The sequence below is a fragment of the Gymnoscopelus microlampas genome (genome assembly GCF_963454915.1).
Source record: "Gymnoscopelus microlampas genome assembly, chromosome: 9".
Classification (NCBI taxonomy): Eukaryota; Metazoa; Chordata; class Actinopteri; order Myctophiformes; family Myctophidae; genus Gymnoscopelus; species Gymnoscopelus microlampas.
The window spans coordinates 54,159,970-54,232,058 of record NC_139946.1 but is presented as its reverse complement, the minus strand read 5'-3'; the positions used below and the strand labels follow the sequence as shown (position 1 = coordinate 54,232,058).

Sequence of the window (72,089 nt, the reverse complement as noted above, 5' to 3'; positions counted from 1 at the left end):
TTTGCCAAAAAATCAACGTGTTGTGAGCTTGTAGATCGACTATTTTTGGCAAAGAGATTTGGTGTGGACATAAAAAAGCAGTACAAGAAATGTAGGTTTTTACCGTTTTTACTGAGAATAGATGGTTTAAGTAGGCTACATGTGAATTACATCAATAATTATGAATGACAGATGTGGTCCCTGACCCGACAGATTTCCGACATGTATTCATGTTTGCGACACTTTTTTTGCGTGATTGGCTGTCGTTTAAGCCAATGGGATACTTTCCCATACTCTGAACGGGCGCCCTCGTCCTCCCAAGCTATGGGACTAGACACGCCTCTCTCAGTGGATTCGTCTGAGCGCTAGCCGAATTTGGCTAATAGTTAGCTTGTATGCTTGTATGATGTTACTAACTGTTTTTAGCCAAACGCGGTAATGTCCACTCTCCATTAGTTCTCGACGCAAGTTGCGTTATTAATCCCGTAATTTTCATGTATTGTACATCCCAAAATCAAATGTATTAACCATGTGAGAGAGAGTAAAAAAAAAGCGATTCTGGGCGAGGTAAACAGAACACTCGCCCCAAAACACACTCACCCCCATTCATTTCGCGGACAGAGGCCGCCGGATTAGACCCGGGCGAGTGTGTTTGGGGACGAGCGTTCTTGTAATCCATTGCCGCATATGTAGCCATGGTTCACATTCATGTTTCAGGGCTACTGCCTACCGCATGATGCATCCATATCAAGGGCCCTTTTAATACAAAAACCCACGGCAATTTCGGTCTACAGTACACCAGCCTTCAACAATCTACCTTACAATTTGAATCCTGCGCCATGTCGGTTGTCAGTATGTACGTTGTATGTACGTTGCAATCTGGCAAGAGTGATGCAACACTGCATCACTCTTACTGTCTGTCTAAAACTTTACACTACATCATCACAACAAACCAACCTGTTACCAAGACGACGATGACGATGAGACGGTCGTCCCGAATATGGACACAACGCCAGTGTGACGTAATTTCACGACAGCATGACATCACATCCTACCTATAAATTCTAAGTCGTGTGACATGAGCATGACGTCAGAGGTCCGCCCACCGGCCGGATTTGGTTCCATCGATGTTCCAATGATCTATCACTGTCATTACAAAATGTTTCACATTAGCAAATATGGTTGGTCTATCTTTTAACATTCTACACCACTGCACACTGCTCACAGGTCTGCCATGCCAGGTGTGAGTAATCACAAAGTGGGTTTTGGTCATTGCAGAGGTCATGCACGTCACCTGTTTGTCAAGTGGGTATTTTCATAGCCTGGCGTGGATTTAGGGGAGCACAAAACTCTCTCTCACACTGTGAGGTGCCGGTAATGTGGCACTGCCAAGTGGACGCCGCGTCACGCTAGACGTTCGGGCCGCTACGCGGCCCGAACTTCTAGTAGTGTACATTCAGTGGTCAGGTTCGTTCAGAAATCAATTGAAGAACGCAGGAGCGAGTTTTCCATATATAGCAAGCCACGCGCGAGAACGTGCATACACGCAGTACACTACACATGTGTCGTTGTTGACGTTTTCAGATGGTTTTAATTTGAAGGTATAACAGGCTGTTCAATGTGTTTTTGTGAGTTACGATAACTGACCGGCGTGCTCTATGCCGTCATGTTGTGTTAAGTTACACAAGTGGCAGAAACGGTGCTTTCTGATTTTCACAATACAATGTAATCCACCCGCGTTTAGTTCAGTATTATAAAAGTGTTCACCCAACGCGTGTAAACTTAAGCTAATAGGTTAACAACAGTCTCGAGTCGGTCTCAAACAGTCAGGGGGGGGAGGGGGGAGACAAAGACTCGGTCGAGAGAGGCAGAGAAATGCAGACGATGCATCTCAATGCACAGAGGTGCGTGAGCAAGATAAGGATTTAACTTCATTTAAATCAGCACAGTGTAAGCACAGTGTAAGTTCATGTCCGCTGCCGTCAGCGCCATCTTCATAATAGATAAATATATATTCAGAACAGAATAATAATATTAAAAATATTTAATAAAACAAAAAATCGAAAATCTTCTTTTCTTTTTTTTTCGGGTTTTGGGCCTAACATGATGGCAATAGTCGGGTTCGGGCCGAGCCCCGGGCCGGCCCATTCGGGCCCAGTTAGGGCCGAGCCTTCATTTTCAGGCCCGTTGAGAACTCTATAAATGAGTAGTAGCCTTAAAGCTACTATTTGAATACTATTATTATTTTGCCTATACTGTGTGGCTCGCTGTGCATCACTCTGATTGAATCTTTCATTCATTCTGCAACGTGTTAATTGTCCATCACCTGACAACCATTAGCTGTCTTTTGTCATCTTCATTTCTTTATAGTTAAATGTTGTGTTGTTGACAAGATTGGGGCCAAAAAAGCCTGCCGCATGCGGCTTTATTATGACTTGTCATTCTTGTTTTTTTTGTAGCCCACGTTTGTACGTGAAACAGTAGAATTAATCTAAAAAAATACTCATTTATTTTGTCTAGTAATGTATTATTCTGCTATTCTTTATTTTTGTTCTGGGTCTTCTTCCTTGCATTTGGAGGCTGGATCACTGAAAGAAAACTACAAGTGAAACCCCGCCCAGTGGAGTGACCGCAGGAAGCATCTGTGCCATTGGTTAGTGACTATCACTGCCGGGTCATAGTTCACCAATGCTGAACCCGACGCGTCAGACTTCACGTTAGTGCGCACGCGCAGTGAGTGCACTGCACGGCACGCGCATCAGCTCCGATGCTTGTTTTTCTCACACAATGTGGCAACACTCTGTGTAGACTTTAGTCTTGTTTTCCTCGTCGCTTCAAACGGATTAAAAGCTGGAGACTCTCAGTGACGTCATTGATTGTTATAGTTTATCAGGTAAAGTTCATGTTGTATCTTCTTGTTGTTTTCACTACAGAATGTGTGTTTGTGTTGAGAATGTTACTGCGTCACATATGAACCCACACCGTGGATAAGGACAATAAGCTAAGCAGTTAGCATAGTGTGCTAGCATAGCTGCTACAGGGTAACCAGACATATCGCCCTAAATCCATTTCGCCCGTGTTTTAAGCGGACATTTCGCCCACCCCTAGACATTTCGCCCAGACATTTCGCCCTCCCAGACGTTTTTCCCAGACATTTCGCCCACCCCAGACATTTTGCCCAGACATTTCGATAGAGAGAGAGCTTTTATCTAACCCTATCCTCTCTCATTCTCGCACACAAACGGCCAGCTAGCGTCACTATCTATGGGCGAAATGTCTGGGCGAAATGTCCGCAAAATGGGCGAAATGACTGGGCGAAATGTCCGACTTTTTGGGCGAACTGCGGAATGGGCGAAATGACTTGTATGACTTGTAACCAGACATATCGCCCTAAATCCATTTCGCCCGTGTTTTTAAGCGGACATTTCGCCCAGACATTTCGCCCTCCCAGACATTTCGCCCACCCCAGACATTTTGCCCAGACATTTTGCCCGGACATTTCGCCCGACATTAATTATAAATATATAATCAATCAGTTGTGCGAGATTCATTATAAATGGCTTCATTTAAGAGGGGAATTTTCAGTCAACCGCGGACTACTTTCTTTCGCCGATAAAGTATAGTTTTGGACCATGACGGAGGCGCGCCGACTCAGCAGACCTTGAGGCTGAGGAGTTGCGCCCGAGCGCCTCCAGGCGCGAGTGCCCGCAACGACCAGCCGATGGTCCTGCTAGTCGACTACGCGCCGTCCGAGTTATGTACCGATAGGGACAGAATCGTAAATATTTTTCGTGGGGACTGCGTTTGCCCCACTGACTGCGTCTCTCACACACACACACTCACATTTACTCACTCACTCACTCACTCACTCACTCACTCACTCACACACACACACACACACACACACACACACACACACACACAGAGAGAAAGATAGAGAGAGAGCTTTTATCTAACCCTATCCTCTCTCATTCTCGCACACAAACGGCCAGCTAGCTTCACTATCTATGGGCGAAATGTCTGGGCGAAATGTCCGCAAAAATGGGCGAAATGTCCGATTTTTGGGGCGAAATGACTGGGCGAAATGTCCGACTTTTTGGGCGAACTGCGGAATGGGCGAAATGACTTGTATTCTGCTACAGCAGTCCTAGCAGATCAAATGTGTGTTGTGGAATTCATGGTCATTGTTAGCCCCTACGGAACCTCTCCCTCCGCTGTATAGCTCCGAGATGAGGTTCCTCGTTTGTCTCTACCGTTTGTTTTCGAAATGGTCGCACGACGCACATTATCCACTTTACATGTTTCTTACCCCTTTCTGCACATCGTATCCAAAAAGTAAAGCATTTCTGCCACTCTCTCAGATGTTTTAAGTTCTAGCGCACCATAAAAAGCTATCCAACGGGTTGAAGAAAGTATTTAATTTGCCTCGGTTTTCATCCGGTTCCATAATATTTTGCATTAGAAGATGCAATTCAACATTTGACCAGTAGGGGAATAAGTAATGTTATCTCTACGGGCGCAACTCTTGCGCAATGTCTTAAAAACATGTAACCGGATGAAAACCGAGGCAAATTAAATACTTTCTTCAACCCGTTGGATAGCTTTTATGGTGCGCTAGAACTTAAAACATCTGAGAGAGTGGCGGAAATGCTTTACTTTTTGGATACGATGTGCAGAAAGGGGTAAGAAACATGTAAAGTGGAAAATGTGCGACCATTTCGAAAACAAACAGCAGAGACAAACGAGAAACCTCATCTCGGAGCTATAGAGCATCGCAGTTGCGCAGAATCCGGGTGCCGGAAGTAAATACTCAATGCATTTTTCCCATTGACTTTTCCAAAAATATTTATATCAATGAATTTAAGCCTAGAATCAAGCCATCCAGGATTCTGGTGAATCATGACCATAAAACCTTTTTTTCTGTGATTTTTTTTTTAAATTTTATATTTAATGATATGATATACTATGTTTAATAAATACCCTTTGTTTTGCCGTTTTCAAAAAAGTTTTTTTCACAGAATCAAACGTTTTATGGTCATGATTCACCAGGATCCTGGATAGCTTGATTCTAGGCTTAAATTAATTTATATAAATATTTTCGGAAAAGTCAATGGGAAAAATGCATTGAGTATTTACTTCCGGCAACTGGAAGTGGGCGGGAACTGCGACGCTCTATAGAGAGTAATCACGTCGCGTCACCAAAAGTTAGCCACGCCCCCTTTTCTGACGGTCCAGCCCCTTGGGAGGCAAACTGTACATAGAGAGACGCAGAGAGTGGCGGAGGATGACGGTGGTCTGTGTTTGTAAACATTTGCAGACAACCCACACGGAAAGGAAATATATGAACAATTATTTTTGTTAATATATGTCACATATATGTTCATCATACATATTCGAAATTGATGAAATTGGCCACCTACATATATGTATATTATATATATATATTATATATATATATATATATATATGTATGTATATATATATATATATATATATATATATATATATATATATATATATATATATATATATATGTGTGTATATATATATATATATATATATATATGTATATATATATATATATATATGTATATATATATATATATATATGTATATATATATATATATATATATATATATATATATATATATATATATATATATATATATGTGTATATATGATATATATATATCATATATATATATATATATATATATGTGTATATATGATATATATATCATATATGTTTATTTACACATATATGTTCAGGAATACATGCAAATACCTACCTACATAAATAAATAAAAAAACAAATCTAAAAGTCAATATAGCTGCAAGCAGCGATAATACGGGGCCAGTGAATAGAGAGAGAGAGAGAGACATGGAAACGGAATAGATTGAAGAGAGAGAGAGTGACATGGAAACAATAGATTGATGAGAGAGAGATGGAAACATAATGGTTTGATTGGACATCTCAACCTACTGCCATTAACAGGATTCGAACTCTCAACCTTCAGACTAATAGGCTGCAACACTACCTATAGTGCTATAGCTTTGTCCAGGCTGATATTGTCTGTTGAAGATCATAAACTCTTGCCTTCTTTCATGAACCAAGCCCCTGTTTCACTAACACTAAGATCACTCGTTCACAAACCATTTACCAATGAAGAAATTGTACATCTCCTCAGAACCAAAACTAGTGAAAGTAGCCGATCTACAAGCTCACAAACCATGAAAAGTTGTGAGATTGTAGATCAGCTATTTTCAGAATTAAGTATGTCATACGTTGAAAAAACGTACTCTCAAATAAGCATTTCAGGTTATCTTTACCATTTGCACATGTATTCATTGATACAGTCACGTTGTTTGCAATTCAACTTAAATTAAGTCTGCATCAAGTGAGGCTTGAACTGGCGACCTTGAGATTGTGAGGCATTCATTTAAGGGAGACGCCATTGGCCCAACAGACAAGTAACTGTGAAAAAGGAGATCACACAGATGATACAGTTTCACGCAAATAGCTGAAAAATCCTGGGTTTAAGTGTTTTTCAAACTGCTCAAAATTGCGGACAATCTAAGGGCGGAGCTTACTGGTCAAAGCGATAGATGTGTTCCTCATGAGTCAAGGCACAAGTGTAAGCAAGTTTCACGACTTTCGGCCAAACGAGGCATGACTTTTGCCTGTTTAAAGTTTGCATTTTCAAAAAATTGCTATAGCGCCCCCCTTTGGCCAATTGGAGTGAGATTGGTTTCAGTGATATTTGGAATGACTCTACATTACTCCAACGTTTCAAAGAAATGTGAGTCTTGCATGTATGTGTTGGGGGCAGATGAATACTTTTCATAAAACTGCAATAGTTAAAATCTATTTCCTCCTGGGATTTTTGAGTAATCTGCACAAAACATTTTACACATGAACTTAGGACCTTTGCCGACAAAACAAAAGCGGCGGATTTTCCATAAGTGAAAAAATGCAGAAGTTATGAGCCAATGGCTGTTTTTCATATAATTCCAAAATGGTGGGCGATCTAAAGGTCAGAGGTCAAAAGTCAGACCACGAAAGTTGTCGGGCATGAAAAGACGCATGTGTGTATCGAAGTTTCATGGTTGTAGGTCAAACAGGGCATGAGTTGTACCTGTTCAAAGTTGGCACTTTCAATTGAGTGCTATAGCGCCACCCTTTGACGAATGAGTGTGAGAATTATTTCTTGGTAGTTTTTCATAAGCATCTACCATATGGCCAAGTTTCGTAAAAAGCGTATGCACGGTTAAGCCAGAACTGGCAAAAACAAGTATTTTTCAAACTGCTCAAAATTGCGGAAAATCTAAGGGCGGAGCTTAATGGTCAAATCGATACGTGTGTTCCTCATGAGTCAAGGCACATGTGTAAGCAAGTTTCACGACTTTCGGCCAAACGAGGCATGACTTATGCCTGTTTAAAGTCTGCCTTTTCAAAAAATTGCTATAGCGCCCCCTTTTGGCCAATTGGAGTAAGATTGGTTTCAGTGATATTTGGAATGACCCTGTACATTTCTGCAAAGTTTCAAAGAAATGTGAGTCTGCATGTATGTTTTAGGCACAGATGAATAATTTTCATAAAACTGGATTTTTGAGCAATCTGCACGAAACGTTTAACACTTGAACTTTGGACCTCTGCCTACAAAAATTTCCAACGGATTTTCCATAAGTGAAAAAATGCAGAAGTTAGGATCCAATGACTGTTTTTCATATAATTCAAAATGGTGGGAGATCTAAAGGTCAGAGGTCAGAAGTCAGAGGGTGAAAGTTGTTCAGCATGAGGAGACGCATATGTGTATCCAAGTTTCATGGCTCTAGGTCAAACAGGGCATGAGTTGTACCTGTTCAAAGTTGCCATTTTCAATTGAGTGCTATAGCGCCACCTTTGGACGAAAGATTGTGAGAATTATTTCTTGATCGTTTTTCATGACCATCTACCATATGGCCGAGTTTCGTAAAAAGCGACTGCACGGTTCAGCCAGAACTGCGAAAAGTGGCAGAAGAAGAAGTGACAGAATACTGCCAATAACAAAACAGGTCCAGAGCTGAGCTCTGGCCCCGTAATTAACATTCATTTATTCAGAAAAACAAAACAAATTATATATATATTGTTCACGCCTCTACCACATCCTTCCTATCATAGGCATGTTTTTAATATTTGTTTCAATATAAAACAAACAAAATAGCTGATCAACAACCTCACAATTAACATTGGAGCACAGCTTTCTTTCCCATCATGGGCATGTTTTCAATATTTGTGTTTCAATATAAAACAAACAAAATAGCTGATCCACAAGCTCACAAAACATTGGAGCACAGCTTTCTGCACATTAAAATTCTCAGTGTAAATTGAACTGTACTTAAGGATCCATTAAACTATTTATACTCTCTTTCTCTTAATTAAATTATTTTGCTTTGTACTGTAGGTTCAAAATAAAATTCATAGGGGTAATAATAATAATAATAATAATAATAATAATTCATTACGTTCAAAACAAACGGGGCCAACATTAGCTCTCACTGAGGTGGACTGATTTATACCTGAAATAAACACTCATCATGGAAATTAATATGCTAATGCCATGTCTAAGACTGTGTTACACACCCCAGAAACCTTATCTCAAGCTCACAATGCGTCGCGGTGAGCTTGTAGATCAGTGACTCACAATGCGTCGCGGTGAGCTTGTAGATCAGTGATTTTTGGGAGTGCAACACAGTCTTGCGACAAAACATAAGAACCTGAGCGAATCACTGTATCATGACAGTCATGACGAAACTTCAACCTGGTGTTTGCACTTTCTCCATTTACGGCCCTACATCTACATAAACGTTCTGATTTCAAATATATAGTGCTTAACTCCTGGCCACGGATGTTACAATTCACTTCGGGCGGGTGTAAGTACCCCTATTATTCCGGATTGTTCAATAAAAAGCATTTTAATCCGATCGGTGGCCATTGTGTCATAGAGTTATAATGTATCAGAGTGCAGTACACCTCCCAACCAATAGGGTCGCGTAGTTGACAGCATGAGGAGATACGGCCACCGATCGAATTAAAATGCTTTTTATTGAACAATACAGACAATACAGGTATTTCCGAGTGCCCTAGTAGACTTGTAACATCCGTGGCCATAGAGTAAGCACTTTATATTTAAAATCTGAACGTGTATGTAGATGTAAAGGTTATAAATAGAGAAAGTACAAAAAACAGGTTGCAGTTCAGCCGTGACGCTCATGACGGACGAGCGTTGTGTGATCCATGGCTAATACACTAATTAACTGAAATCTGAAAAACTGTACTCGTTTATCTTCCGCATTGCCTCGACCCGACCTGCTGTAGCACTTATGAACTGAGCAAGTCCTCACCATCGTGACTGAGAAAAAAAAGAACACGGTCGAGTCACTGTTTACAAGCTGTTTATATACCCTCAACCCTAAGACCATTCATCCCAACATGGCCGCCGCTACCAAAAGACACTTGTTGACGCCCCCTTCAGGATTTTTGGGTACTCTCTATACAGCGGAGGGAGAGGTTCCGTCGGAGCTAGGTCATTGTAGGAGTAAATTGTTACATCCGTGGCCATGAGGTCAGCACTTTATATTTAAAATCTGAACGTTTATGTAGATGTTATGTATATGGAGACGGGTTGTAAATGGAGAAAGGGCAAAAAACAGGTTGAAGTTTAATCATGAATGTCATGATATGACAGTCATGTTTCAGGGTTAGGGTAGCTACTAGGCCTAGAATGAAGCAAGATTACATGAGAGGGTGAGCTTTACCTTGATTATTGGCAAGCTAGTGATTGATTGACTGAATACTGTATTAACAGTTTGCTAAATAAAAGCACAGGAAAGTACAGTTCAATACAAGGTCTGCTAAGAGGATTTTAAACCCAAGAAAGCACTATGGCTTGTTTCCATTGGGGTCCTGTGTACTCAATTCATCGAAACATTCAATGACAGACACATATACAATACTATGCAAAATAATCATATAAACGAGGAGTAATCAAAAAGAAAAATATGTACATTAAACAGTTTGTGTTGTGGGGGGGGGGGGGGGTAATGAGGCGGAGCAACGTTCCGCAAGTAAAGAGAATGAAAGATTGATTTTTTCCCCCAAAAGTTTAGCTTTTTGCTTTCTATGTAATTTAATTAAATAATGTACATCAGTGAATCATTCTCTGACACTGCTTCTGTTTCTGCTCCAGATATTGTTCTAATTTCCAGCAGCGACATGATGGAAAATAACCTCTGTGTGTTGTTGGAATGTGTTGTGGAATTCATGGTCATTGTAGAAGATTTTACAATAACATGACCTCATTAGGACCTACATTTAACACATACATGTATTAACATGAGCTGAATGCTAACAGTAGATGTTGATGCTAACCTTCCTGTTAACAATAGAGCGTACCAAAAAATCCTGAAGGGGGCGTCAACAAGTGTCTTTTGGTAGCGGCGGCCATGTTGGGAGGAATGGTCTTAGGGTTGAGGGTACATAAACAGCTTGTAAACAGTGACTCGACCGTGTTCTTTTTTTTCTCACAGTCACGATGGTGAGGACTTGCTCAGTTCATAAGTGCTACAGCAGGTCGGGTCGAGGCAATGCGGAAGATAAACGAGTACAGTTTTTCAGATTTCAGTTAATTAGTGTATTAGCCATGGATCACAGGACGCTCGTCCGTCATGAGCGTCATGGCTGAACTGCAACCTGGTTTTTGTACTTTCTCTATTTATAACCTTTACATCTACATACACGTTCATGTGCGTGGCTAACTTTTGGTGACGCGACGTTGGTACAGTCTATACAACTATAGCTATTACAACTAAGGCTGAACGATTAATCGTTTTCAAACCGAAATTGCGATTTCAAACCATGCGATTAGCTAATCGCAAAGGCCGCGATTTTTTTATTTTTTATTTTATCATAATAAATATTTTTTATATTAATATTAATCCCAGAGTACCCGCGGGACTTGTCTCCTTCTCTCCAGAGTGGCTGCCTCTCTCTACAGGGAGCGAGAGGGCAGCCCCCCCCCCCCCCCCCCCTCTCTCTCGCTCTGTCCCTCTCACAGCGTCGGCTGCGAGTATTTAAAGTTTGTCGAACGGCCGTGTTGCGCAACTTAAGTCCCCGATGCCGCGCGTAGCGGTAAAACCTTATTTTCGGTGCGACACAAGTAGTGTAGTAGTATTGTTGCTCCTATCTATGTTTGTTTCTGTAAGTGTAACTTATATTTTTCCCATCATTATTAAACTATTACTGTTGGATGCTGTGATCCAATGTAAACAATACGATGCAAAGCACTTCCTGGTCAGTCTTGCCAGGTTTTGTGAGAGAAATAAGCAACCCTGTCTATGAAAACAAGCCCAAAACAAAAGAAGCGTCTATGAACTGTATCTTTGTCACTTATGTACAGTGGTGGAAAAAGTACTCAAATGTTGTACTTAAATAAAAGTATCAATACTGCAATGTAGAAGTACTATGTTACAAGTAAAAATCCCAAATTCAAAATTGACTTGAATAAAAGTAGGCCTACAAAAGTATTGGTATCAAAATGTACTTAAAGTACCAAAAGTAAAAGTACTAATGTTTGAAAATAGCAGATCTACAAGCTCACAACGCGTCGCATCGCGGCGAGTTGTGATCTTGTAGATCGGCTATTTTCAAATTACTTAGGTATAAAATAGGGATAAAGTGGTTAATGTAGGATTTATAATATTATAATTCATATCTGCAAAGTAACTAGTCACTAAAGTTCTCAAATAATTGTAGTGGAGTAAAAGTACAATATTTGCCTCTGAGATGTAGTGGAGTAGGAGTTAAAGTATTGGAAATTAGAAATACTCAAGTGAAGTACAAATACCTCAAAATTGTACTTAAGTACAGTACTTAAGTAAATGTATTTAGTTACTTTCCACCACTGCGTTATGTATTCTGAGTTTTTCACTTCCAAGGAGTAGTATTAATACAATGTACAGTAGGAGAGGACTTTGCCTTGTGAGACAAAAAAGTGTTACATTTTAGTTGAATGTTAATCTACATAAGCTAAATACTGGATATCAGTATACTTCTGGAGCCATAAGTGAAAGACCTACTTATTTCACTGCTGTGAACTGTTTACACAAAATTAATTTTATTTTTATTTTTATTTATTGAAGAAAAAGCTTCTCTTCTTGAGCCATAAGTTAATGACTTAACAAGTTCAATGTTGGGTTGTTTACAAAAATAAGCTATTTCTATTCCAGCTAAATGTTTAAATATATACATGGGGAAAAAAGTACTTGGAAGATACATGTTGGAAGCAATGAAGCAATTCATATCTTTTAGTTCTCATCCTTATTTATTAGAATCTAGAACAGTAAATAAATGGTATGCCATTTGGTAATGTTCCATTACTTCCAATTACTTTTTAAACGTACACAGTGAATACTAAACTGAAGCTTGACTTTAGAAAAATGTTTAAGATTATTTATTTTTTTTAATTAACAAATCGCAATCGCAATATCGGTCAGAAAAATCGCAATTAGATTTTTTTCCCAAAATCGTTCAGCCCTAATTACAACCACACTTTATTTATTTACTTATTTTAACCACATTAATCCTTGTGTCCCTGTTCTGGGATCGGCGAAAATAGCCGATCTACAAGCTTGTACACAAGTCCATGTTTGCAATGAACTGAATAGCAGTGGTAGCCATTAGGCCTAGAATGGTTGATATCCCATACAATGCTTCTATTCTAATACAATACACACAACTTCAACATTTCACAGAGAGAAAACATAAAAGTTTGGGTACATGTTCTCTAGATATGAACTCTCCACATCAGATCAGTGGGCTAGGTTCAAAACCGGAGACAATATATTATTTTAAATGAGATCTGCTGTGAACTAATTGAATATAACATAATGCAATGCTGTATTTCCATTATTTCACATACTTTGTTCATGTTACAGCCTGTGTGGCTGTCTGGCTGTAATATTTATTTCCCAAAAAATTGGGGGATTTCTGCTTTTCCTTTAAAATGACTTAATATATGCACATTGTGGTTGATAATGCTGCTTTTTCTGAGTTTTGATTATTATAAATATATTGTAGTATTGTATATTATATTTGACAGAGAATGGCATGCAGTAAGAGTGCTTTACTGTAATAGATACAGTATTTATATGGTACTCAAGGCTTTTTGACAATTCTTTTTACCCTTTTTGACATTTACTTGTCCTTCAGGCACTAAAGTTACTTGTCCGTGTTAAAAATGAGCTCATATGGATGAGATGGAATACGTTTAATCATAGAATCATTAAGTATGATTGTTTAACATAAAATACAAACAATAAATAAAAGAAAACATAATGTGGCCATTGGTGCTTTTTTAAATGTTTTTCTTTTAATATATTTAGAGAATAGGGAAGGCCGATGGCCATTTAAAAACATATTTAGAGCTGACCCAAATAGCTTGGAGCTTCAAAGCTTCGTTCGATGGCATGGGATTTGAACATGAAAAGTTTGTTTTTTTAATGTATTTTTTATTTTGATCAAAATAGACGATCTACAAGCCCACAACACATTGAAGTATGAGATGTTGAGAGCTTGTAGGTCTGCTCCTCTTCAAAGCCAAGTGATCAGTGTTGCCAGACTTTCCGAGAGAAATAAGCAACCAGGTCTCTGAAAACAAGCCCAAAAGAAGCGACTATAGGCCACTTGAGAATTTCTAACCTCTACGTGGCTATTTGTAAATAGCCACACAACTTTAGACAAGTGAATGGGAAATTTACTCCTGCCTCAAAAGGTTAATGTCAAGCCCTGCCAATCTGATATAATATAGACTATAGACTAAAGGCTGATATACGTCTTGGTGTGTAACCGAGAGAGTGTTATGCTTCACATGAGCGTCACGTTATTGTGCAAAAAAATGTAACCTGTCCGACGGAAGATTTTAATCTGCATGTCTTTAATTGTTAATTACTTGTCAGGACAAGTGGACAACCGTTAATATCGAGCCCTGTAATAGAATGTAGCGTGTATATTTAAAGGTAGGGTAAGTGATTTGCGTTGGTTAAAATAATTGTTAAATAGCTCTATATTCTGATAGTACTCCTTGCTATAGAGTGTTTGTTCAGTATTAGGAGTCTCCTTGTCTTTCCACCTCTTAATTAAACAGAAAATGCATTTTCGTTTCAGTTTCAGTTTCATTTCCAATTTTATCCAATCAGGATAGAGAACTCAATCAGGATATAGATTAAACAAGGGACATTGGAAGTGATGACACTAAGAAATGAGCATGCAAAATTGGAACTTGAACACTATACAAATTAAGCTTAAAAATGGGTACTTTCTCCTGATTGGCTGAGATTTTGACACCTACCGAAAAATGTATTTTCTGTTTATTAAAGAGCTGGAGAGACGGGGAGACTCCTGTTACTGAACAAACACTCTATAGCAATGATTACTATCAGAATATAGTATTTTAACCTTTTAACAAGATACGTTTTGTTTTAACCAAAAAATATCACTTACCCTACCTTTAACTCATTGACACAACGGTGTGGGGCGTCGCTGAGCGCTGCGTCGCTGTTATTCCAGCGCTTTAAGTGCGATCTCACTGCTTGTCGGAAAGTACATTATTTCAAACATTTAAATTCAGGAACGACTTGAGCCACAGAACCGGCTGTGGAGAGAAAGACACAAAAAACTGATGTGTTCATTAGACAGTAGGCTTAGCTATACGCAATATGGTCAATGTAATGAGATATACCATGTTAGATTGACTTTGCAATTATTTTATAACTGAGACATTCTAATGACATTATCTAAATAGGCTATGAAGTGGAACAAAACAAAAAACGGATGAACATGTGATTGAATGGAGTCAGTGTAGAGGGTCCTCATCTGGAGATGTTTGATACCTCAGTCTCTTTGAAGAGATGGATGGATGAGGGACAGAGTCAGGACACTACATTTTAAATCCTGGCCCCAGAATATTACATAAAGTCCCAGTGGTCTACCATGCATTGTTAAGGCTACTTTGTATGATATTTTTAAACCACATTGTTATATTAAAGTTTGTATTAATTATGTAAATTAAATAAATACATGATTAAATATGGGTGCTCCTAATGTGTTCTGGTGCTCCTTAATTTTTTAATTGGTAGCAGCAGCTCTGCCAACTAAGTAAAAAAGTTTGAGCCCTGTCTGTGACAAATTCTTTAGAAGTGAGTCTTTGGAAAGTATTTTAAAAGTATCATGAAAGTCTTCTAAATGTGATGTTGATTGAACATAAAGCTACCACTGTATTGTTGAAGCTCTTCAGTGATCTTCTCTGTGGTATGTAAGGTTGATGAATGAAAACTAAATGTTTTTTATTCTATTTCCACAGAGCACCACAGGGAGAGATCTACACTATCAAGAGAGATGGCCTCCAAAAGATCATTAACATGGTCAGAGGAACAGAGAGAGATGGAACAGAGACATGGACTGTTTGATGCAATGCTGCAACCTGTAGTAAAGTTGTACAGGATAGGTACGTACTGTTTTATTAACTGTATGTTTCAACTGACTACTACAGAGAGAAGTCTGTATTTACAGAATCATATGTTTATAGTAGCCGGTCTACAAGCTACGTGCTATACAGTATTTTAAAGACAGATCTCATTCAATTCCATTTAATTAAAGTGTCAAATTAACAAGTTGTCTCAAGACACTTCACATGTAGAGCAGAGACCCGACAGTCCCACCCTGAGCAAGCAATGTTGCGACAGTGGCAACAAAAAACTCCCCCTTGGAAGAAACGTCAGGCAGACCCTAGGCTCTAGGGTGGCGGCCTTCTGCCTCGACGTGTTGTGGGAAAGAAGAGAGAGAAAGGGAGAGACAGAGGAGAGACAGAGAGAGATATAAGTATTAACACATATAATAGTGTAAGATAGTATATGATAATATAATATAGTACAACAATAATGTGTATACAGTATATAATGGTATAAGAATGTTAAGATAATGCATAGTATAGTGTAATGTAGTAGGAATCCACGGTCGTGCTCCATGGAGAGGCCCGGTCCGCAGTCACACTCTTGTTCTGCAGCTGGGGGTCCGTAGTGACAGTCCATGGAACTGTGATGTGGGAGATAAAAGAAACACCGGGGAACGGGTCCCCGGGTGTGGAATTAGTGGCAGGCCTTACTGGAACGTGAATCCGTACAGTGTTAATTACAATTGCACCAGTGGGACACAAACCTACACAACTAAAGGGGAGGAAGAAAAGAGAGAGGACGAGAGGAGAGAGGAGAGGGGGGGGGGGGGAGGATGACTATAGGGTGACTGAGTACTGAGAAACACTATGCAATTAAAATTCACAATGTAGGTCAACAATCACCTGGCATCTGTCTACATCAGGCTTGTCAAGGTGGCGGCCCACGGGCGTTTGGCGGCCCGCGGAAAGGTCCATGGCGGCCCGCGAAATACTTTTAAAAATAGTAAATTGATACTACATCTAACAGACAGAGTCGCAGTTTTCATTGCTGTGTGTCCAAGCAGCTGTGAGGACGCTCGCCCCTCCCCCACTCGCTGATACTAGCTGCAGCGAGTAGCCTACCTTTGATGGCCCTGTAGAGAAGCATTGTCTCTACCAAGCTGTGGAATGTTCTGGCTGATTGGCTCGTTAACAGCCTATTCAACTACTAGTCGAGTAGTAATGGCTATACTCTTTGATCCTCACACACGAGTCAGCCTAGCACTAAAGGCTGGATTTCCGAGGCTAGCCTAGCACGGACATGCTCTCTCTCTGTCTGTCTGTCTGTCTGTCTGTCTCACACACGCACACACACACACTCAAACGTAGTGCAGTGTTATGGAAATAACTGGTCCCTGACATTTGCAAGTTGGTTAAAGCAAAGATGTCAGGTGTCTGGAAGCAGCAAGCATCTGTGTCATTTTAAGATGTATTTGGCTATTCAAAAATAGCAGATCTACAAGCTCATAGTGCGGCACTGAGTGCCGCACTGAGCTTGTAGATCTGCTATTTTTTTTAAATCATGGCAAGTCTTTACAAATGTCTTTACAAATCCTAGGTTTTCTGAAACACTTATGTTGCTATAATATGTCAAGTCAAGTCAAGTCAAGTCAAGTTTATTTATATAGCACATTTAAAAACAACATCAGCTGACCCAAAGTGCTTTCCAAACAAAAACAAATAGACCTTAGTCTATTTACAAAACAGACTAAGAGGCATAAAGAGACAAAGTGCAGAAGAGACAATAACAAAACAGAAACAAAATAAGAACAAGGCAGGGACAGGGAAACAGCAAACAAAGAACAAGCCTCAATCTATGTTAGAAGCAAGAGTGAAAAAGTGGGTCTTCAATTTTGATTTAAAAATCTCAATGGTGGGACTTATCTTGATGTGCAATGGGAGCTTGTTCCATAGTATAGGTGCAGCCACGGAGAAAGCCCGGTCACCTTTGGTAATGAGGTTTGTTGAGGGAACTGAGAGGAGTTGCTGGGTGGATGATCTAAGTAACCTAGTGGCAGGAGGTTTATGTAGCAGGTCAGAAATGTATGGAGGGGCGAGACCATTGAGAGCTTTAAAAACAAAGAGCAGTGCTTTAAAATCAATTCTATATTTAACTGGTAACCAGTGCAATTTTGCCAGCGCAGGGGTGATATGATCTCGTTTCTTGGTTCCAGTAGCCTCGGAAACCCAGCCATTTTTTTTGTTACAAAAGAAAAAAGTCTGGGGGAACGATGCAGGAACGATGGTCTTTGAAGCTTGTTATCTCCTAACCATTCAGAGTGCAGAGGGGCGTCGCTTTAAATTTGGTGACGTCAGCCTGCTCCGTGCACAGACCGGGGGGGGGGGAGGGGGGAGGGGGGGGGGAGGCGGGGACATAGATTGGTGAAGCAATCGGAGGACGCGCCTGCTCCGGGCGCCTGGGTTTGGATCCGCCCTTCGAGACCATGGATTGCTCTCGTTCTCTCAGTCTATGGTTCCAGTGATGAGTCTAGCAGCTGAATTTTGAACCAGTTGTAGCCGGGAGTTGGTGGACTGGGGTAACCCTAGATATAGTGAATTACAGTAGTCCAGACGAGAGGTGATGAAGGCATGGGTTATTGTGACTAGGTCGGTGTGTGTTAAAATGGGTTTTAATTTGGCTATAGTTCTGAGCTGGTAAAAATTGCCCTTGATATGTGGTTCTCTAGCTTTTTTATGTCAACATTATATTATATTTTAATTCACACATTAATTCAACAGAAACTAAAAATGGACACTAATTAGCCAATAGAAACTGCAAATGTAAATGAAGGCTTTGACAAGGTAATGTGTGTAAATGAGGCTACTTAAAATGATTTTCCAATGATTGCGTTTAAAGTCCATATTAAAGTAGCTATTTATATATATATGTGTGTGTGTGTGTGTGTGTGTGTGTGTGTGTGTGTGTGTGTGTGTGTGTGTGTGTGTGTGTGTGTGTGTGTGTGTGTATACATATATATATATATATATATATATATATATATATATACATACATACATACACATATGTATGTATGTATGTATGTATGTATGTATGTATGTATGTATGTATGTATGTATGTATGTATGTATGTATGTATGTATGTATGTATGTATGTATGTATGTATGTATGTATGTATGTATATATATACACACACACACACACAAAATAAAAATAACAGGTGGTATGTGTGTGCCCGTGGTGGCTGCCCGCCTCAAGCCACCGTTGGACCAATGTGGCCCTCAACCCAAAATGAGCCTGACGAGCCTGGTCTACATCTATACACTTTGGCTATAGGCTTTACCATAAAGAAAGGTTTTTAATCTAGTCTTAAATATACAGAGTGTGTCTGCTTTACGGACTGAGACTGGGAGAAGGTTCCACAGCTGAGGTGTCTGAAACTTAAATGCCCTTCCTCCTGTTCTAACCTTTTTGGGGTTTCCTGGAGCCATAAGCATTTTTCATACTGTGGACGCAATGGTGTTCTGGCTGGTTTTATCCTTATTAATGTTGCTTAAAGTGATTCATGCTGGAGTGCAGAGGGGGCAGACATTGATGAATTGGAATTTGGCCATTGAGGAGTTCTCCCATGATGTTCTCCCTCCTCTTTTCTCCTTCTAGACCTCACTCTACTTCCTGTGTGTAAAGAGGAGGTTCTCTCTGAAAAGCAGGAGAGGAGCCCCAGTCTGGTCCAGGTGAATCTAGAACCTCCACAGATTAAAGAGGAACAGCAGGAGAGGAGCCCCAGTCTGGTCCAGGTGAAACTAGAACCTACACAGAGTAAAGAGGAACAGGAGAAGATTCTTTTAAGATCAGGGGAGGCTGCAGGGTCATCGTTGACATTATTGGCAGTAAAAAGCGAAGATGATGATGAAAACAAAGAGACAGAGACTCAAGCCAGCACCTCAACTGAACACATGACAATACAAGCATCACAACCAACTATTGATGACCAGCTCATCTCTTCACACTGTTCTGAATCTGATACTGATGACAGTGATAACTGGGGGAACAGGGATTATGAGTCAGTTGTAAACACACTGGAATCACACAAGATGCAACATGTGGAAGGACAAAGATTGTCTTTGAGCAACAAGCTGTCCCAGAACCCAAAATCATTAAAGCAAAGGCTATCCATGAAGAGTCAAAGAGGAAAGAAACAATTTAGTTGTGATCAGTGTGGGTCAATGTTCAGCAGAAAAGATGATCTCAATGTTCACCAGAGAATACATACAGGAGAGAAGCCCTACCACTGTGACCATTGTGGGAAAGTGTTCAGCCAGAGCGGTCATCTCAAATGTCACCAGAGAATTCATACAGGAGAGAAGCCCTACCACTGTGACCAGTGTGGGGAACGGTTCCGCAATAGCAGTCATCTCAAATGTCACCAGATAATACATACAGGCGAGAAGCCCTACCACTGTGTCCAGTGTGGGAAAGGGTTCAGCCAGAAAAGTCATCTCAAAATTCACCAGATAATACATACAGGCGAGAAGCCCTACCACTGTGACCAGTGTGGGAAAGGGTTCAAACGGAACAGTGATCTCAAAGCGCACCAGAGAATTCATACAAGAGAGAAGCCCTACCACTGTCACCAGTGTGGGGAACGGTTCCGCAATAGCAGTCATCTCAAAAGGCACCAGAGAATTCATACAGGAGAGAAGCCCTACCACTGTGACCAGTGTGGGGAACGGTTCCGCAATAGCACTCATCTCCAACTTCACCAGAGAATTCATACTGGAGAGAAGCCCTACCACTGTGATCAGTGTGGGGAACGGTTCAGCCGGAGCAGTACTCTCAAACTACACCAGAGAACTCATACAGGAGAGAAGCCCTACCACTGTGACCAGTGTGGGGAACGGTTCAGCCAGGGCAGTTATCTCAAACAGCACCAGAGAATTCATACAGGAGAGAAGCGCTACCACTGTGATCAGTGTGGGAAAACGTTCAGCATGGGCAGCACTCTCAAAATTCACAAGAGAATTCATACAGGAGAGAAGCCCTACCACTGTGACCAGTGTGGGAAAACGTTCAGCATGGGCAGCACTCTCAAAAAGCACCAGATAATTCATACAGGAGAGAAGCCCTACCACTGTGACCAGTGTGGGAAAACGTTCAGCATGGGCAGCACTCTCAAAAATCACCAGAGAATTCATACAGGAGAGAAGCCCTACCACTGTGACCAGTGTGGGGAACGGTTCAGGCGGAGCGATACTCTCAAAATTCACAAGAGAATTCATACCGGAGAGAAGCCCTACCACTGTGACCAGTGTGGCGAACGGTTCAGCCGGAGCTGTACTCTCAAAATTCACAAGAGAATTCATACAGGAGAGAAGCCCTACCACTGTGACACGTGTGGGAAAACGTTCAGCATGGGCAGTGCTCTCAAACTTCACCAGAGAATTCATACAGGAGAGAAGCCCTACCACTGTGATCAGTGTGGGAAAACGTTCAGCAATGGCGGTCATCTAAAACGGCACCAGAGAAATCATACAGGAGAAAAACCCTACCACTGTGATCAGTGTGTGAAAGCGTACGGAAGTCTGAGTTCCTTAAATAATCATATACAATCAATTCACACTGGAAAGAAGCCTTTCAGTTGTGAATAGTGTACGAAGGGTTTTAACCGGCATAGTTTAAAGCCTCATCTATGCATCTATAGTGGATTTGCTGATGTTAGCTGCGGAAATACTTATGTACTTAGTATGTGATTTATTTCATGGACATTGTTTTTTGTGTTACCACTGTGCAGGACGTGTTTATGTTTCTGCCTCTGCCTGGAACTCCTTGTCATGAGGACACAGTTATTGGTTACACTTCTTCCTCCCTTTGGAGACTTTAAGTGTTTGTTTTTCTAAATATGAATATTGCATTGTCTCTTTATGGACATTTAGTTTACAGACTCATTTCATTGCATTTGTATGCAGTCAGCAATTTTTACTGTAAGGTGTATTTTGTGTATGCATGTACTGTACATGTTTATCTACTGTTATGTTCACATCGTATGCATGTTTTGAGTTCTAGTTTATTTTATATCTTTATTCATTAACAGTTCAACGGCGGATTGAGGCTGATATAAGAATGCTGTGTTTGAGTCATATAAATCCATCAATAGATGAAGAACAAGTGTGTTGTGTTTTGCCTGGAGGCAGTGATAATGACTGTCTCTGTTGATGAGCTCTGTGCTTATGTTTGTTGAAGCTCTTCAGGACAACACTGTGATGCAGTGCTTTTTATACTTTGTGTCCAAGGCACACCAATGGGCAAGTCAGAATCTCAACACACACCTGTATTCACAGCTAAAATAGCTGCTCGAGCTTGTAAATGAACTTGCCTATAATGACATACCCCTTTTTAAATATGTTTTAGGCCGCTACGGGCCCCCATACAACTGTAGAGCCCCATATATGTTCAATTTAGTTTTTTTGTGTGACTATTCTCATGGCAGACCCCTGAACAGCGTTTGTGAGAAGTCTGGTGCGGAATTCATTAACGGTGTGCTTGTGGTCCCCGGGGGTCCCTGACAAAGCGCCTGGGGGCCACATGTGGCCTCTGGTGTGACTTTTGTCATAGTAGAAAACAAAAAGGAGCACTCCGTCTGTATATAATGCAGTTTGCCGGGTGCACGGCTCACGAAGATTCACAGTAAGAAAGCAATAGCCATCACTCTGAAGTCCTTCTGGTACTTTTAATTCAAGCATCAAGCCTTCCTCAGTGTGTATCTGGATTACACGCTGAGGAAGGCTTGACGCCGTAACGCGTCCATGTTTGCTTTGTTTGTCCATGCTTCTATGAATTAAAAGTACCAGAAGGACTTCAGAGTTCTGGCTATTGCTTTCTAACTGTGACGCCCAACGGTCCACTGTCGACCCTCTAGGTCATTTGAAGATAGGATATTTTACAATAATAATATGGTAGGTTGTCACAAAATCACAAGTCACACCTGGACTTGTCTCACAGCTCACTGTTAGAGAACATCTGACTTATTGGAGCAGACAGGAGAACTGAGCTCATCTCTGTATAAAAGCTCCTATGAGCCACAGCAGTCATTAACCTACCTTGTAATTTGCATTACAATCATTGCCATATAAATTATTATGAAAAAGTATGTTATCATTTGAACCAGAATATGTGCAGCAGATTATCTTGCTGCTCCTGAATGTCTGTTCTGTTGCAGTGATACATGTTGCTAGAGTGTAGTTATTGTAGGGTGGAGTAACATGGACAAAATATTAGGTGTAGCAATTTTCCATCGCTTCGTTCTCAATAATAATGTTTGTATGATGTTAATATAATGTACTTACATTTATGTTATGCCATCGAGTTTCCTGCACATGCAGTTACTGCACATTGGCCATTGATGTGTTTGGCTTAGTTGGCCCTCAGAGTTACTACAGACACATTTTCTTCCCCCCCAAAATCTGAAGATTTTGTCTGAAAATACACATTGACTCCAACATAATTAGTGAAGAAAATGTGTATCAAAAACCAAACATGTAATGTAGCGATCAACACTGTGCTGTTGAACACATCTATGAAGTCATCAAAGCTGCATCATCATTTAGCGACAACTCATGGTCACTTCAAATAAAAACCTGTGGAATACTTCTAAGCTGGTCTCAAATCTCTCAACAGTCATGATGAGACAATCATCTAAATATGGTGAGCAGCCTTTAAAAACCTTTTATCAAGTTGCATGGAAGGCTTTCTTTAAAATAAAAAATAAAAACAATTCCATACAATGTATTTACTCTGCTTCATCTCTCTCTGCTAAGAGGTCCTTGGCCTGAAAAACATCTTCTCTATTAGCAGTGCTTCTCAAACGTATTCATGTCAAGAACGCCCAAATTAATGTGTTTGTCTACAGACCCCCATCTCAAAATGTTCTGTGCCAGCCCCCCTGATACAAGATGTGTGTTGATACAATGTTTCAATAATATGACAATTAAAAAAAAACTTTAACGATTCTTCAAATATAGCTGATCTACAAGCTCACAACGTGTCACATTGTGAAGCACCGTGAGCTTGTAGATCGGTTATTTTCAAATCCAAAGCCAATGTAGCTACATAGGTTTCATGTGATTAATCAGATTTTCACGCTATATTAACTATTTTTTTCTGGGGAATCCCCCCAAGGACCCCTAGGGGTCTCCGGACCCTAATTTGAGAGCCCCTGCCCTATAGGATCATTTACATGAAGTGTTTGTGTGATACAGTAACAGACAGCAAATGGATAAAACAGCTGCATTGTTGGTGCATCAATGCTGATTAAACACAAACATATCAGATTGTAAACCAACACAAAAACAACAAACTTAAAATTATTTGTCAGCATCATGTCGTAGTTTATTGTTTTTTTTTGTGTTTGTTTCTTACATTTGTTATAATTGACAAACCTAGCAGATCCACAAGCTCACAATGTGTTGAGCTTGTAGATCTGTTATGTCCGATTAGGGCTCAAGTGGTTTAATGGAGAAAAGGGAACAATATGATCACATGTGAATGAAAGGTGAACCTTTGTACACCTGTGTGTGTTTTTCTTTCTCAAAAATCCAATATCCAGGCAGTTGTACATACTGACTGATATTTGGCTCAGATCCTTGTGCAGAGGGAATTCACAACACATTGGGCCTCAATTCACAACACAGTGAGCTTCATTCACCAATATGTGCTTGGAAATTATCTTACTTTGTGTGCATATAGTACAAACTTAAGGATAGTCCAGTCGGACTATCAGTGACTAACACACATGCAAAGTCTCTAACTCAAATAACAATGAAAAGTACAAAAGCACAATGAATGCAACAATAAAACAAGTAGACTTTTAAGAGATGTGATATTATTCATCATGCACCACTTCTGCTTGTTCCCAGAAAGTGATCATGTTGATGATACTATGAATGTATACACAGCATCAGTCTCACCACTGAGTGAAGACTTGAAAGTGAACCTGATAGTGCTGGGGACCCCTAGAACCCCCTCAAGGACCCCTATGGGTTCCAGGTTGGTTAAACTGAACCTGACAGGATGAGGTTTTTCATGTCAAGAAAAAATGTTGTGTCAGGAACCCCACATACAATATTTGTGTGTGAGTTTGTAGATCTGCTATTTTCAAACAGACAATATAGGGCATGTATATAATTGATTAAACTGGTTTTGATGCTATATTAACTACCCTAATTTAGCTGGGGACCCCTTCAACCGGTAACAGCCCAACTCACTCCAAAACCAACTCACTCCAAATCGAGCCCAACTCACTCCAGACATCTCCCTCCACAGCAGAGCCCAACTCACTCTACAAATTTGGCCAACTCCCTCCACAGCAGAGGACAACTCACTCCACAAATTTGGTATCCTTTCGCCCACCCCCAGACATTTCGCCCAGACATTACGCCCGACATTCATTATAAATATATAATCTATCAGTTGTGCGAGATTCATTATAAATGGCTTTATTTAAGAGGGGAATTTTCAGTCATCCGTGGACTACTTTTTTTCGCCGATAAAGTATAGTTTTGGACCATGGCGGAGGCGCGCCGACTCAGCAGACCTTGAGGCTGAGGAGTTGCGCCCGAGCGCCTCTAGGCGCGAGTGCCCGCAACGACCAGCCAATGGTCTGCTAGTCGACTACGCGCCGTCCGAGTTATGTACCGATAGGGACAGAATCGTAAATATTTTTCGTGGGGACTGCGTTTGCCCCACTGACTGCGTCACACACACACACACACACACACACACACACACACACACATACACACACACACACACACACACACACACACACACACACACACACACACACACACACACACACTTTGGTCCTGGAGTGAGTTGGCTTTGGTCCTGGAGGGAGTTGGCTTTGGTCCTGGAGGGAGTTGGTCTTTGCTCCGAGATGAGGTTCTATGTCGTTCTCATCCAGGATCGGTCGAACGTCCGCCAAGCTCCGCTGTTTACCCTATTGTATACATCGTATTCCAAAACTAATGGTAGATTCCAAACCGCACGGATGTTTAAGGTTTGGTCCGGAGCATAATATTTTAGGTCCTGAGCGAAACTACCCGTTTAAATTGCTTATTTAGTCAGACTGTGGCCATGTTTCCCATTCAACCCGGAAAACCCGCCTACGTCCGCTGCCAGTACTGCTCCCGGTTTGGCTACAATGCTGTAGTAAGCCCGGCCCGGAGCTCCAAAAATAAAGACAAAGACTTCACCTTCAGGTCCTCCTACCCTGCAGAGACCATGGGCGGCACTGGGAGAGGGGCAGTAGAGTCACGCAGTGGTGGGTCTTGTGACAGGTAAAGACACCACAAACTACACCATAAAACATTTAGAGCTACAATAATCTGCTGCTAGCCTGCTAGTCCTGACTCATGCAGGTCCCACCTACTGGCACTGTGCCCAGCCTTCACCTTGATAATCTTTAGATATGTTGGATTATACAATACTGACATATGAAGCCAACGTGCAGTAATTATGTATTTGGACACACTGACTTATTTATTTGTTTCAAACGTCAAATTGGCCTTCATGATTTTGAGGGATAAACGGTTGCATCAAGAACCGCCATATGTATATGCCGATAACCTTTATGGCTAGGGCTGCACGATAATGGCCAAAATGATAATACAGACTATTTTGATCAATATTCTATTATTTATCACGTTTAATATTATTATTAAGATATGGTATGACGGTATTTGATGATTTTGCTGTGACAATTTAGTGACAGACAGTGTGCTACTACTGTACATTACTGCTAATGTACAAATGTTTTAATCAAAATAAAATGGGTCCTCATTCACCTACTGTAAATGATGTGCATTTCAGAATGAATACCAAAACTTAACTCAATTAAACTAGAGACACACCGATAAAAACAGGAAAGACAACACTTGTGCCATATTACGATAAACCCAATCCTGATGTTGATGTATTATTATTATTAGTAATTACAGCTGGGTAATTGTTTCTTTATTCATCCTGTCTGTCTCTCTCTCTCTCTCTCTCTCTCTCTCTCTCTCTCTCTCTCTCTCTCTCTCTCTCTCTCTCTCTCTCTCTCTCTCTCTCTCTCTCTCTCTCTCTCTCTCTCATTCAGATCCACATGAAGACAGTGACTCCAGTCAAGTATTACTGAAAGTCTCTTTCCAGGCCTTTACAATGGGAAAGTGTCAATTAATAATAATCTGTGTGATAAAGTTCCACTTTTGTCAGTTAACTTGACTTTCTGTTCAAATGTAAACTTATTTTTCCCCCCTCAGGTTATGATGTGTATGAGTGCACACTGTGAGTTTTTGATTATTTGATTACTTGAGATTTATGTTTCCATCAGTTATGTTTTTGATTCACTAAACGTACAGTAGTTTGCAAAAGGCAGTCATTTTGACATATTTTTATAAACTGACCAGTTACCCAAACAGCCTTATGGAAAATAATCTGTGTAGAGTTATGACATTATTATTGTAAATTTATATATTTTACTGGCTAGTTTAGTTACATTCTTACCACCTGAGCTACAATGTAACAATATTTACAATAAAGTACTTTCAGCAGGACAAACAGTTCTGTCATTTCTAAGTAGGTTATTTTGGAATCTTTAAAAGCTTTAAAATGCTGTGGTGTCACTAATTCTGTTTTGGCTATGTCATTCCACACACAAGACAAATGAACCCATTATTTAACTCTCTGTTAATGTCTGCAGCGTAACACTTCAGTCTAAATTCTAAATGTTGATCTTTCATAAAAGGCCTGCACAGCATTAATTTATATTCATGACCTATTCCATCTACAGTAGATAAGATAACCTTGATCCCTGGAGGTACTTTCAGGTGTCATAGCAGCAACAGCAGAGATAATGAAACACAGGAGAGGTACAGGTAAGAGTAAGCAAAACAATAGTTTAGATTCTAGCACTAGGCCTCTGAATGAATTAATATATGTACAGTATATCAATAAATATATAAGTACAGTCTATCGACAATATATTTATACATATATCACCCATTCATACAGTGTGTGCATCCATGACCATAACCCTTACTGCTATTAACATTACCTATATATGTTATGTGATCATACAAAAGCAAAATCATATTGCAAATTACTTATATAACTTTAGACCAGTAACAATCAGTGACGATAAAGAAACCATTTTAGTATGCATGGCGTGATGAGGTGGTTTCCATTAACTGTCACACACAATAGGCACACTAGGCATAGATCCAAAACACTATCAAACCAAAATAAAGACAACTTTGATGCAGTGTTGATTTTGACAGCAAAATTTTGATAGTTTTAGTCATAGTCTTTTGAATAAAATTCCTTTTAGTTTTAGTCTAGTTTTAGTAGACAAAATATAATATTATAGTCGACTAAATCTACAGTTGATTTACAGTATTCGACTAAAATGTTTTTTGGCGGTGCCTTGATGGTGTCGTAATGGCTGATTATACACTCGTTTGCGTACTGAAAATAGCCGATCTACAAGCTCACAACGTTGGGAGCTTGTAGATCTGCTATTTTAAGCATGCACACACTAGCACAGCCAATCATAAAATGACTTGTCTTTTAGTTCTACTGGATCTCTTCTCCACTAGTCCCTCACTAACATTTTAGTCTAGTTTTTATTTGTTGACAAAATTGTCAATATATTTAGTCTTAGTTTTAGTCATCATAGCTTAGTTTTTATTTAGTTTTTATTCCGTTTTCGTCAGTGAAAAAAGGTAGTCGACCAACATAGTTAGTTGATTGTGTGGTTGATTGACTTCACCAGCTGTCCATACTGTAGGTGTGACTGGTTCAGAGGTGCTCTTGTGAAAACTCTCTATTGGGTTTGCTTTTCAATCTGTCTTGCATTCCTGGTGTTTAATTCAGCCAACAGTCCAGAAACAAACACCAAATGATTTGAATGAAAGCAATGATCTTATAAAGAATTATATTCCCACCTCTGAATTAGCTGAAATAACGCAGTCTTATGATATTTAGTCGACTAAAACTAAATGGAATTTTATTCAAAAGACTATGACTAAAACTAAATCAAAATGTGCTGTCAAAATCAACACTGCCGTGCTACTCATTCGCTGAGATGGCGGCACTCTGGATCAAACCCTTGTGGGCAAGAGTCAGGTGCTCTACCGACTGAGCTACACAACAAATGTTCACAAAGTGAAGAATGACATCCTCATCCCTTGTTGGACGGTTGTGATGGTGGTTTCTCCAGTTTCTCGGGTCAGAGATGGTGGCCAATGGGAATCACAGATCTTTGTATCTCATATGCTGTCATAGTCATCATAGTTGTAAAAGCATTCATGAGAGAAGTGTTTTAGAGATTCAAGATTCAAAGGCTTTATTTGTCAATCACTCATACAGGTAAAAGCAGTGAAATGTTGGCTAACAATAACAATAATGATAATACGGCATACAATAAAAAATAATAGACACAAATTAAGACAAGAATAGTATACAGTAGGTTAACAATGTAGTAGGTTATGTTTCTAGGGTTTTTACTTACCCGCCCTCGCTGTGGTTGCAGCCAATAGCATTAATGTCCGGTAGCATTTCTGTCCTGATATAGGGCATAGCAGTGGCGGCCATTTTCTGGTTCCACTTCAAAATAGTCAATGCATTTTTCCCATTGACATTTCTAAAAATATTTAGATCAATTTGTTTAAGCCTAGAATGAAGCCATCCAGGGTCCTGGTGAATCATGACCATAAAACATTTTTTTCTGTGATTTGTATTTATTTTATATGTAATTATTTGATATACTATATTTAATAAATACCCTTTGTTTTGCCGTTTTCAAAAAACGTTTTCAAACATTTTATGGTCATGATTCACCAGGACCCTGGATGGCTTGATTCTAGGCTTAAAATAATTGAGATACATATTTTTGGAAATGTCAATGGGAAAAATGCATTGACTATTTTGAAGTGGAACCAGAAAATGGCCGCCACTGCTATGCCCTAAAGAAAGATGACTGATTTGTAATAGTAAGTTTGGGTCCCAGGGAGGGTTACAAGAAGAGTGGGCAGTCTGGTTACTTGCCTGCAGGTGTCGCTGTTGAGGGATTTTGCTTGTCAATCATCACCTCTGCTTCGCCCCCCCCCCCCCCCCCCCCCCCAAAGGAGAAGGCTAGGGGAGGGGTGGGGAGGAAGAGGGGGCAGGATTAATGGACTGTGACGTCAAAGTCCACGGCCAATCACAGCACTTTTCTGAGCCTAATTATTCAGAAAACCCCAGACCACAGAAAACCCACTGAATGTTCAAAGTTCAGTTTTTTGGGGTGTTAATAGAGGTCAAAAGAAATGAAATGTCATGAAACCTTTAACTGACTGTGTTGTTAGTGAGTGTCTGGTCTCTCAGTCTGCAGTGTGAAGGCTTGTCATCCACTCCTGATGGCTCCTCTGTCCTCCAGCAGTCTGCCTCCCTTCCCTGCTCCTCCAGCAGTCTGCCTCCCTTCCCTGAGCAGAGTCATGGAGAGCTTCTCCTCCTCATCAGCCAGGTGAGTTGACTCCACTGGGCCTCTGCTCAAGAGACAACTACAACAGAAGACATTAAAACCACTTAATCCCTAAATACACTGGACTGTTAGTATGTGTAATAATTATTAGAAGCCTGCTACGATTATAAGTAGAATTGTATAGACAGGGATGCCATTGTATCACTACAGTATTTACAGTTAAACAGTAGCTGCACGTATGAATTGGAACTCTAACCATGAATTGGGTCTCCTTATTGAAACACAGCAATCAAAAAGCAATACTTTGGTGCAGGTACCAAACAAGAAGCATTTTTATTAAAGGTCCCACTGTAAAATGCTGAAGGGCATTGTATACTATAAGACTGATCGATCAAACTGGTTTATGAATCCATGGCACAGTCACAATAGGGTTGCCAACTCCCAGAAATGAAAATAAGGGACAGCTAGTCTAAAAATGTTGAACCTAGAACATTACAAATTTTGGGGGGCAGACCAGAAAACTATGCATTTCGGCAGTTATACCTATAAAACACAATACCAACACAACAGGTCTTACACCTGCATTACTGCATTATTTCTACACTTACTTTAACATACTTGGTTGTAACAAGTCCTATTCATATCATGATCACAAGGATATGCAATGCTTCCACCATAGACCAGACGTTTATGATTGTGTATGTATGTTTTGCTGTTTCAAATTGGGCAATTCTTTCCCAAAATGTGAATAAAATCAAGAATAAAAGTATGCTTTGGATAATGGTATACATTCATGTAAAGTATACTGCAGAGTTTAACCTTATTATTATTATATTGTTTAGGCAGCATGGGACATTGTTTTATGGATGCAAATGTCAGTCTATCAACCTCTGTGTGTTTGGGGGGGGGCACCTGCTTCCCTGATAGGCCAACCTCACCCGTCGGCTTCACGTGTCATGCTTGTTGTGCCGCTTTACCAATATAAGTAGCAGCGTGTTCTCGTGTTGATTTTGACAGCAAATTTTGTCCATTTAGTTTTAGTCATATTTTAGTCATCTGAAATGTTTTAGTTTTTGTCTAGTTTTAGTCGACTAAATATCATAAGATTATAGTCGACTAAATCTACAGTTCATTTAGTCGACTAAAATGTATTGTGGCGGTGCCTTGATGGCATCGTAATGGCTGATTTTACACTTGGTTGCATGCTGAAAATAGCCGATCTAAAAGCTTAAAACTTAAAATGAACTTTTATTAACCACTTGAACCCGTTCGCCAAAAATAGCCGATCTCCAAGCTCACAACAACGCGCTGCAACCCGTCGTGATCTTGTAGATCTGGTATTTTTGCCGAATCCATTTGTGAAATAGCCGATCTACAAGCTCACAACAATGCGGTGTGATCTTGTAGATCTGCTATTTTTGGCGAATCGATTTGTGTGAGTGAAATAAGAGCGTGCCAAATGCGCTCTTTACGTGACCGTTATATCAAGTATAGAGGGTTTAAGTGGTACTGAATTTGCAGCTCAACAAAAGCTAATTCATCCTAGTGTATGACAGAGCAAAATTTCACGATACAATTCAAATTTCTGCGATACAATTATTGTGAGCGTTTTTTTTTCATATTTTGTGTCTCTCTTACCATCACTTCAGTCCCCTGCAGTTCAATGGTGATGGTTTGGGTCTCGTTCTTAGCAGGGTCTCCAACAGAGGGGCGCTGTTTGTGGTCTCCGCCCCCCCGAGCTGTCCTCCTTAGGGCCTGCCTGGTAGGGTTGCCGCGGTGTGGAGATTTCCCCTCCAATAAATGAAAGCATGACAACACCGGTGTTTACCGGTAACATATGATGTGCATGCACATAGCCTACTTCACTTCACTGTGTGTGCCGTCTACCCTTTTCTTTATACCTACTAGGGCTTACATGGTTCACTCATAATGTTTTTTGTACGTTTGGGTCCCGGGGGTCACAAGCCACAATATTTGTCTTTGAAATGTGGTGGACATACATACATACATAGAAAATACAATTAAAAACATATTTACTCAAATTATATATACTAAATAAATGAACTGAAGTACAGTTCAGTTCTCAAGTAAATGTACCATGTCCGAGACTCTGCTGTGCGTTCAGAACAAGGATGTATACAGACAGAAGTGCAGACAGAGGCTCTGAAGCGGAGCAGACATTTTCAGTTTATGATTTTATCATCCGTCACCCGTATCGACTGAACACCTTTAGTGTTTTACAGGAACGTGGGTGCCACACTATGATGAACTAAAAGGGTTTTATCAATGGGGGAAAAAAAGAGAAAAAAAGAAAATCGGTGGGCAAGTACAGTCACTTAATCAGTGTATGCCCGCGCACCGTGTAACACCGGAAACCGCGGCAACCCTACTACCCGGGTGGAGGCATCGGGTGGGGGGCTGAAGAGGTTCTCTTCGGGGTCTTCCAACTCTGCAGACATGCAAAGGAAAAGGAATTTCAAAGAATAGTATAGTATAATCATATTAATGTTAACAACATGGAAATGCACAGAAGTTTGAGATTTAGGGACAATTATAATAACTCACAATTAGAATAGTTTAAAAATACCATCAAAATCAAACCGAAAAAAATATCATTTTGAAAAACTATGTGTGTGGAAGGCTCACAATGTAATCGTTAAAACCAAATACGGTCAAGGTAATGATAACTTATAGTGGCAGAAATGGCAAAAAAGCGAACGCAAAAAAAGCACATTGTTTCCATAAAGAAAATAACAAGAAACCAAAAAATGAGATTTGATTGATGATTTAATTTGGCCATGTTGACATCATCAGATTGTGTGATTCTTCTGCTTTAGTAATTACAACTTGTCACTGTCATACTGGATTACAGCGAATGATAAGCTACTTTATGAGATATTATGTGTCAGGTCAGATTGCTTCTTTGAAAAACAGTATTAACTAGAATGTATTTCTCATACAAAACATTTGGTACAAACTCAAGCTGTCTTTGTTTTTTTCACCTGTATGAGTCCTCATGTGTCTCTGCAGAGTAATATTTCGATTGAAGCTTTTTCCACAAACGGCACAAGTAAAGGGTTTGTCCCCTGTGTGAATCCTCATGTGTCTAGTCAGATCACCCATTTGACCAAATCCTTTGACACAAAATGTACAAGTAAATGGCTTTTCCCCTGTATGAGTCCTCATGTGCCTCTTCAGATGGTGATTCAGACTGAATCTTTGTTCACAAACTGTACAAATAAAGGGTTTTTCCGCTGTATGAATCCTCATGTGCCTCTTCAGGGTAACATCTCGATTGAAGCTGTTTTTACAAACTGGACACGTAAAGGGTTTTTCCCCTGTATGAATCCTCATGTGTCGTTTCAGATCTCCCATTTGACCAAAGACTTTGCCACAAACTGCACACGTACAGGGCTTTCTCCCTTTATATGTCCTGACGTGTTTTTTCTGATCAGCCATGTAACCAAAGCCTTTACCACAAACTGTAGAACTAAAGCTTATATTCCCTGCGTGAGTCCTCATGGATGGAGTTTGTATAGTTTTCAGGTCCTGGGACGGCATGTTGCTGAGAGACAATCTTTGTCCTTCTACATTTTGTGTCGTGTTTGATTTCAGTGAGTTGAAATGTGACTGAGCTTCCCTGTTATCCTCCCACTCATCACTGTCTTCAGTGTCAGATTCAAAACAGCGTGAGGAGAGGATCTGGTCATCAGTAGTTGGTTGGGATTTTCCAAATTCCTCTACATCGGGTTGTGTTTTCATGTGTTCAGTTGAGGTGTTGGCTAGAGGCTCTGTCTCTCTGTTTTCATCATGGTCTTCATGTTTCACTGCTAGTAATGTCTGCATTGACCCAACAGCCTCCTCTGGACTTTGAAGTAGCTCCTGATGCTGTTCCTCTTTGATCTGTGAAGGCTCTGGTTCCTCCTGGACCAGACTACGGTTCCTCTCCTGCTCTTCAGGGTATACCTCCTCTTTACACACAGGGAGGTGCGGGAGCTCTAGACAAAAGATTAAAAAAATAGAGATCTATTAAATGTTTTCTCCTTCTATAGTTGTTAAGCTTTAGACTAGAGGTTCAGATGATTCACACAATTTGACTGGTGTTAACTTGCACTGAAGTTCATACTTCCAACACCATGTTTGTCTAGCATTACCAATAGCCACTTCCGTTTATTTTATTTTATTTTGATCCACGTGAACAGTATCACAAAACATAACACACTGTAATTCAATATTTCATACTGTTTGATTGAAAAGGCATAGGCTGAAGCTCATAGCTTATTTATGCCTATCCTTTATATATATTGGTTTAATTTATTCATAATTACAAAGTTCATATTAATCGAACACTCAAAATGTTTCAATATTTACAACTTTAGAGTTAGGTGAGGAGAGCAGGGGATGAGAAATGGACAGATACTGTAGTAGCCTACATTTATTACATTGAGTTTAAATGTCAGTAGAGTTAGGTTAGATATGAGGTCTATACTGTATGCATGTGCATCCTCGGAAAGTCTGAATACACAAGGGACAAATATGCAAAGTTCATAATAATAATATGAAAAAGCTCATTTGCACTTGTGAGGTTCAGTGAGCGATTCTGCTGTACGACGATGTAAATTGTAAATAAACATAGTCAGCGGAGAGGGAAGGGGGAGGGAGACTCGTTGCCTGTAGAGACTCTGGAGAGAGGTAGAGAGTGCACATGGGGTCTGTCTTTAGTGCCAGCGTGATTTGGGACAAGACCGGTGCTTTGGGCAAACCACGCCCACGGAGAGCCACTGGAATCCAAACACGCCCCTCACGGCTGCTATGAGAACAGGCTATAGAGCATCGCAGTTGCGCAGAATCCGGGTGCCGGAAGTAAATACTCAATGCATTTTTCCCATTGACTTTTCCGAAAATATTTATATCAATGAATTTAAGCCTAGAATCAAGCCATCCAGGATTCTGGTGAATCATGACCATAAAACCTTTTTTTCTGTGATTTTTTAAATTTTATATTTAATGATATGATATACTATGTTTAATAAATACCCTTTGTTTTGCCGTTTTCAAAAAAGTTTTTTCACAGAATCAAACGTTTTATGGTCATGATTCACCAGCATCCTGGATAGCTTGATTCTAGGCTTAAATTAATTTATATAAATATTTTCGCTAAAGTCAATGGGAAAAATGCATTGGGTATTTACTTCCGGCAACTGGAAGTGGGCGGGAACTGCGACGCTCTATATATCTATCTATAGCGATCGCGCGACGCAATTATTATATTTAATCATATTAGTTAGTTCTTTTAGATCGCCAGATTTTAAAACACCATTCTGTTTGCTGCTGCTTTTAACGGTTATTATTTCCCCCCTTTCTCTTCTGGATGATTTTCCTCAGAGTCCCACTTTGTCCCGCCAAACGTCTGACGTGACATGACAGTACATTTTGACCACACCGACACCATATTACTATTTATGAGTGAGGATGTGTAGTCGTGCCTGGTCAACTGTTCTAAGTTGGACTCTGACTCTGACCAAAACTCCAAGTTTTGAACCTTTGGGCCCTGATGATATTTGACTGGTATTTCGACGATTGCAGAGTCTTCTTTCACTTTTCGTCAGACGTTTGGCGGGACAGACTAATGTCAACGTCGCTTTTCAATGTTCGCGGTAGTCCTGCATCACATGACTGACAATGGAGTGGTTTTTTTTGTATGCTCCAATGTTAGATGGAAAAACACAATTAAACCGTTAGTTGTATGATGATAACTAATCGTCAAGTTAAATTCTGTGATCGTGACAACCCTGAGCCAGGTGAGGCATGCCGAAGTGAGGCGCTTTCCAAGCAGGACATACTAGCAGGGACGTGCACATATAGACTCTAGGTGGTGCTAGAGCACCTGCCCTTTGCCCTCTTGACCAGAAGTGCCCTTTTGGGAAAAAAAATGAAAAAAAAGTTTTTTTTTTCCCAGTTCACAGCAGGGGTCTTCAACAGGGGGTCCGGGACCCCTATGGGGGTCCTGAGAGTTACTACAGGGGATCCGCCAAAAATGTATGTGATACGATTTTTCTTTTTACCATAACCACTCGAAACCTAGCATCCCTTTTCTGAGGAGAACTTTAGCCAAAAATAGCAGATCTACAAGCCCACAACGCCTCGCGCTGCGAGGCGTTGTGGGCTTGTAGATCGGCTATTTTTGGCAAAGAGGTATAGGTGTAGAGGGAAAGAAAAAAGAGCAGACCAAGTAAACAAAAACAAAAGTATAATTTACTTGAGCACCTGCCCCTCAAAATGTCTGTGCACGCCACTGCATACTAGGGCACTGTAGTCACTGTATACTGTACACCCGGGGTGGGGTGATGCAACTTTGATGACGTAGAGGGACACTATATTTCCACACTCTCTCCAGAGGGCCATATTGCATATTGTTGTTGTCGGGCAGAAACCTCTTATCTCCATATTTTTAAAAAAATCGTAAATTAATGCCGTACTTCGCCATTCTATGTCAAACAAAAGTAGCAAAAATAGCCGATCTACAAGCTCAGAACGCGTCAGCATCCAGATTTTTTTTTACATTCTTATTTAATTCCAAATGCCTTTAGTTATACTTATGTTAACTTTATTAACTTAAATACAAATACATTGGACATAAAAAAAGACAATAGAATTGTAATACTAGTCATTAAGCTACTAATATAGACTGAAGTAATTAAAGCGGGTCATGTTTGGAATCATAACAGCTGAAATCAATAATATATCACTATTCTGATATTAGCTGCATTAAGTGATGGTGGGGGCCGCATGTGGCCCCCGGGCCACCAGTTGCCCATGTATGCTCTACACCTACGTATGTGTATGTTTTCACCCCTATTTTGTCCCAAATGCAAAATCAAGAAATCAATAAAAAGTTAAGTTTCTATTTGAGAACATTTAGCTTATAACAAATAAATACAAATAAAAACAAAAAACTTTTTTTATTAAACTTCCAAGTTCAAATATATAAATGTATTACATTTGAAAAATGTCACCTATAACATTGGTTCTCAAAGTGGGGTCCGGGGACCCCCAGGGGTACTTGAGGGGGTTCCAGGGGGTCCCCAGCTAAATGATGGATAGGAACCAAATGGACCCTTATGGGTCTGTAACTCTGAGAGTGTACAAATGGAACCAAATGGACCCGTTAGGGTCCATTTGGTTCCCATTTGTACACTCTCAGAGTTAAATTAACATTGATTTTACGATATGAATTGGGGTCCCAGAGATAGAAATGCCATTAAATGGGGGTCCGTAGCCTATTGCATGTCAAACTGGGGGTCCTTGAAATTAAAATGGTTGAAAATCACTGCTAGAGCTGTAAAAATCTTCTCTTGTGGGGAGTCCCTGGCTTATCATTTCAAATGGGGGTCCACAGGCTAACAAGTCTCAATTTGGGGGTCCCTGCCATGAAAAAGTTTGAGAACCACTGACCTATAACATCCACAATAGGGACACTAGGTTTAAAAAACAAATTGCCAAATAATGGTCCATACTGTATATTGGCCAAACGGACATATGGGCCGGGCTCTATTGGGCATTGTGAGTGTCTAACCAAATAGTTTTACACATGGCATCGGTCACATGGTCACATGGCACTTTAGTCTGGTCTATGTCCAGATCCCATGATGCCTACTGCTGCTGCCAAGGAAGTAGGGCTGCGACTACCCATTATTTTCTTATCGATTATTCTATCCATCACTTTTTCGATGAATAAAATAATTAATATTTTTGTCACGGGGCAGCCTGTGCCCTATAGATAGACCCTCCAGAAAAACGCGGGCAAAAATCCTTGATTTTGCGGAAAGAAATCCTTGATTATCCAATGAAATATGCCGGGTTTTTATGTGAATTTATGCGGTGAAATTTAGAAAGTTCTAAATATGCGGGAAAAATAATGCGTTTTGATGAAAGAATATGTGATTTCCTAGGGGTTCCAGGGGGTCCCCAGCTAAATGTATGAATATAATAAAAGTCTATTTAACCACTTTAATCATAACACGTATACAGTATATTGGCTTTTTGAAAATAGCCAATCTACAAGCTCACCACATGTCACTATGCAATGAGTTGTGAGCATGTAGATCTGCTATTTTCAAAATAATCTTGAAAATAGTTGGAAAATTTGGAATTCTTTAAACATTATATGGGGGCGTACACACACACACACACACACATTTCCGCCGCATTTCCGCCACATTTCGAGCTTGCAGATCTGATACTTTTGATACTTTTAAGTGACTAAATTTAGCGATATGCACAAAACAAAGATTGCACATTTTTGGACAAGGATGACACAAAAAAGCCAGAGGGCTTATTTCCAATGTGATCCTATTTGGTGTTGTGACAAAGGGGAGAAATAAAATATAGCTAAACAATTATAACATTTATACAATTTGGTTTAAAATCAGGACCAGGTGGTGTTAAGAAAACTCGGTAACACTTAACTAAAAAGTTTGGGTCTATCATGCATTATAATGCATTATAAATGGGATTATAATGCATTATAGACCTGACCTTGTAACTATAATAGTTTATCATTTATAAGTGCTGTTCATAATGCATTAACTCAGTGGAACAGCACTTATACATTATAAACTATTATATTACATAAAACTTGTTTTAAGTTGTTAAACGTAATTATAAACATTTATAACAAGTGTTATAACGCCTATATAAGTGCATTATAATGCATTATAAATGTGGTTATAACGCATTATAGACCCGACCTTATAATATATAGTGATACTATTATTATTATAGTGTACTGATGTTCTCATGTCTTACTAAATAAAGTACATCAATTAATCAATCAATCAATCAATCAATAGTCCTTTCCTAGCACTTTTAATTCTGCATGAAACAAAGTTTGTGGCCCTACCTCTAGTGGAGTAGCATTGAACATCACAAACCAATTATATGAAGATAGGTTGAAAATGGGTGAATTGGTCCTTTAAGTGTGAATATAGTGAGAATTCTGGATCCACAAGCTCACAACGCCTCGCACACTACACCTTTGTGGGCTTGTAGATCGGCTATTTTCACAATTTTCTATCTATTTTTTTCAACTTCATCTTTTCACCACTCTGTTATGTTCTTCTGGTTACGCTGTAATCTACTCAGAGTGTACAAATGGAACCAAATGGACCCCTTAACCGGGTCTGTAATTCCAAGAGTAGATGGAATTTGGTTCCAAACTTCCATCTGTATATAGTCTATATCTCACAAAGTAAAATCAAATGACACTTCTATGGTGCAGATTGAGATTGGGGTCCCTGAGATTAAAATCTAATCAAATGGGGGCCAGTGGGCCAATGCATATCAACACTGTGGTGGGTCCTTCCTTCAAATTAAAAGGCTAACTTGAGAATCGCTGGTATAAAGCAGGCAGGACGAATGTGGTGTCAAAAGCATACTGTAGCCTAAATATACTGCTCTCTGTGTGTGTGTGTGTGTGTGTGTGTGTGTGTGTGTGTGTGTGCGTGCGTGCGTGCGTGCGTGCGTGCGTGCGTGCGTGCGTGCGTGCGTGCGTGCGTGCGTGTGTGTGTGTGGGGGGGGAGGAGGGCGGGGGGGGGGTTGGGTTCGTGGTGGTTTGTGAAATGTAATGAGTTGGTTCAAGAAAGGTAAATAAATCCACGCGTTCCAACCTGCTTCTTGTTGTCTGACGTGTTGTTTCACAGCCAGATCCTCATACTGGTCCTCATAGTCCGTTATGATCCTCTCAACCACCTCAAAGATCTCTTCAGCGGCCGCAGAGAGCCGCTGGTTGACAAAGGACCTCAGTGTTTGTAGTAAAGACATGATTAGGAGAGTGAATGGGCTTCAAAGATGGAACACATTCAGAGCTACCGTTAGCTGCCTCCTGTGTCCGTGGCTCAACAACAACAATATAATAAAATGAACATGATCCGGGTCAGAATAGTTGAGAAAAAAGACGGATCCTGTTCAAAGAGCTTGGAAACGCAAGAGACGACACTCTGTTCAATGTGTTGACATCACCACTAGATGGCGGTGGTGTCATGTCGTCTAGTGATGAGTTCTGATGAGGCAGCCATGTTGGAGTGAAAACGTCAAACAGAACAGAACCGAGTAGGGATTATAATAGTTTAGCATATTTCGTTAGTTTTTGGGTTTTTTTTTTTTTTTTTTTACTTTTCTAATGTATTGTTCTTTTAAATTTCAGTTTAGTTTTATTTTATTTTTTTGAATACATTGTTAATGTGGGTTTACTGGTTTAGTTTAGTTTGTATGTTTAGAAAGGGCTACCGGGAGAGAGAGGCCGCCGAGGTCTGTGAGGAGAGACTTCAGGACCCTGGACAGCTCCTAGTAACCTAACCCTAACCCTGGACAGCGCCTAGTCTGTGGCCAGCTGACCAGCTGCTTTCTAAATCAGTGGTTCTCCAAGGGTCCTTGAGGGAGTTCCAGGGGGTCCCCAGCTAAATGATGGATAGTTAGGAACGGAATGGACCCTTATGGGTCTGTAACTCTTTGAGTGTACAAATGGAACCAAATGGACCCTTACAGCCAGGTATGTAACTCTCAGAGTTAAATTAACATAGATTTTACAATATAAATGGGTTCCCAGAGATAGAAATGCTATTAAATGGGGGTCCGTAGCCCTAATGCATGTCAAACTGGGGGTCCTTGGAATTAAAATGGTTGAGAATCACTGCTATAAAGCCGTGAAAATCTTCTCTTATTGGGGTCCCTGGTATATCTTTTCAAATGGGAGTCCGCGGGCTAATAAGTGTCAATTTGGGGTCCTTGACATGAAAAAGTTTGAGAACTGCTATGCAATGTAGGACGGTAACCGCCCAACTCACTCCAAATCCAACTCACTCCAAATCGCGCCCAACTCACTCCAGACATCTCACTCCACACACTTGCCCAACTCACTCCACACACTTGCCCAACTCACTCCACACACTTGCCCAACTCACTCCAAAAATTATTATTGAGTACAATATTGAGGAATTAAGTACAATATTGAGGAATTTGTTACTTTTAACTCTATTCTGTTTTAGGCTTGGTTAAAGTTTTAAATACTGTCTCTACAACAACTTAATGGTTCTGGGGGGGGGGGGGGGGGGGGGGGGGCTCGCTGGCCACTTTGGCACTTGGAGTCCAGTGTTTGTTAGATGTCTTATTCTATTGTTGGTCAAATCAAGAGGTGTTGTTATATTCCTCGTTAAGGTTTTGGCCCTCCTCCACTGAGTTCACCCGCATAATCACCCTCCACCCAGGTTAGGGTTAGGGTTTAGGGTTAGGGTTAGGGTTAGAATGTAAGAGTCTCCACCGATTCAACCCACACACACACACACACACACACACACACACACACACACACACACACACACACACACACACACACACACACACACACACACACACACACACACACACACACACACACACAATAATATTATAATTTATAGCTGCAAAGTAACTAGTAAAACAAATACATTTAGTGGAGTAAAAAAACAATATGTGGATCCAATATGTAGTGGAGTAGAGGTAAAACCATTGGAAGTTGGGAATACTCAAATAACGCACAAATACCCAACATTGTACATAAGTACAGTACTTAAGTTAATGTACTTAGTTACTTTACACCACTGACACATTGAACCAATATTACACTGGTGACATTGCATGGAGTGAGTTGGGTTTGGTCCTGTAGTGAGTTGGCTATGGTCCTGGAGGGAGTTGGTCTTTGGTCCTGGAGGGAGTTGTCCCAGCCCTGGAGTGAGTTGGGCGAGCCCTGGAGTGAGTTGGGCAAATATTTCTTAAGTCTTCATGGAGTGAGTTGGATTTGGAGTGAGTTGGGCGGTATTCTGTAGGACAGGTTGGTTATTCTTAGATGTGATATGTTTTTATATCAGAGAGGTTAAAGAGGTCCTCTAGCGCAGTGATTCTCAAACGTTTTCATGTCAAGGACTCTCAAAAGTATGTATTTGGCTGCGGACCCCCTTCTCAAAACATATGTTGTGCCAGGGACCTCCAGAAGCAAAGATTTGAGTCAACAAGTTTGCGTAAAAAATGTAATATATATAAGCTCACTAGCTTGTATATATCCTTTTTTTAAATATCCAAAGTATAAAATATGGTTAAAGTGTTTAAAATGATTGTACGCTAGATCAAGATAGATCAAGCATCAATGGTGCTGTACTCACTTTCTCCAGCAGATGGTAGCAAGAATCAAATTAACACCAGAGATCAGTCTTTACCACTTTGACCCGACATGCGCGACAGTGTTGCCATGTCTATAAGCGACTTTGGGCTTGTTTTTCCTGTAAAGTTGCTTGTAATTGTAAACATTGGTAGTTGTGGGTTGTGTTGTTAAAATGAAAAAAGAATGCAAATAGTACAGTGGTATGATTTTATAATGATGATAAAAGGATAACACAAAAAGGCCTAGGGCTTGTTTCCATTGTGTTCCGTATTCAATGCATCAAGACATTTAAAGACAATACAATAGTAATTATACAAGACATCATCAACAGAGTTGGGTCCATTTGGTTCCATTTGTAGGCCTACACTCTCAGAGTTACAGACTCACAAGGGTCCATTTGGTTCCTATCATTTAGCTGGGGACCCCGGCCCCTGGAACTCCCTCAAGGACCCCGGGCTTGTTTTCATAGACCCGGTCGCTTATTTCTCTCGCAAAAGTCTGGCAACGCCGCATGTGCTACTAGTCGTCGTTGACCCGGAAGTTCATTCATTACATTGTTGTCGGAGCCCACGGACGGCGAGAGCTAACGTTAGCTTAACGCTAGCCTCGTACTAGTTCCACTTCTGAAGCCCATTCACTGTCCTTAATCATGGCTTTACTACAATCACTGAAGTCCTTTGTCAACGAGCGGCTCTCTGCGGCCGCTGAGGAGATATTCGTGGTGGTTGAACGGATTCTAACAGACTACGAGGATCAGATTGATTTACACAGAGCAGGTCAGTAGAACCACTACTTACACTGAACCTCTCACTCCGCTATACAGCTCCGACATGAGGTCCTACTGCGAGCTCTCCCACAATCGGCTGAACGGCCGCAAAGGGTCCGCTGTTTACCCTTTTCGCCACATCGTATCCAAAAACTAATGGTAGATTCCAAACTGTACAGATGTTTAAGGATGTTCCGGAACCCTAACGTTTTGGTCCGGCACGAAACAACCCGTTTAAATCTCTTATTTAGTCAGCCTGTGGCCATGTTTCCCATTGTAGCAGAACCGGCAGCAGTACTGGCACCGGGCGGTAGGCGGGTTTCCCGGCTTGAATGGGAAACATGGCCACAGGCTGACTAAATAAGAGATTTACACGGGTTGTTTCGTCCCCGACCTAAAATGTATGACGCCGGACCATACCTCAAACATCTGTACAGTTTGGAATCTACCATTAGTTTTTGGATACGATGTGGCTAAAAGGGTAAACAGCGGACCCTTTGCGGCCGTTCAGCTGATTGTGGGAGACCTCGCAGTAGGACCTCATGTCGGAGCTGTATAGCGGAGTGAGAGGTTCGTAATAATGGGGCAATACTAATACTTACACTGCTGGTTAACTTAATAAAACAGTTTAAACCATGGGCGACGGAGCCATTTAAACATGTCTAACGTAGACCCCACGCACTTTACTGTGTCTTAACGTCTTACATCCACTATGGACCTGTCAGTGTTGCTCCACACTATCAAATCCATTCCACTTGTCTATTGAGAGAAATGCCCAAATGAATGAAACTCCATTCCACGGTTTCACTGCTACCTTGTTGCACGGCACCCTTGAATTGAAGTGGTGGGGAATGCATTCAGGTCTGAAGTGGTGGGGTTTGAGGGTGCTTTGAAACGAGGAGAGGGTGGTGGGCAGCTTTGTTTTATGTGAGCTGGGAGTGTGTTCCATGAGGAGGGGGCAGGCCAGCAACCTGAGTAGGGATGTTCCTATACCAGTTTTTCCTTCCTGATGCCGATACCCATTACATTACATTACATTACAGTCATTTAGCAGACGCTTTTATCCAAAGCGACTTACAATAAGTGCAATCAACAAAGGTAGGGAACGAAAGCTACTAATCACCAGAGGTTATAAGTGCATTTCCTGCAATAACAAGCATACCTTGAGGGGTATGGGACAGGGTCCAAATTAACCCTTAACAGGTCTGTGACTCTGAGAGTGTACAAATGAAACCAAATGGATCCTGCTTTGATACCATCAGGAGGGTGGCATCACCATACCTGAGGGAGCGGGAGGGGGCGTGGTGGCGAAGGAGGTCAGATACGTAGCGTGGAGCCTGGTTGTTGATATTGAGGGCCTTGCTTGAAGTTGTAGGTGCTGAGCACAGTGAGCAGTGAAAGCAAGGATTGTTTCTATACAGGGGTGTCATTTTGGGGTTCTAGGGGATGGCAATTGCCACCCCCTAGCTTTCATGTTTAACCCTTTTTTGAGTCTGAGATTAGATCGACACTTTCTTTCTATGATCATACATTCATTAATCACTTTAAAACTGTCCTCCCTATTCTGACCCTATGTCATTATTACAAGCAAAACTGTTTTTAATTTTTTCTTTCTCCCTAAAATAGCAAAAATAGCCGATCTACAAGCTCACAATACATGCATTGAGCTTGTAGATCGGCAATTTCTTTGCCACCCTCTAGTTTTAAATGACATTACGCCCCTGTTTTTATATTGTTTGTTATTGTGTATCAACTCTTATCCAATAAAGTAATAATAACATGTAATAAAAAATATGTATTTTTAAGAACTGAACTTTTCCATTCCACATTCCTCCAAGGCTGTTAAAACCCCTGTTTTAATCATTGCCAGTGTCATAATGTCAACCATGTAAGAACTTATACAAGCTAAATCACACCGCTCACATTCTGCATATCGTCGCTGTCGGGCAGGAACCTTGTATCTCCATATTTCAAAACTTTGTTTTGAAAAGTGTTTTCATGAATACCCTATTTCATCATACAAGAGTGTCATGCAAAAATAGCCGTCGCAATGCAACGTGTTGTGAGTAGTAGATCAGCTATTTTCAAAAAAATCTTGGGAACATAGAAACAATTGAATTGAAACATTTTATTTTAAGTACACAAATCTTTTTATGGGGGTCCCTGGCATCAAATATTTTCAGATGGGGGTCTGCAGACAAATACATATCAATTTGGGGGTCCTTAACATTAAAATGTTTGAGAACCACTGGTTTAAACAACATTACATAGCAAGCCCAAAATAAGCCCTGAAAAAAGGAGGGAGATTCCCCCCTTATATGCTTCACATAGGGGGGTTGTAACTTTCTTGAGATTGCATTTTTTGTTAATTATATAATCAGCCAATGTTAATTGTAGGGCTGGGGCTGTAAAGACGGACCACCTGTCTACCATGTCTCTCCCTCTCAGAGGCCTCAGAGCATCAGCCAGCCTCTCTGCTCTCTACAGCGAGGGTTCCCAAACCTTTCAGGCCGTGACCCCCCCAAAATAATCATATTTGAACTGGGGACCCCCCACCCACCCTGACAAGCACTTAGAGGCTTTACATTTTGTTTGACTCGGTTCCACAGATAAATATTGTGATAATAGCTAATCTATAAAGTCACGTGTGAGGCGTGGTGAGCATGTAGATCGGCTGTGTCACAATTTTTGCCTCTTTCTTAGGTAATATTTTGATGATTACTTTTGACGTATAATGGTCTTATTATTAGTTTGTTTTTCATTTTAGAGGTATTAAGAAGGTCTTATAAGTCCTTAAATTGTAACTAGAAATGTGCAGATACCGTACACCCTTATACTGTATATTGGTTAGTTTACTGTTGAGTGAGATTGAGAAAACAATGTAATTTGGGGGCCCCAACTTTGGGGACCATGGCTCTACAGGCAACAAACCCACCTCCCCCTTCCCTCTCCGCTGGCTAAGTGGCAAAATGTTCTATTTTGTCGTGCGACAAGGCACAGAACCTCGCAACGCACTGTGAGCTTGTAGATCGCTATGTACGACAAAGTATCAGGCTTATAAAACACCAGACCAATAAGTACCGGAGCAAATGTTTCTATTTGTCTTTCTAGTTCTTCTGTTCAGTCTCTATCTATCTTCCCCCTTCCACATTACCTTTGTCTGGTTCTTTAGTTTAGTTTTTTGTAAATGATCTTTATTATATAATAAGTATTGTCCCAGGCAGCCTCTCTACCCTTTCAGCTATGACCAATATGGAGGTATCTAAAATATTTGTAGTCGTTTAGAGCAGTGGTTCTGAAAGAGGGGTCCAGGGACCTCCAGGGGTCCTGGGGGGGGGGGTGGTTCTCAGCAAAATGAGGAGCAGTAAATTTCAAAACGTTTGAAAATAGCAGATCTACAAGCTCACTGTGGCTCTCGTTTATCAATGGAACGTTGAAACCAGCTTAAATTGGAGCCCAGCCATCAGCTTACGACCACATGTGATTAATCAATAAATCATATCCAGCCAATCCACAAAGTGGTTTGGACAAAGTGTCTATTTTGAAAGTATCGAAATAAGTGTGAACGAGGGAGGTTGCATTTGGATAAAAGGTCGTTGAAAGTGGCAAAAGTCCCGTCTGTGAAAAGGTCAGTGAATTTGTCCAGGCCTGATTTTTGCCATTACATAATGGTGGCATCCAGTTTGGTAGGGAGGAATAGATGATTAAAACATATGGAGCCTTCAAAGGAGAAGCCACTAAAATGTTAATGCTGACGAAAATGGGCCCAGATTTTAAGAGTAGGATATAACATGGTCTGAAGTGAAATGTTTGGTTTTGCTACTTTTGACAAATATTTTCAGTTAGCCAGAAAGTAGTCCAATGACAGAATGTACTGTACAAGAACAACTATTCAGATGACTGTAGGCTTCTCTCCCTTCTCCTATTGCATAGTTGTAGAATTCTCTGCTAAATCTAATTGAACAATTAACATCTTCCCTGGCACAACATCTTTTCAAATGGGGGTCCTAATATGTAACAATTTGGGGGGTCCTTGCCATGAAAACCACTGGTTTATAATTGTATAGTTGCTTCACTGTAAAAGTAAACTTGCATTGTAGTTGCACAATAAGAAAAAAAATCACACCCTGTGTGAAGGTAGCGGCGCCTTTGATACATTATGTCATCGATATGTGTTTATAATGTGTTTATAGCCATGTGTCACGTGAAGCTTGACCAATCACTTTGTTGACGGGTCTGACCAATCAGAACGTTGACGGGTCTGACCAATCAGAACGTTGACGGTGAACACGGACAAAGTCAGGTATAGAGCAGGATCCTAGCGCCGCTAAAAATGGTGAAAATAGCCTATCTACAAGCTCACAACATGTCGCGTTGTGGGCTTGTAGATGTGTATGTGCCTATAGACCCCTTAACAGATGACGTCACACTGATAAGAACCAGTAAGCGTGCAACCAGCTCAATGAAACCCATTCTGTCAGGTCTCGCTAGGACGCGCCTCACTATCCAACACACAAGAGGGGGTTGGGGTGTGCTGAAACCAGCGCACCCCGAAACAACAGGTTGAGAATTGATTGCATGAAACAATCACCTGTGCATCCAGTCTCAATGTTAGTAAACAAATAATTGGTCTATAAGGCTGGGCTATATGGCAAAAAAAAAAATTGTCACAATAACCTTTTTCCCATATTTATCAATCACAATATAAATGTATAATTAAATGTAATATTGCTGCCAGGTGGAAGAGTATCCTGATAATGACTAAAGCCTGAAGAAACCAGAGGGATCTTTAGTAAATAAAACACCGGTTCTCAACGTGAGGGATCCTTCAGGGGATCCCCAGCTAAATGATTGATACTAATTTTGAACCAAATGGACCCTTACCAGGCTAGATGACGCCCACCCAGGGACTATAAAACAATTAGCTATCTCTTATTGTGCATTGTCCCTGTCAAATAAAGAAATGCAATTACAATAAATATTGGATTGGATTGGTCATGAGCTAGAGTGTTATTATTAATAATAATAATAATGGATTTGATTTATAACGCACTTTACATTTGCAAGAAATCTCAAAGTGCTACAGAAGGCAATTGCATAAAAACAGAAACATCAAAAGAAAACAACAACTAGGAAACTAAAACAAAACTATTAAAACATGGGGACATAAAGACTAGAGGTAAAACCAGCTAAAAAATGCTTTGCTTAAAAGGTAGGTCTTTAGTCCTCTCTTAAAGGAGTCAACCGACTGTGGTGCTCTCAGGTGGACAGGGAGTGCGTTCCACAGTTCGGGGGCGACCGAGCAGAAAGCCCGGTCGCCCATGGTACGTAGATTTGCCTTGTGGGTTTTGAGGAGGTATGTGTTTGAAGAGCGGAGGTTGAGGGTTGTAGGGGGACTAATTCCTTGAGGTAGGAAGGAGCGTTGCCGTGGATGCACTGATGTGTCAGCAGGGATACATCGTATTCGGTCCGAAAAGAGACGGGAAGCCAGTGGAGTGAACGGAGGATGGGTGTGATGTGTTCATGTTTATGCACTCTCAACCTGGAGGAGATGAAGGCGTGGACAAGTTTCTCTGAATCTGCTAGTGTGAGTGTGGGGCGGAGTTTTGAAATGTTTTTGAAATGTTTCTGAAAATATTAACCTGTGTATGGGCATTGTGTATCTTTTACTGTACAGAGGTTCATTCATTGCTGGGAGTGAAGGGTGACAACAAGTCCAAGAAGAAGGGGCCGGGCTGGGCGAAAGGCTCCAAAAGTAAAGAGGAAGACTTCCCCTTCAGGTCCATACCCTACCAGGGAGAGAGCTCCTCCTACCCGGCAGAGGCCATGGACAGCACTGGGACGGTGGCGGTGGAGATGGAGGGACGAGCAGCGGTGGGTCATGTGACTCAAGTCGCAGGTACGGACGCAACAAACATCTAGAGCTACACTAATGTTCTCCTAGCCTGCTCATAACACACATCTAGAGCTACACTAATGTTCTCCTAGCCTGCATATCTCCCTGAGGCCGATTCTACAAAATGTCTTCTAAATCCTTTTTTTCCAAGGTCAACTAAGGCATGAATCACTCATACATGTACCCAATCAAATAACAAATAAAACACTACCAAGCATTAATGGAAAAACTCTTACTAATTCTATATATGTTTATGATGACTTAGTTTTCCCTGCTCCAATTTTAGCATCAAAAACATTTCTGATTTTCACACATCGTAAACTTTTCTGACGTCTTTGTCTCTGTGTGTCTCCTTCTGATAATTAATTGATGCCAGCTGCCGCCTGTATAGGCTCCATCAGTCTCTCTTTCAAAATAAAAGTTTGGTCATTTAGGTTTTGACAACGCAGTTTCACTTCATTTCATTTCAACAGTGCCACTAATGACTGTTAAAAGCACCGTCTACATTCTGCTGTGAAAATTTACTTGACTTTCAGGGGGGATTAAGCTGTTTATATTGTTAACAGATGTGTATTTGTAATGGAGACAGTCAGTAACATCAATAGGAGTCTTGGGTCTGGTTCAAGTTCTGAGTTCAACACACTAGAATCACAGCGCAAATCGTACCACAACATACCGCTTGTTAAAGTCTTAGTTCATTTATTTGTTGAATTAACTGCTACTATTTGTGGTCTTACTTGCCCTGCAGTACACGGACACTCCTGTCCGGTGATACTGATGTTAAAGTAGTTGATTGATATAGCGAGATGTGGTTTTGGTGTGATAAATATTTTCCTGTATTTTGTTTGTATTTTGTCTTACATAAGAGTGGGCCTAATTGCGCAGTGGATATTTTGAACACTGTGGCGTCCCTTGTTGGTGACCCCACCCAAACTCTAAACCTTTATAAAACAATTTGTCCCATATCTGTAGCACTTTCTGTTGCTTTAATATGACTCCAAAAGTGGGTTATGGTTCAATGGTCAATATGTCGGTGTCATATTCTTCAGATTGACATATGTTACTTTACAACAACGTCTTTTGTTTTGTCCTGAGATGAAGTTGACTTTTCCACCCTGTGCTAGAATCAACATGGTCAATACTTTGTCATATGACCAAACCAAAATACAGTTTTGGAAAGGTCTTCACCTGGAGAGAGTACTAATAGAGTCTATGATGTTGGCATGTGCATTTTGTCTGCATTTCTTAATCAATGGGTTAGTCAGAAATGTAAACAGCACGAGGTACAGTCAGACATTAAGGCTAAAAGGATAACACAAAAAAAGTCCTGGGGACTTGTTTCCATTGTGGTCCTATGTATTCAATTCATCAACATAGCATAGCACAATAACATTATACATGTCATCTAAAGTTAAAGTGCAACTTAACACCAGGCCCATTTTGTGAGTTATTTGAAACTCTGAAGTTGAAACACTATAGACGGGGAAAACATTTAACTCATTCCCTGCCAATGACGTCTTTTGACGGCTGTTTTTTTGTATGCCCACACCGCCTTTGAAGTCTCTTTAAAAACTAGAACCAGGAGACCTGGTACTGCCAGACCCCTAGTGGTTGAAATCTGAATGGCCGGGCTTCGCATGACGTGTGTCCCTTCTATGTCCCTTCTATGACGAAAGGGGGACAGACTTTTTTGGCTGGGGCCGGGGGACAAAGTGACCATGCCCATGTATGGACAAAACAGATACAAAGCCTCATGTAAGCCCGACCCCTTGGGTCTGGCAACAAAAATAAATAAAAAATCTCCAAATTTCACACAGAACCAGGCGATAAGGCGATCCAAAGATTTACTGCTCCATTCACTTCCTGGTTAAAATATCAGGGAAATATTCAGAATCTCTGCTCCTGTGTTTTACTATGTTTGTTTTTTTGGCGAAACATGCTATTTTAAACTGGGTGTAACAAGCGAACGGGAATCGCAATGACATTTTTGTTTTCCACGGAAGCACCCTCTGTGATTAGCAACCATCAGGGGATTGATCATACTGGAGATAAATATTCGATGACTACTTGAAAAGGTAAGAAAATCGCAAAATCCTGGCAGCCTGGGGCTTTTTGGGCTTTTTGTTTTTGGCAGTGTATGAGTTAATAGTGCTTTCTTATGTTATTCTTGTGTGTAGAGTTCCAGCACCTCCCTGTGTGTGAAGACGAGGTTTCGCCTGAAGAGCAGGAGAGGATCTCGGGTTTGGTCCGGGAGGAACCAGAGCCTCCACAGATCAAAGAGGAACAGCAGGAGCTACTTCAAAGCCCGGATGAAGCTGATGGATCAACTATGACATCGATGTCAGTGAAACGTGAAGATGACGATGAAAACAGAGCGACGGAGCCTGTAGCGGGCACCTCAACTGAACACATGACAACACAAGCTGGTGTAGAGAACTGCGGAGCATCGCAACCGACTAGTGACGACCAGCTCCTCTCTTCGCGCTGTTTTGCGTCTGACACTGAAGACAGTGACGAGTGGGAGAACAGGGAAGATCAGTCGGCTTTAAACGCACTGACATCTCACGAGACGCAAAATGTGGAAGGACAGCAATTGTCTTTGAGCAACAGTCTGTGGACGGGTGAAAAGCCCTTTATTTGTACAGTTTGTGGCAAAGGATTTGGTCACAAGGGTAATCTGAAATCACACATGAGGATTCATACTGGGGAAAAACCCTTTACTTGTACAGTTTGTGACAAAAGCTTTTGTCACATGGGTGATCTGAAAAGACACGCGAGGAGTCATACAGGAGAAAAGCCCTTTGCTTGTATATTTTGTAACAAAGGCTTTAGTCACTCGGGTGATCTGAAAAAACACATGATGATTCATACGGGGGAAAAGCCCTTTACTTGCACATTTTGTCAAAGAAGCTTCAGTCGGAATTATCATCTGAAGACACACATGAGGGGTCATACAGGTGAAAAAAAACAATAGTTGTACAGTTTGTCAATGAAGTTTCGATCAAAATGTTTCTCTGAAGGAACACGAGGAGTCATGCAGGGGGAGGAGTGTTGTAGTTTGGGCGGGGCAAATGCATTGGTCAAAATGCAACTCGAAATGATTTTGGAATATGTTGGCCAAACGGGTATCCACATGCTATTGGCTATGTGGGGTAAATAGCTACACTTTATCAGGTATTGATGTGATCAGGAGCATGGAATTATTGCTACACTACACGTATTATCGCTTAATTTATAGTATCATGTAATATTGGCAGAGGATATCCAAAAGACGAGTAGGCGTATCTAGTAGTGGCGTACAAGCCACTAGGCGAGGACCAGCTATTCTGTGTCAACATCAAATGTTGGGCAATAATTTGTAGAGTCGTTCCGATACCAGTATCGGTGAGAATATGCCCGTCTATGCCATGCCGATAACCAGGTAATTTATCACATGATGATATTTCATTTACAGTCATATGTAGGGGTGTGCCGATACACTAATTTCACCAAACGATACGATACGATATTTGGCTCACAACTTCGATACGATTTCGATACGATACGCACTTTTTTATTATGAAAATATATGGGGGAGAAAAAAAGCAAATGCAAACAAATAATTCTGTTTTTGCATTATTCAGACATGCAAACTTGTAGCTTTTCAGCTACAATAGCCGTTTTGAATCCAAATAGGGCAATAGTGTGACCCGAAAAAAAAAAAACATGTTGTCACCCTTTTCACCTCGGGGCTGTTTGCATGCCTGATTATTATTATTGTAGTAAAAAAAAATTTTTTTTTTTTTTTTTTTTTTTTTTTTTTTAAACGATATTTTTTTTTCCCAAAACGATACATATCGTCGCGAAAACGTATCGCGATATATCGTGGGACGATATATCGGCACACCCCTAGTCATATGTTGAATGCTTCAGTTGATGATGCACTACTGTTTTATGCTCTTACTGCACTATCTACATTATAAGTTGTAGCTGCACATTAACAATTATTGATGGCATTTTTATTTATTCCTATTTCAATGGTTCTCAAACCTTTTTCATTTCAAGGACCTAGGGCTGGGTATTGCCTACAACCTCACAATCGATACGTATCACGATACAGAGGCCACGATACAATATGTATGGCGATATACGCGTTGATTTTGAACGATGATTGCAGTCCTAGAGCACCGATTGCTGATGTTTTGACCAATATATTGTCAGAAAATGTAAAGTTTCCAAATCAATTTGAAAAACTTAGTTGATAACATTTAAACAAAAAGCAAGGAAAATACAAATAAATGTTTTGATGGATAATTGCTAAAGATTTAATCATGTATCGTCACTGTTGGGCAGAAACTGATGCTGATGTTTTTTGTTTTTTTAAACCTGCGTCACACAGCATTTCCTGCTGTATCGATATGGTAGCCTCTGTATCGATACGATTATCGGCAAGGGATACGATACGATTATTGCCGTATCGATTAATTGAACCCACCCTTACAAGGACCCCATAACTCTTGTGAGTGTACAAATGGACCCTTCCATTTGTACACTCACAGAGTTACAGACCTGCAATGGTCCATTTGGAACTACCCTCAAGGAACCCAGATGGTCCCTGGACCCCCGCTTTGACAACCACTGTCCTAGAGTTTTCTAAATTACACACCGGTATCGGATCGGTATCGACCGACACGCAAGTTATGGGTATCGGAAAGGAAAACATGGTATCTGTACCTCTCTAATAATTTGTTTATTATCACGTACCTGCAGTCTTATGGAAATCCTCCAGTATTGTCCATGCTTCAACGATCTTCTGTCACTATTGCATTAAAAACCCAACAAATGCATGTATAGTGTTTTCAGACTAATCCAATTTCATTTACAATACATTAACAAACAAACGAAAAGCTCCAGTCTGAAGGATTAATATTGCTGACAATCACTACTCTTATCCTCGTCTAATAAAGACTGGTTATGTGATAAGAATAAATCTGTTGAAAAATGTGGACTGGACAAGAGGATGCTGATACAGTACAACAGTGTTGATTTTGACGGCACATTTTGATTTCGTTTTAGTCTTTTGAATAAAATACCATTTAGTTTTAGTCATATTTTAGTCATCTGAAATGTTTTAGTTTTTGTCTAGTTTTAGTCGACTAAATATCATAAGATTATAGTCGACTAAATATACAGTTGATTTAGTCGACTAAAATCTATTGTGGTGCCTTGATGGCGTCGTAATGGCTGATTTTACACTTGGCTGCATGCTGAAAATAGCTGATCTACAAGATCAGCTATTTTCAGAGCGCAACACCCACACGCAACCAAACATAAAATGACTTGTCTTTTAGTTCTACTGGATCTCTTCTCCACTAACATTTTAGTCTAGTTTTTATTTGATGACAAAATTGTCAATATATTTAGTCTTAGTTTTAGTCATCATAGCTTAGTTTTTATATAGTTTTTATTTAGTTTTCGTCAGTGAAAAAACGTAGTCGACCAACATTTTACGTCATAGTTTTAGTCGACAAAATCAACACTGCAGTACAACAGCCCTGTAATGTATCAGTCATCTAGGCAGCTAGTCAGGGGTTACTGTTAATATGTTATATACAGTAGAATAATAAATGAAATAAATAAATGACTAGAACCAGGTCTCTGCCAGGCCGGGTTGCCCTACCATGGGGCTGCAAACTTTGGAAGTCAGTCATAGCCAATCAAAATGGAATCTGAAACATCTGCCTGATACTTCTTGATCACATGAATTCAGAGACAATGTGTTCCAACGTGCATGAGTTTTGGACAGTGTTCATTTTGTTGACTAAATCTATGACAAAAGATGTTCGTCGACCACCCTTTTTCACTGACAAAAACTTTGGTAGAAGTTTCAGTAAAACTAAGTAATTTCCAATTTAATTCAAAGGTAAGCACATAAGCTAAAGTGATTTTGATCAGTTAATCAGTGGTGTAAATTAACTAAGTTCTAAGTACATTTACTCAAGTACTGCACTTAAGTACACGTTTAAGGAATTTCTACTTTACTGGAGTATTTCCAATTTTCAATACTCTTACTTCTACTCCACTAAATCTCAGAGACAAATACTATACTTGTTACTCCACTACAATTATTTGAACACTTTAGTTACTAGTTACTTTGTAGAATTTGATCATTATTACAAAACAGGCATTAACCACTTCAGCCCTATACACTTAAGCTATTTGAAAATAACACGTTGCAAAGCGACGCGTTGTGAGCTTGTAGATTGGCTATTTTCAAAGCATTTTTATACATTTGGAAACTTGTGAAATGGGATGTTCTGCCAGTACATTTTTAATATCGGACTTTTATTTGTAACAGAGTATTTATACATTGTGGTATTGGTACTTTTCTTCCACCACGCTCCACCACGCTCATCTAAGTTTGTAAATCAAAAGATTGACACACTGAATGAGTGTAAAGTTTTACTGCTCAAATTGTAACACATTATGTATTAAAAAGAAGAATGCACTTTTGAGAATCACTTTAAGGACGACTTCACCAATTTTCACCCACTAATGCTCCTGATAAAATTGTCATGTTTTTCCTACTCAGTCTGTGTCTCATAGGAGGACTGTGGACACTTCAGAAGGTTTTTTTTTTCTTTCAATATTTCAATTTCTTTGTTTAGATTTTTATAATGGAAGACAATGGCTTCCATTATAGCATGATACCTTTCCAGGAATAGAAAGCCTGTAGTTTCTATTAGCTTGGATTATGTTACCCGACTTAAATATTATTTTTGGTCAACTGAAACTAAACTAAAACTAAAACATTTCAGATGACTAAAATGTGACTAAAGACTTGACTAAAACTACATCCAAACTGCTGTCAAAAGTAACCCTGGTTTTGTAAAATAATTGTAGGACTAGCCTAGTAACAAAACGGCTGAAAATGTAGGGGGCGTTGTGTCATGATCCAAAGAATCCAGAGGAGGAGGGGGGGTGTGTGGGGGGATTTTGATTGTACGACCTACAGTTCAACAGTTAGACGCCAAAAACCGTGAAGCAGCCTGTTATAGCGCCACCATGAGACTAATTTGAAGAGATTTGGGGCACACGGGCCTAGTGAGAGTGTGCGTGCAAAGTTCCACGCCAATCGGTCCAACGGTGGCTAAGATTAGCTGCTCACAGACTGACTGACAGACTGATGGACTGACGGACGGGAGTGAAAATATAGTCTCCGGCCTTTTGGCCGTCCGGCCTGGTGGAGACAATCATCTCCTGATAAATAGTTTTAATAGCAGAACTGTTATTATTTGCTATGGGGGGAATGTGTTGGGGGGGGGGGGGCATTCATGTGTCGTTTGTGATTTATCTTTGCTTTGTATTCATTTAACCATTTATTTCATGTGTATGCATTTGGTCAAAACAAAAGGCTAGTGTTCAAGAGGTGAGTTGGTGTTTGTATGTACTGTATGTGAGACAGTCACATTAAAAAGACTATTCCTATCAAGAGAAGTTGCCAGTGTGCTTCCTTTCCATCGCTCATTGAGTACAGAAGTCCTGACGTCACTCGTTCATCCCCTGGGTCGTAGGCCTAAAGTAATTTCTCTATGGAGAATAACATTGGGTCATCTTAGAATCGTCTCATATAAGAATTGTAAATGGTAAATAAAGAATTGTGGTCCAAAAATAAACAAACTGTCTCTGCGATATTGTCAGGGAGGAGGTTCTGTATCGTTTATGATAGTCTGTCACTTATATTTGATACAGTCTGTTTCTGGCAAAGATTTAACTAATTTGGCGGAAGCAACATTATCGTTTTCTCACCGTCAGTTGCTTCATATCCATAAGAGTCAAACCACCGGGATCATTTGTTTATTTTTGGAACACAGTTCTTATTTGACGTGATATAAACACGTCTATGAGAATTCAGAACAGGGGGGAAAAATCGAGACCCAGGTAGGATGTGTAAATTACGACAGACTTCGGTGCTCTATTACCATGGTATAAAAATATACTGTGCTGTTTCACTGTGTGTGTAACAGCACTCCCTCTTGTGTGATGATAGCCCATAGGACTAATATACATACTGTACTTGGTTCATATCGTTGCTGTCGGGACGAAACCTTGTATGTCCAAAACTACCTTTTTTATTTGTATTTATTATAGTGAAAATATCTGCTCTTTGTGACCTTGTAGTTCAGCTGTTTCCACTACGTTTGTGCGACATTCTTGTATGATGATGTATGGCATTCATTTATGGGGGGGGGGGACACAAAGTTGATATTTGGGCTATTCAAAAATAGCAGATCTACAAGCTCATAGCGCGGCACAGAGTGCCACGCTATGAGCTTGTATATCTGCTATTTTTGGAAAAGAATCGTGAAAATGTGTGTAAATCTTTATATATATATATATATATATATATATATATATATATATATATCTATATCTATATCTATATCTATATCTATATCTATCTATATCTATATCTATATCTATATATATATCTATATATAACTCAAGTCTTTGAATCTGGGGGGGTCCCTGGAACAAAATATTTTGAGATGGGGGGGTCCGCAGTCAAATACATGGCATTTTGGGGGTCCTTGACATGAAAGTTTGAGAACCACTGATATTACAGCAACGTAGGTTTTTTTCACCAAAAGAAAAAAGTATTTAGAAGACATTTGTAAAATCCCCAGAAGCAAAGATTTGATTTAAAAACCCTAAAAATATATATATATCAAAAAGATTTGCACACATTTTCACCATTTTTCAAAAATAGCCCAAAGAAATCAAAAAATGGCCTCTCCTTTACATACATTAGCACTTTATTGTGCTTCTATTCTCTAATATTTTAACTGCATTGATTTTGATTCTGATAAGGAGATACAAGGTTTCTAACCGACAGCAGTGATATGCTGTTGAAGGTTTGAACTTCTGTCTGCTGGATTAGGTGAAGTATTTCTACTGACATAATTCTTGTATTTTGATTTGACTCTAGTAATACTTCTACTACTACCACTACAATACTACTCCACTACTACCACAATTTATAATATTAAAGGGATAGTTCACAAAAAAAGGACTTCAGTAGGATACAACAGCAGTGACCCCACAGAAATGTGTGTGGGGAGGAATTAATTGGCATGACGACTACATTGGGAAGAAAAGGGCGGTAAACAATTATTGGCTACTCTAAATTTAAAATAAATAGAATAAGTCATTTTTTGGGTGAACTGCTCCTTTAAAACATTTCATATAGCACTTTTGAAAATATTTAAGAAGTGCTTTGTCAAATGTTAATGCTTATGTGCATTCCTAACTCTGTAAATTAACAATATACTGTATTCAGAAAAAGCCATTGCACCCGACCTTTAAACATCTGAATGGGGGAAAAAAGAGCAAAAAAAACAGGATGAATGAATGGAGATGTTATTTATCATGTGTTTTATTTTATTTTTTTACAATTCAATGGGACTCAAACCCACAACCACTCCAGTAGCCTCTACTCCACAGGCTTCTCCTCCTCCACTTTCTTTGGGCAAACCTCTGCATGGGGGGGGGGGAGAGGACAGGAAAGAGACAGGACAGCTGTCAGCTACAGCAGTGGTTCCCAAAAACACTGGGTCCGGAGTCGGACCAGTGTTGATTTCGTCGACTAAAACTATGACGAAAAATGTTGGTCGACTACCTTTTTACACTGACGAGAACTAAATAAAAACTCAATACAAACTCAATAAAAACTAAGCTATGATGACTAAAACTAAGACTAAATATACTGAGAATTTCATCAACAAATAAAAACTAGGCTAAAATATTAGTGAGAGATCTAGAGGAGAAGAGATCCAGTAGAACTAAAAGACAATACAAGTCATTTTATGTTTGGTTGCGCTCTGAAAATAGCAGATCTACAAGCTCAACGCGTCGCGCTGCGACGTGTTGTGAGCTTGTTTCAGACGCGTTGTGAGCTTCGTGCTGCGACGCGTTGTGAGCTTGTAGATCGGCTATTTTCAGCATGCAACCAAGTGTAAAATCAGCCATTACGACACCATCAAGGCACCGCCAACATACATTTTATATATAATCTTATGATATTTAGTCGACTAAAACTAGACAAAAACTAAAACATTTCAGATGACTAAAATATGACTAAAACTAAATGGAATTTTATTCAAAAGATTATGACTAAAACTAAATAAAAAAATGCTGTTAAAAACAACACTGGTCGGGACAATTTTTTTTACGTTAAAAAACTGAAAATAAAAACTCCAATAAATTAAAACGTTAAATAGTGAAAACGCCAGATCCATAAGCTCACAACGCATCATGACGCGCTGTGAGCTTGTAGATCGACTATTGGTTCGGGACCCGACGGAAACTATATGCTGTGTCTGTGCATGAGTATTGTTGTTTATTTAATTGCACGAGGAGAATTCTATGATGATAATACATACCAGACTTCCCATCGTACACGTAGTGACGGTCGAGTATGAACTTCAGACATTCAGCTTGTTTATCAATGACAGTTGATTTTTCAGCTGTGAACTTCTCAAGCTCCTGATGTTTACCTTCTCTCTCTAACACACACACACACACACACACACACACACACACACAGTGTTACTAAGAACTAGCAGTCATTGTACCAGGCAACACTCACATTGTATTCTGTCATGACTATGCAGTGACTGAATGTCCATTGTATTTGTCTATACCAGTGGTTCTCAAAGTGGAGTCCGGGGACCCCCAGGGGTCCTTGAGGGAGTTCCAGGGGGTCCCCAGCTAAATGATGGATAGTTAGGAATGGACCTTATGGGTCTGTAACTCTGAGAGTGTACAAATGAGTTAACATAGATTGTACAATATAAATTTGGGTCCCAGAGATAGAAATGCCATTAAATGGGGGTCCGTAGCCATAATGCATGTCAAACTGGGGGTCCTTGAAATTAAAATGGTTGATAAATACTGGAGCTGTAAAAATCTTCTCTTATGGGGGTCCCTGGCATATCATTTCAAATGGGGGTCCGCGAAGTGACAATTTGCAGGTCCTTGACATGAAAAAGTTGAGCAATGCTCTCACTAAATAAGTGTAGAGGAAATTGAGGAATATATTGTGTCATTGTTTCAGCTACTATGCACCCCAGACATATAAAGCTTATAAGGATTTGTAATGCAAGGAATTTGTAATTTGTAAGGAAATGTAAACATGGCAACTCTTTTAGATGTACAGTAGGCCTACGTAGGTTTATGGTTTCCCAAGGACTATAGCCGTTTCAGTCCGACTTCACTGTAGCCTATAGTAGTCTTTTCATAAATGATATTTGTACTTAGGCTGTCGATATTTGAGAAATGTAAAGTTTCAAATACAAAATCAGTAGTAGTAGTTACTAGTTGTGAATTAGCAAACTGGACATTTAGACTGAATGTTTCCTTTATCCTCATCTTGCCCTAATGCACGCAACTGTTTGGCCAGGTTTTATTTTTGTTGGAGCACCCCAGGGAAGCGTGCTGAGCCCTCTCCTCTACTCCCTGTACACCAGGGGTCTTGTTTTTCAGCCCAAGGACCCCTTAGCTGAGAGAGAGAGATGAAGCAGGGACCCCTTAGCTGAGAAAGAGAGATGAGGCAGGGACCCCTCCACGACATATTGTATGAAATTCTGTTGCACATTAAACTTTTTCGTAGATAGCCTCATAGACGTGTGTGTGTGTGTGTGTGTGTGTGTGTGTGTGTGTGTGTGTGTGTGTGTGTGTGTGTGTGTGTGTGTGTGTGTGTGTGTGTGTGTGTGTGTGTGTGTGTGTGTGTGTGTGTGTGTGTGTGTGTGTGTGTGTGTACTCACTGTAGAAGAAGAGAACGCGTGCCTCCTGTCCAAAGAAGGTTGCTCGGTAGATTCTGACCAGACAGTCAGGGCAGGTCCTGTAGAACACCACATCCGCTATGGCAGAATGCTTAGTCTGTACGCCATCCTGTTCCCTCACTACACACACACACACACACACACACACACACACACACACACACACACACACACACACACACACACACACACACACACACACACACACACACACACACACACACACACGGACAGACACTCTTATGTGATTCATTATACATAGAACCTGTATCCTGCTTGCACTGCTAACACACTACCCTCAAAATAATAATATAATGAAGAAAACATTTCAATAAGAAGACGTGTATGTAAGGGATAATGTATGGGGAGGTGGTCATTATTGAAATGTAAAGCCCGACAGGGTGATTATCCACCGACGCGATAGCGGAGGTGGATAATCACCCTGAAGGGCTTTAAGTAAAGATAGATATTCTATCCATTCATATTATATTCATTGTGTATTTTATATGTATTGATAGACTGTACATATCGTCTCTGTCGGGTGGAAACCTCATTATGTCCAAAACTGTTACTTTTTTCAGGATTCAAATTCAAAAGTAGCAGATCTACAAGCTCGAAACGCTTGTAGACTTTTGATGCTTTTGTGTCACGCTGTAGTGTGATCAAGTAGGGTGTTAATTTATGAAAAAACACAAAAAGTTAAAATATGGAGATCAGAGGTTTATGTGCAGATATTAAGGACCAGCAGCTCAGTTTTTTTTAACAGTATTTTATATTGACTTTTATTTGTGTTCTTGTTAACCCATTAAGACCGGGAAGGCATTTTAAGATGTCTTTGGCTATTAAAGAATAGCAGATATACAAGGCCATGAGCTTGTAGATCTGCTATTTTTGGAAACATCACGAAAATGTGTGCAAATCTTTGAATATATATATTTTTTAAAGCGAACATTTGTAACCCAAATCTTTGCTTCTGGGGGGCCCCTGGAACAACATATTTTACAAATGTTTGCTTTAAAAGATATATATTCGGCCTAGACCGTGGCGTCGCGGTCTAGGCACCCTGGTTGAAAATCCTTAATAGCAGTGTGCCGCGGGTTCGCGTCCCGTTCCCGTCGGCCTTTCCTGCATGTCTTCCCCCCATCTCTCTCCCCATTCTTCCTGTCAGACTACTTTCTCTGTCCCTCTTCAATGAAAAATAATAAAAATCTACCACAAACAAATCTTTAAAAATATATATATATATATATATATTCAAAAACGTCCACGAATAGGTTTTCATGTCAAGGACCCCCAAAGTTATATGTAGGTATTTGGCTGCGGACCCCCATCTCAAAAATATGTTGTGCCAGGGACCCCCAGAAGCAAAGATTTGAGTAAAACCGTTGCACAAATGTTCACGATTTTTCATAGAATAGCAGATATACAAGCTCATAGCGCGGCACGAAGTGAGGCGCTATGAGCTTGCAGATCTGCTATTTTTGAATAGCCAAAGTATAAAATATGGTTAAAGTGGTTAGAATGATTGTGACGCACTGACGTTATACTGACTCATTTAGCTGGGGACCCTCTGGTACCCTCCCAAAGACCCCTGGGAGTCCCCGGACCCCACTTTAAGAACCAATGTTCTTATATAAGGTGGAACTCACCGAAGTCTGTAACATGCAGAGTGAGTGCGGTGCTGTCCCTGTCTACCACTGTGGCCTCACTGATGCGAGCCACACACACGCCATTCCTACAAGACAACACATACACACACACAGAGGTGGGAAAAGTACTCACATTATTTTTACTTAAGTAAAAGTACTGTATCAATACTGCAATGTAGAAATACTCCGTTACAACAAGTAAAATTCCGGAATTCTAAATTTACTCGAGTGAAAGTACAAAGGTTATGCCTTTAAATCAATGAGTTAAACCCAAAAATATCACACACAGCAACTTTAAATGTATAACAGTACTCGCAGGTCTTTAACCCATTGAGACCTGGAACTCATCTGTGTCACTTTTTAGATTTGAGCTAAAAAAGCATTATTTTACACTTTGGCTATTCAAAAATAGCAGATATACATCTGCTATTTTAGAAGAATCGTGGGTCCCTGGAACAAAATGTTTTGAGATGGGGGGTCCACGGCCATATTTGTTTTTGAGAACCACTGATTTTAGAGCAAATATGTTTTTTTCAAAAAAACTGTTAGGATTTAGAAGACATTTGTAGAATCCCCCAGAAGCAAAGATTTGAGTTACAAATGTTTGCTTTAAAAACGCATAAATCCAAAGATTTGCACACATGCATTTTTCACGATTTCTCAAAAAATAGCAGATCTACAAGCTCATAGCGCGGCACTCAGTGCCGCGATATGAGCTTGTATATCTGCTATTTTTGAATAGCCCAAAGAAATCAACACACAGAAGGTCTTAACACAAAATCTGCCAGAACTATTTCAGATTTTTTGCAGTTGTCTGCCAGAGATTTTTCATTGAAAAAACAAAATGCGTGATTGGCAGCCATGGGTGTAGTGTGTGTCACAGTACTCACAGGTCTTTGTTCATCTCGTGGTAGTGGACGGCTGTGTTGTCAGCGTTCATGGACATGTCCAGGTGAGAGGTGGAGATGTTGCCGATCATGGCCACGCCCGGCTCGAAGTCTGCGAACGCCGCGACCAGCACCCACTGCCCGAAGATCTGAGAGGGCGTCACATTCATTATTACATCATCAGTGTCAGCACCCACTGCCCGAAGATCTGAGAGGGCGTCACATTCATTATTACATCATCAGTGCTTCACAGCACCCACTGCCCGTAGATCTGAGGGTGTCACATTCATTATTACATCATCAGTGCTTCACAGCACCCACTGCCCGAAGATCTGAGAGGGCGTCACATTCATTATTACATCATCAGTGCTTCACAGCACCCACTGCCCGTAGATCTGAGGGTGTCACATTCATTATTACATCATCAGTGTCAGCACCCACTGCCCGTAGATCTGAGTAGACATTAGAGGGTTAACAGAATATGAGATATTAGACATCAGGGCAGCAGTGGAGAGGGCCGCTATATTTCCACACTCACTCCAGAGGGCCACGTTGCATAACTGTCCGTATTTTAACTTTTTTCAACATTCTATGTCACACAAAAGTAGCAACAATAGCCGATCTATAAGCTCAAAGCGTGTCACACTGTGAAGCGTTTTGAGCTTGTAGATCTGCTATTTTTGCTATTTTTGAATTGGAATCCAGATTTTTAGGGGCTATTTTTTTATTGGAATCCTGTAAAGTAACCTTTGTATTTAATTTCAAATGCATTTAGTTATACTTATGTTAACTTTATGAACTTAAATACAAATACATTGGACATTAAAAAGACAATAGAATTGTAATACTAGTCATTAAGCTACTAATATAGACTGAAGTCATTAAAGCGGGTCATGTTTGCATGTTTAGAATCATAACAGCTGAAATCAATAATATATCACTATTCTGATATTAACCTGCGGGCCACATTAAGTGAAGGTGGGGGCCGCATGTGGCCCCCGGGCCGCCAGTTGCCCATGTATGCATCAGGTCATTGGACATTAGGAATACAGTAGACATGAGAACATTAGACAGTGGACAGAATACAGAAGATGTTAGACAGTAGACATCAGGGCATTGGACATTAACCCATGAAGACCGGGGACGCATCTGTGTCATTTTAGTCATATTTTATACTTAAAATAGCATATATACAAGCGCATAGCACGGCACTGACACTGCTATTTTTTGGGGGAAAAATCGTGTAAATGTGTGCAACTCTTTGAATGTAGGCTTTTTTTTAGTAAAACACTTTTAACTCAAATCTTTGCTCCTGGGGTGGGTGGGTGGAGGGGGTCCCTGGAACAAAATATTTTGAAATGGGGGGGCGGGGGGTCCGTGGCCAAATACATATAATTTTGGGGGTCCTTGACACGGAAAAGTGTTGTTCCAGGGACCCCCCAGAAGCAAAGATTTGAGTTAAAAATGTTGTTTTACAAAATGCACACACATTCAAAGATTTGCAAAACGAACGTCACGATTAAAAAATAAAAATAGCAGATCTACAAGCTCATAGCGCGGCACTCGGTGCCGCGCTATGAGCTTGTAGATCTGCTATTTTTGAATAGCCAAAAGTATAACATAATGGTTATAGGCTATAATAGATAGCTGAAATGACACAGTCAGTATGCGATTGAATGGCTTCAGAAAGAACACAGCAGACATGAGACTAACCTTGTCCATCTCAGAGGTGGGCAGAGTCTCACTCAGTGGAGCACATTCCTCCTCTGGGCTGAGCTGAGCCCTGCAGCTCACAGCCAGCAGAGCCACCAGAGCGGTCAGTCTGTACAGAGAACACATGGTCTGTGTGGGTCAGTGTGGGATGAGACGAGAGGAGAGTGTAGTTGATGAGTCAACCTGCTGCTCTTTATAAATACCCCCCCCCCCCCCCCCCCCCCCGCGCCCGCCTGCCTTCCCTTAGCTGGCCCAAATGTGTTTGGACTACAAAGTCCAACGTACGTGTGTGTGTGTGTGTGTGTGTGTGTGTGTGTGTGTGTGTGTGTGTGTTATGAAATGTAATAGCATTTCATAATATACTTCCTCTACTACTGTGTGTGTGTGTGTGTGTGTGTGTGTGTGTGTGTGTGTGTGTGTGTGTGTTATGAAATGTAATAACATTTCATAATATCCTTCCTCTACTACTATGTGTGCGCACGTGTGAGCGCATGTGTGTGCGTGCGTGCGTGCGTGTGTGTGTGTCTTACTATGAATGTTACATGATTTCATTCCCATGTGTGTGGTGTTATTTGCTGTCCTGTTTGAGATGTAATTGCCCAGCATAGTCCATGGGCCAGACGAGAAGTCAGGGACACGTAAGGTGGCAAAATCTCTTTGGCACCATTTTGTTTGTAGGGTCCATATAAGTACTTTGAAACATGATAACCTTTTCAAATGAGTAGCTTTAATACTTTTTTAGGACATTCATGTTTTTGCCATTATCTCCCCACATTATCTGCACAGTAGTTCTGTACCTGGCCAATAGAACCGTTCGCAATTTGGTGTTAGGAGAATTTCTCACTTGAACTGAGTCAATGGGTACCTAGACATGAAAAATCACAGAGGTTCTCATCCGCCATAGTGCCACGAATGGCGCAATGGCCAAATCAAAAATGGCCGCCATCGCCTATGATGAAAATCCAACTTTTTTTGTTTCTGAGTGTATATACACATGCAATACCTCCATGTTGACTAATTGTGGGGTGGGGAATTCATTTCTGTTATGACCACTTTGGGTGATGTTGACCTTGAAAGGTCAGGGTCAAGGTCATCTTGCTATTTCGAAGACCTTGGCCATAACTTGGCCATTGTTAGGACTAAAAACAGGTGTAAGAAGACTAATTAAACTAATTCTGGCATTTATAATTCCTTTCTGATATTGTTTTGACCATTAAGGAGCATCTTGTCATTGAAATATGTAAGTCAATGCAATTTTTCAATAACTCAATTACTCAATAACTTTCATTGTATTTTTTTTCCAATAATGATTTGTATTATTTCTAACAAAAGACATACAAAGACATACAAATAAAATCGTAACTCAAAACCAAATAACAATTCCTCTCAAAGTGCACCATATGTGTGCATGCTGGTTAGTGTGATGGACTTTTACAGGATGGATTTTAAATGTTTCCATGGCAGAATATGATGCATGGAACTCCAGCAGCACGGCACCCACATCGGCGAGTGTCACACTTGCCTGAATACTTGCATGCTGTGAGCAGACTTGGTGGTAAGGCCTTCAGACACTTAGATGGCAGGAGTGTACCAAAGTGCTCCTCCCATCCATGTTCCATTGGTGCTAGTCTTGCCTGAGGTTCCTTGGCTGTCGCAACAGGTCGCAAGCCCTATGCACCAGAAAGACACCTTGGATGTGGCCTCTGATCACACTACTTGTGGGAGGGAGAGCATCCATTCCAGCACTGGCACAGGTATAGTTTTCTACCCTGAGGTCATCAAATGTCTTGCTGTTGTACTTGAACTGCACCCTGCCCAGACACGCACAAAGTACTTCTCTGTCAACGCGGTGTCTTGTTCGGTCAAGGTGTCTGCCTCTCCAAAGATTGTCAGATATTGCACTGGGTCAAAAGCCATAGCTGCATGTTTGGTCCCCACCTTACTCATGCAGTCATCTCCAGTCAGGATGTGTGCCTTGATCACTGTCTTGGCTAGTGGTGCTCCAAGATGAGAGACTGCTTGATGCAGTGGGAGAATGCGCCGCTTCTCACCAGTGCCATACTGCTGCCAGATCTCGTAGTATAGCAGTAATGTGAAGGTGTGTGTGTCATTGGAGACTATGTCAACTCTCTTGCACTGTTTCACATGAACAGCCCACTCCACATGCACCACCATGGGGCGGCAGTGGCTCAGGGGTAGAGTGGCCGGGTAGAGTGAACTGGAAACCGCAAGGTTCCTAGTTCGATCCCGGGCTCCCCCAGAGTTAGTGTCGAAGTGTCCTTGAGCAAGACATTGAACCCCTAATTTCTCTGAGCAGTTTGGTGCCTTGCATGGTTTCCTCCGCCATCGGTGTGTGAATGGGTGAATGTAACGTACAATCTATGTAAAGCGCTTTGGATAAAAACGCTATATAAATGCACCATTTACCACCAGCCTGTCAGCCTAAGCACCAATGGCTGTCCTGGAACTTATGGCCTGCAAGTGTGTACGGACCTGCAAGTTTCCAGACTGTTCCTGCCTTGCCAACAAATTAAAGTGCACCGAAATGTGCAAGCTACAAACCTGCAGCAATCAGAAGGAAGAGGAGGAAGATGAAGTGGAACTGATTATTGATGATGATGATAATGATGACGATGACGAATACTGAATAATTGATATTGGTATGACAGTTATGATGATGATGATGATGATCATTGATTAAAGTACCTCTCAAGCCTACTCCATAAACCGACTCTGTCACGGACCCTGTGGTCCACAGACTTGGACCTCCTCTCTGTCCCTAAGGCAAACAAGTGAACCATGTTCTGAACCTTGTTCTGAAGGCTCTGTCGGGGACAGAGCCTTCAGTGTGGCAGCCCCCACCCTGTGGAACTCTCTCCCAATAGGGATTGGTCATGCTCCTGCTCCATGCTCATGTAACACTGGACTCTTAAGGCTGTGTGTCTTGAAAAGACACCTGTTCTCTCAGGCTTATGGCATATAGTTGTTTGTTGTTTTGTTAGTTTGGCTGTTGGTTGTTCATTGTTTTTGAAAGGCGCCATATACATTCAAGCTACTATTATTATTATTATTTTATTAATATTAAAGTGAATGAAAGAGAGAAAATTATTTCCCCCCCCCCCCCTCTGTATCACATGTTCTGTTCAAAAAAAGTGGCACGCTTTCTTCATTATTTGAATATATGGTTGGTGTCTTTGAAGACTGATAACTGTGACTAATCTACCACTTGGGAAAGGCTATCATGATCAAATATCATCTAGGGATATAGACCTATTCAAAATACAAAACTAGATTTTGCAAATGTTGCACTTGAGTGACCCCGATTAGTGAAAATGCTGTTCACATCGTATCACAACGTGAAGTGTTGTGAGCTTGTAGACATGCCATTTGCTGAATGTTTGCCCCAGAATAGGCATGCTAGGGTTCATGTGGTTAAATAAGTGAATGTAAGAGATTGAATAATGTTTTTTTCCCCTCTGTATGACATGTTCTATTCAAAAAAGGTTAGGCGATTTTTTCATTCTTTGGATCTATGGTTGGTGTCATTGAAGGCTGATAACTAGGACTAAGCTACTACTTGGGAAGGGTTATCATGTTGAAATATTATCTAGGGATATAGACCTTTTCAAAAAACCAAACTAGAATTTGCCACCTTGAGTGTCCCTGATTAGTGAAAATTCTGACCTGGGCCCATGGACTAGCAGGCTTTTTCTGTTCTGTCTCAATACCTTGTTGTTTTTAATCTCACTGAATGTAAAGCACTTTGGGAGTTCTCTCTGTGAGAAGTGGTGTATAAATCTAATTTACTTACTAGGAATGGAATAGGAATGATTCAAAAAGAAGCATCCTTTAGTCGATTTGAGTCTGGCCTTTGCATCGCCTAGTTTGGTAGCCTATGTTCGCTTTTGTGAGCAATTGTTCAGTTTACGTTTCCTCGTTTTGTTATTGTGTACTATATTTTGGCCAGTAGGATCAGATGCCCACATAAGCAGTAGTTCAAGTGAATGTAATCTGATTCCACAGCCAGTCTGCCTTCACTATACATGCACAGCCACACAAACAAAACCACACACACACCGACTGCCACACTATGAGCTTGTAGATCTGCTATTTTAGAACAATCGTGAAAATGTGTGCACATTTTTTTTATATATATATTTTTAAAGCAAACATTTTTGACTCTCTTACAACTTTCTGGGGGTCCCTGGAACAAAATATTTTGAGTCCACGGCCATATCATTTTTGAGAACCACTGATATTATAGCAAATATGTCTTTTCAAAAACCTGTTATGATTTAGAAGACATTAGTAGAATCCCCCAGAAGCAAAGATTTGAGTTACAAATGTTTGCTTTAAAAATACATATATCCATTTGCACACATTTTTCTTTTTTTCTTTTTCAAAAATAGCAGATCTACAAGCTCATAGCGCGGCACTCGGTGCCGCGCCATGAGCTTGTAGATCTGCTATTTTTGAATAGCCCAAATAAATCTAAAAATGGACACACAGATGCGTTCCAGGTCTGAATGGGTTTAATGGGTTAATAGAAAATGATGACTAACAGTCAGACATCATGGCTCCAGCCACAGGCGTTCCTACTGTATGTTCAATCCATACTGTATGTTTAACTGTGACATGTGTTTGTCATGGCTGTCTGAACTCCATGTACAGTACAGTACAGTAACCTGATAAGGTAGAAGCTCCTTTGGATGCTGGCACGATGAACTCATAAGTACAGTTCATCAACATAATGTTTACATAAAGTCATGTAAACATTATGAAATTATGAAAACATATGATCACGGTGTCTCTCACAGTGGTGTTCATGAAGCGTGCCCCCACACAAGCCAGCCTTGCGTCACAGCATACACACCCGGGCGAATGTACACACACACACACACACACACACACACACACACACACACACACACACACACACACACACACACACACACACACACACACACACACACACACACAGAGACAGACAGACAGACCACGTATGCACACATGTACATGCACACATGTACCCACACATACACGCACGCATGCACACACAAACACACTCTGGAAGCTGGTTGGTGTGTGAAGCTGCCATGTTAGAACTGTGTTTCAAAAAACTGTGTTTTTTCGGTTTTCTATTTAAGTAGCCTAAGAATGGCTTATTGTCAGAAGAATCAGCTGGTTTCAGTGGTAAAGCCCTGGGAGATGGATTGCATGCATTTATTTATATATATATATATATATATATATATATATATATATATATATATATATATATATATATATATATAGGGCATAGCAGTGCTGGCCATTTTCTGTTTCCATTCCAAAATACTCAATGCATTTTTCTCATTGACATTTCCAAAAATATTTATATCAATTCATTTAAGCCTAGAATCAAGCCATCCAGGGTCCTGGTGAATCATGACCATAAAACATTTTTTTCTGTGATTTTATTTTATTTTATATTTAATCATATTATATACTATTTAATAAATACCCTTTGTTTTGCCGTTTTCAAAAAAAGTGTTTTCACAGAATCATACGTTTTATGGTCATGATTCACCAGGACCCTGGATGGCTTGATTCTAGGCTTAAAATAATTGATATAAATATTTTTGGAAATGTCAATGGGAAAAATGCATTGACTATTTTGAAAATTACAAAAAAAAATGACATCCTAGATCTGCTATTTTCGGCTACTGTTCCCCTCAGAAAAGGAATTCTAGGGTTCAAGTGGTTAATGTAAAAAAAACTAAATCCTATCACACAAAGATTTGGCAGACCCCCTACAGTAGCTTTGAGGACCTCCTAGGGGTCCCGGACCCCCTGTTGAAGACCCCTGGTCTTAAGTAATGTTAAGTACACATGTGAACATGAACGATACATCATGATCACACTTTTGTATCCACTATTGTATCCTTCAACTTCTTGTGTATGCCCCTAAATGACTGGATATAATGGAAACACTCTCAGGGCTTTGTATTATCCTTTTAGCATTGCTTGCGTAATTGTACTTGCTGCACTGTTTGCAATTTGTTAACAAAGAGTATGTTCATGCTCCTGGAAGATGAGCCCTTCTGATTAGGGATGGTGGTGACCCCGTGACCTTTCCTGTAGCACCACCTGTGTGTGATGTCGTAATGACATGGAAAATGAAGCACTCTTGCAACTTCTCTTGACTAGAATACTTTTGAATGTGACTAGGGTTGGCCAACCGGTAACCGTTGAGAAATTGGCCACCGGTTAACACTAACGGCTAATGGTTAACCGTTAAAAAAAAAAATGTTTAAGGGTAAAAAATGTTTCTAATTGTTTTTTTGGCCAAGTCTACACCTGCAACCACACGGAACTTCCACTTTATTCTTCTTCTTCCTCGTCTTTGTATTGGTAGTGTTTGTGTTGGAGTGCCTCAGTGCGGCTGCAGAGTTCATGTGCAACCTCTTCCAGAGAGAGATAGAGACACTAGAAACTCTGCTGGAGACACAAAACAAACTGCGTAGACTTGGAAATAGAAGCCCTTTGAAATAAAATGTATTTTGGCCATTTCTTTTAACGGTTATCGATTAATTACTAACGGTAACCGGTTGATAAAATGTCTCCATTTGGCCATCCCTAAATGTGACTCTCTCACACACACACACACACACACACACACACACACACACACACACACACACACACACACACACACACACACACACACACACACACACCCAACTCAACTCTTATGTTGAGCACAGAGAGGGTGTGCTGCAGTTAGCCCTTGTGTCTTCGCCTTGCCTACTTGTTGTTAGCTAGTTGTACGAGCTTGTTTTATTGGCTCTTGTTTAGTCGATACACGTATTTGTTTAGCTCTTGCTCATTTGATTTAGCTATTTGTCTCATCTGTTTAAGAAAGTAGGTAGCTGATATATTGCACTTTTACCTTAGCGCTAGGTATACTCTTAGTTGCTTGATTTAGAAGAGAATGCACTTATGACTTCTGGTGATTAGTAGTTTCTTTCCCTACCTATGTTGAATGCACTTATTGTAAGTCACTTTGGATAAAAGCGTCTGCTAAATGACTGATGTAATGTTTTTTACTAAATAAATAGTTCAAAACAAGTGGGTTGCGCACATCCAGTTTGTTGCTGGTGCTGGACACAAAATGACAGTTTAAAAGAATAAAAGTCTGCATAACAGCATTGCTTCTC

The 72,089-nt window shown here is 40.4% G+C and overlaps 2 protein-coding genes across 2 annotated transcripts; one reads left to right on the top strand and one right to left on the bottom strand.

Annotated features, from left to right (window-relative positions):
• Nucleotides 1–32,225: 32,225 nt before the first annotated feature.
• On the bottom strand, nucleotides 32,226–39,850 carry LOC311052016 (uncharacterized protein). Its single transcript, XM_084066774.1, has 3 exons — nucleotides 39,633–39,850; nucleotides 32,967–33,962; nucleotides 32,226–32,413 (listed from the first exon to the last, which is right to left on the bottom strand). The coding sequence occupies exons 1-3, from the start codon at nucleotides 39,784–39,786 to the stop codon at nucleotides 32,301–32,303; spliced, it is 1,263 nt and encodes a 420-aa protein (XP_083922900.1). The 5' UTR covers nucleotides 39,787–39,850; the 3' UTR covers nucleotides 32,226–32,300.
• A 2,881-nt stretch (nucleotides 39,851–42,731) lies between these two features.
• On the top strand, nucleotides 42,732–55,404 carry LOC311052459 (uncharacterized protein; the record flags this gene model as incomplete). The annotated part of the gene is made up of 4 exons (XM_084067419.1): nucleotides 42,732–42,933; nucleotides 48,601–48,822; nucleotides 50,997–51,059; nucleotides 55,391–55,404. Exons 1-4 carry the CDS (start codon nucleotides 42,807–42,809, stop codon nucleotides 55,402–55,404), a joined length of 426 nt encoding a protein of 141 aa, XP_083923545.1. The 5' UTR covers nucleotides 42,732–42,806.
• Between the last annotated feature and the right edge of the window lie 16,685 nt (nucleotides 55,405–72,089).

Bases quoted from the DNA above. Each gene is read 5' to 3' on its own strand.
- LOC311052016 (XM_084066774.1), bottom strand. From the start codon at position 39,786: ATGTCTTTACTACAAACACTGAGGTCCTTTGTCAACCAGCGGCTCTCT. The intron at 33,963-39,632 runs GTTGGAACGCGT...TCTTTTGTCTAG, and splicing joins CGTCAGACAACAAGAAGCAG to AGCTCCCGCACCTCCCTGTG. The intron at 32,414-32,966 runs GTGAAAAAAACA...GCATGTCTGCAG, and splicing joins ACACATGAGGACTCATACAG to AGTTGGAAGACCCCGAAGAG.